Below are 72,089 nucleotides of genomic sequence, written 5' to 3' on the forward strand. Positions count from 1 at the left end.
TAGATAAGTTGAAGTACAGTAGATATTACACCAATATGAATTTAGAATGAGTTCATTACAATACCTAAGTGGTGGTTTTATTTTCTTATACTAATGGAGCTTACGAGTTTTCTGTTGAGTTTTGTGTTGTGGAGTTTTCAAGTTTTGGGTAAGGATTCGATGAACTATGGAATAAGGAGTGGCAAGAGCCTAAGCTTGGGGATGCCCAAGGCACCCCAAGGTAATATTCAAGGACAACCAAGAGCCTAAGCTTGGGGATGCCCCGGAAGGCATCCCCTCTTTCATCTTCGTACCATCGCTTTTGATAAAAAGAAGAAACCATGATATGAGAAGAATTAAGGAGACACAAAAGTTCAAGCTTGGGGATGCCCAAGGCACCCCAAGATAATATTTCAAGAAGTCTCAAACATCTAAGCTTGGGGATGCCCCGGTAGGCATCCCACCTTTCTTCTTCAACAACTATCGGTTAGTATCGGTTGAGCCTAAGTTTTTGCTTCTTCACATGAGTTGTGCTATCCTTGCATTGTCATTTTCTTTAGCTTTGCTTGCTGTTTGAATAAAGTATCAAGATCTGAAATTATTAAATAGGAGCGTCTTCACATAGTTGCATAATTATTCGACTACTCATTGATCTTCCCTTATATATTTCGGAGTAGTTTTTCATTTGCTCTAGTGCATCACTTATATCTTTTAGAGCACGATGGTGGTTTTATTTTGAAGAATTAGATGAACTCTCATGCTTCACTTAGATTATTTTGAGAGTCATTAATAGCATGGTAATTTGCTTAATACTAATATACTTGGTATTCAAGATATGTGAAACTTTCTTATGAGTGTGTTGAATACTGAGAAAAGTTTGATGCTTGATAATTGTTTTGAGATATGAAGATGGTGATATTAGAGTCATGCTAGTAGGGTGATTATGAATTTAAATAATGCTTGTGTTGAAGTTTGTGATTCCCGTAGCATGCACGTATGGTGAACCGTTATGTGATGAACTCGGAGCATGATTTATTTATTGATTGTCTTCCTTATGAGTGGCGGTCGGGCACGAGCGATGGTCTTTTCCTACCAATCTATCCCCCTAGGAGCATGCGCGTCATACTTTGCTTTGATAACTTCTAGATTTTTGCAATAAGTATATGAGTTCTTTATGACTAATGTTGAGTCCATGAATTATACGCACTTTTTCCCATCCTTCCACCATGGCTAGCCTCTCTAATACCGCGCACTTTTCGTCGGTATCATACACCCACCATACACCTTCCTCAAAACAGCCACCATACCTACCTATCATGGCATTTCCATAACCATTCCGAGATATATTGCCATGCAACTTTCCACCGTTCCATTCATTATGACACGCTCCATCATTGTCATATTGCTAGCATGATCATGTAGTTGACATCATATTTGTGGCAAAGCCACCGTTCATAATTCTTTCATACATGTCACTCATGATTCATTGCATATCCCGGTACACCGCCAGAGGCATACATATAGAGTCATACTTTGTTATAAGTATCGAGTTGTAATTGTTGAGTTGTAAGAAAATAAAAGTGTGATGATCATCATTATTAGAGCATTGTCCCAAGTGAGGAAAGGATGATGGAGACTATGATTCCCCCACAAGTCGGGATGAGACTCCGGACGTTTTTTTTTAAAAGAGGCCAAAGAAGCCCAAAAAAAGAGGCCATAAAAAAAGAGAGAAAAGGCCCAAATAAAAAAAATGAGAGAAAAAGAGAGAAGGGACAATGCTACTATCCTTTTACCACACTTGTGCTTCAAAGTAGCACCAAGATCTTCATGATAGAGAGTCTCTCGTTTTGTCACTTTCATATACTAGTGGGAATCTTTCATTATAGAACTTGGCTTGTATATTCCAATGATGGGCTTCCTCAAAATGCCCTAGGTCTTCGTGAGCAAGAAAGTTAGATGAACACCCACTTAGTTTCTTTTATAGAGCTTTCATATACTCATAGCTCTAGTGCATCCGTTGCATGGCAATCCCTACTCACTCACATTGATATCTATTAATGGGCATCTCCACAGCCCGTTGATACGCCTAGTTGATGTGAGACTATCTTCCCTCTTTTTGTCTTCTCCACAACCACCATTCTATTCCACATATAGTGCTATATCCATGGCTCACGCTCATGTATTGCATGAAGATTGAAAAAGTTTTGAAAATGTCATAAGTATGAAACAATTGCTTGGCTTGTCATCGGGGTTGTGCATGATTTAAATATTTTGTGTGGGGAAGATGGAGCATACCCAGACTATATGATTTTGTAGGGATAACTTTCTTTGGCGATGTTATTTTGAGAAGACATAATTGCTTAGTTAGTATGCTTGAAGTATTATTATTTTTATGTCAATATGAAATTTTGTCTTGAATCTTTCGGTTCTGAATATTCATACCACAAGTAAGAAGAATTACATTGAAATTATGCCAAAGTATCACTCCGCATCAAAAATTCTTTTTTATCATTTACCTACTCGAGGACGAGCAGGAATTAAGCTTGGGGATGCTTGATACGTCTCCAACGTATCTATAATTTTTGATTGCTCCATGCTACTTTATCTACTGTTTTGGGCAATATTGGGCTTTATTATCCACTTTTATATTATTTTTGGGACTAACCTATTAACCGGAGGCCCAGCCCAGATTTGCTGTTTTATGCCTATTTCAGTGTTTCGAGGAAAAGGAATATCAGACGGAGTCAAAACGGAACGAAATCAACTAGAGAAGTTATTTTTGGAAGGAAAGCAACCCAGGGAACTTGGAGTGCATGTCAGGGGAGATACGGGCTGCCCACGAGGGTGCCCCCCCCCCCCGGGCGTGCCCCCTGCCTCGTGAGCACCCCGGAGGTCCACCGACGTACCCATTGCACCCATATATACCTACGTACCCTAAAACTTCCAGAACAGAAGATAGATCAGGACTTCCGCCGCTGCAAGCCTCTGTAGCCAGCAAAAACCTCTCGGGGGCCCGTTCCGGCACCCTGCCAGAGGGGGATCCCATCACCGGTGGCCATCTTCATCATCCCGGCGCTATCCATGACGAGGAGGGAGTAGTTCATCCTCGGGGCTGAGGGTATGTACTAGTAGCTATGTGTTTGATCTCTCTCTCTCGTGTTCTCTCTCATGTTCCCTCTATGGCATGATCTTGATGTATCCCGAGCTTCGCTGTTGTAGTTGAATCTTATGATGTTTCTCCCCCTCTACTACTTGTGATGAATTGAGTTTCCCCTTTGAAGTTATCTTATCGGATTGAGTCTTTTATGAGAACACTTGATGTATGTCTTGTCGTGATTATCTGTGGTGACAATGGGATATCATGTGCCACTTGATGTATGTTTTGGTGATCAACTTGCGGGTTTCATGACATTGGGAACCTATGCATAGGGGTTGGCACACGTTCTTGACTCTCCAATAGAAACTTTGGGGCACTCTTTGAAGTACTTTTATGTAGGTTGGATGAATCTAAGATTGTGTGATGCATATCGTATAATCATGCCCACGGATACTTGAGGTGACAATGGAGTATCTAGGTGACATTAGGGTTTTGGTTGATTTGTATATTAAGGTGTTATTCTAGTACGAACTCTTTTATAGATCGATCTGAAAGAATAACTTTGAGGTGGTTTCATACCCTACCATAATCTCTACGTTTGTTCTCCGCTATTAGTGGCTTTGGAGTGACTCTTTGTTGCACGTTGAGGGCTTGTTATATTATCTATCTATGTTATTGTTGTTGAGAGAACTTGCACTAGTGAAAGTATGAACCCTAGGCCTTGGTTCCTATCATTGCAATACCATTTACGCTCACTTTTATCGCTCGCTACCTTGCTGTTTTTATTACTTCAGATTACAAAAACCTATATCTACTATCTATTTTGCACTTGTATCTCCATCTCTTCGCCGAACTAGTGCACCTATACAATTTACCATTGTATTGGGTGTGTTGGGGACACAAGAGACTCTTTGTTATTTGGTTGCAGGGTTGCTTGAGAGAGACCATCTTCATCCTACGCCTCCTACGGATTGATAAACCTTAGGTCATCCACTTGAGGGAAATTTTCTACTATCCTACAAACCTGTGCACTTGCAGGCCCAACAACGTCTACAAGAAGAAGGTTGTGTAGTAGACATCAATGGGCAAATTGAATATTTGAATTATTTAAACTAACAACTAAACACTGCTCTATGTAAGATCTAGTTTAGTCAATGCTGATTTGGAAGGTCATCTAGAACCCAAGCAGAGTAATGTGTGGTAATCAAGTGTCACTCAAACATCAACTTTCGATTTTCACGGTTCAATAAATATCTGACCAGCCATATAGAACTTTACCCCGTAGTGCCAAGATAGGATCGTGGTCCACATCTCCATGTCCATCAGAACTATCATAAGTGTCATAGTCGCTAGAGGCATCGTCATCACCGCTATAGCCGTCACTCCCATGTGAAGTGCCATCTGAAGCATCATCTGAGGTGGTCCGGTGATCACTCTCTTCACTGCTGATGAGGATGGTTTCCCTTGCCATTCAAACCTGTTGCATGCATTGCAATGAACAAATGTTAGTTATTGATATATGAAATCGGTCTTCCATTAGGACTTGTTAGCACCATATACAATGTGAATAATCTTTTCGCATACTTCTTGCTAAGTACGTAGTTCATGTATAAATATCTACACGAAAAACCTAGTCGACAACTATTCGCACGACTAGTCAAGACTAGTGGTTAGACCAATAATCATTGGGCAGACATAACCAATTATGATATTTCAAGGTTACAATTTTATTGGCATATTTTTGTGACATTGGCATAAATAGTTGGTAGCCAACCAATCAGTAGCGAACATCTGGCATTTTGCCAGATATTGGCACGCCAAATTTTGGCCTCGAACCATTCGTGCTGATAGATCATGATTGGTTTGCTAGCAATGTTGGCATTGCCAAATATTGGCAAATTTATGTGAGCTATACAAGAAAACATGGTAACCAACCAATTAGTAGCCATGTCAAAATGAACCATGATTGACTGCTCTCATCGAGCAATACGTGAAACTATAACTGATCTGCCTTTGATCACTCCAAATTTCCTGATGGGCTGTTGTGTGGTACCATCAGGTAATAAATATGAAGTCTTTAAATTGTCCCAACAAAATAAATAATGCATTTGCCGCTGTACATAACATTTTTAGAGGTAGCTGTGGAGGTTAATTTTCCAATTTCCAGTGAGAATAAGGACATGATAGAATCTCTCAAGCAAGATGACAACATAGTGAAGGCTATGAGAACAAGCAAGGTATGCTGACCAATAGTCACCCTTTTGTATACTTGCTATTTATTTACTCATTACTACCCATACCAACAAGTAAAATCATGATTATGAAGTATAATGGCAGAAAATCCAACAGTGAGGAATTTGTTGCAATGTGAACTACTAGCTCACAAAAAAATTTCATTGACCCCAACAAGCCCATACCATATCTTGTAGATAGGCTGAGATAATTTAAGTAAGCAGTAACAACAATCAGCAAAAATATGAACCAACAAAAAATATTACATGCGTGCACATATCATCAAAAACATGCACCAATCAAGAGCAGTCTATACTTGACAAATCCTTCAAAATATGCACTAATCATCATACTACCATCGAGTAATACTTGAAACTATAACCGATTCTCATTCCATCATTACAAATTTCCTCATGGACTGCTTCTGTGCTCTCCTTTTTAGTTTTCAATAACTAAGCATCAGCAAATACATATACACAGTCTTCAAACTATCCCAACAAACCAAAACATGTGTATGCTCCTGTGAATATAATTTTTCTATATCTAGAAGTGGGGGTTGTCTTTCAGGGGAAAAAGTACTTGCCAACAACTGTCAAGCAAGATGATAGCATAGTGAAGATGTCGACAAGCAAGGTATGTTGGCCAACACCCACCTTTTTCTCTTACTTCCATGAAAGTGTTTACCTATTACTACCCATACGAGCAAGTAAAACCATGATTACGCGGTACATTGTCAGATTATCTTGCTATAAAATTACTTGTTGCAATATGACCTACTAGTTGATAGTAAATTTGCGAATACCCGAAACATGCACACAAGCAAGTGTCAGATTTTAACTTGGGCGGTGTTGCTAGATCGCAAAATTAAGGTCAGATCGACATGCGAAGGGCAGGGAAGATCAATCTTACTTGCGAAGTGGTACCAGATGGGGCTGGAGTAGACTTGTTTGAAGCTGGCACCACCGGAGCTTTGGGCAGCACGGCCAGGATTGGGGAGAAGAGGTGCCGTTGTCGGACCTTGTTGTCGACGAAGAAGTGGAGAATCGTGTCGGGAGCAGGGGGAGTGGGTGGCCTCGCGGATCTGGCCGATTTGATGACGACGGGGGCGGCCAAGGTGACGGCTTGGCAAACCCTAGCCGTCGCCCTCCGCGTCGCCTCTCTGTCTCTGCAAAGAACGAAGTGTGGTGGGATTGGGAATGGGGGTGGGTTTGGGGTTGGGTCCATCGCTCGCTTTTCTCTCTGCCTCCCACTTGTACAGGCCCACAAAAGGAACAAAGTGTTGGACGGGATCAGATACAGATTTGACAGCTGTACCAATTCTGGCCAAACAGAAAAGATCAGCATGACCACAGGTGTTCTTTTCAAGAAACCCTAAAAATACACTGTTGTTCATATTGCATGTGGATGAGTCTTTCAGTACACCAATTGATCTTGAATAATTTTAAGCACTCAATAGTATATATATGAAAATAATGGTTAACAAATAAAATGGTAAACTATTAGATGCAAGGTTACAAATATTTGAAAAAATCAATAATTGAATTGTATCCTTTTTTATGATTAAATTTAATAAATGTAACATTTTTGCAAAAAGTATGATAATTAAAATATTCATTGGTATTTTCAAAAAAAAACCCCGCAAATGACTACTTATGCCAACCAGAACTTCTTTAGGGTTTCGGTTACTCATCTATTCTTTGGCATGCTGGTTCTCATAACGCCTTCTTCGGACATTCTCTTTGTCCGACAAATTCCTGAGATATTGGGCTAGCACCTTGTGTTTCGCCCTCACACCATGCTTCATTTGGTATACTTTGGCAACTCCTTCGGCGTGCTCAAGAATACTAACAAAAGTCGTGTCCAGATATTTTCCACAGATACGCCATACGCTTAAGCACGTTGCACTGTCCATTCTGCAACTCCTTTGGCAACTCCTTTGGCAACGATACGCCATATGCTTAAGCACGTTGCACTGTCCATTCTGCAATGCTTCAAGGGTTTTCTGAGTGTGTGCATCCATCTATCCTTCGGAAATGTCCGCATAATCATGAGAATAAGGCCGCAAGTTTAAATTATGTATGATATAAGCTGCACCATTGTTTACAGTACCTATATTCTCTAAGTTCCATACTGTAGTGCCTATAATTTTTCTAAAGTAAATATTTATTAACTTTGAAAATTTAAGGAGAAAAAAGCAATATCAAATCCATATGAAAGCATAAATCATATGATGTACTTTTAAAAAAATTGTCAATAAACATGCACAACCTTTATGATGTCTGACATTTAGCATAAAACCAAAACACACTAAATTTTGGAGTGGATGAACCATTAATTTCTCAAAGATTAATTGAATAAATAATTATCATTAAGTAGTAATGATCAACATTATATTTAGAGCTAGATTCCGTTATGCCAATTCAACAAGTATTGATGGTTTAATGATTAATCTCTAACCTTAAACTTGAAGACAGATCTAGGGTTAAAAAATTAAAATTACCGTAACGGAATTCCAGTCCATGCCGTGCATGTGCTGCTGCTTGTGATCGACGACGGAGTAGTGCACCTCCTCATTGACACGATGCTTCTCTGGGTCGGACACCGAGTAGTCCAAAGCTTTCTCATGGGGATCCTAATCCATGCGATGGACAACGATGTCAGTGGTTAGCCTCACAAGTCCATGATCTGTCACGACCGCGTCCATGACAGGCCCTCCACGTCCATGGACACAATCTATCACGACGACCAGTCGACCTCCACGAGTGGATTTCATATCTGGCAGCAGGGAGCCGGGCGTGTGAGCGGCGGCGATGGTTTTAGAGCGTACCCTAGGGGGCGTGGAGTAATTGGTAGTTACCTACTATACCGGAAATACTTGGTGTTGGGCACCTTCAATGCAGAGGCGCTTATTTAGGCGCTTAATTAGGATCCTAGAAAAAAATCACAAGCGTAGGCGCTTGGGGCAGGAGCTAGCAACTGGATTTTGTACATCTACGTGATGCAATCCAAAGATCATGTCCGGGGTGGATGGGTTGGTGATTGAAAATTGTGTACATAAACCCTAATGCTCAAGACTTGTGAAAACATCAGATCAAATTGTCATCAAGTGATCTAGTATTACTTGGATCGAGACTTTGTGATCATCATGTAGCCACGCCACAACCAACATGATGGTTCTAGTATTACTTGGATCAACACCTTAGGCAGCAAACTAGTGCATTTCCTTTTTGATTCACCATCTTCCTTATTGAAAACCACATGTACACACTCATCATGTATACCATAACACATCAGAATATGTTAACGAGCGCTCACAAGCTTAACTAGCTTCAAACGAACCTAGCCAATCAGGGCTTTATGCTACTTAATCTAAATGAGCCGATGATTAATGAGCATGAGTTTAACAAGAAGAGATGCCAAACCACACACTAATTAACATAGTTATACCTTAGTTCAACGCTTCCATATATAAAAAAGCAAGCAACACTTAGTATTACTGGTGCACATAGTTCGACCATAAACGTTCACCAACAAAGTATAGCATAGGGTAGTACTTAGCATAGTTACAACCAAAAGAGCATCAGTTCTAGATGCGAGGGTGCGCACTTCCCTAAATCCTCAAAAAGCCTCATCAAGTAGTCGGTGTACGCGGCGTGCTTCACCCTGAAACCGTAGCCATTCTTGATGCTGCCTTGGGATGTTCCAACTGCATGCTAAATGGTACTCGACAGGTCGCCTTTCATAACCTTGTTGCAGTAAGGGCATCCGTAGCCCCCCTTTCCGAATCTAGGCCTCACACCTTTGTCGAGATCACCACTGTCTAGCTGCCTCACCTTCTGCCCCCTGTAGATCCTCTGGGTTTCTGGGTCACTATCTACGTCGTCACTTAGGACCTACATGTAGTACAAAATATTGTGTAAGCATATTTATGTTGGGGAACGTAGCAGAAATTCAAAATTTTCCTACGTGTCACCAAGATCTATCTATGGAGAAACCAGCAACAAGGGGAAGGAGAGTGCATCTACATACCCTTGTAGATCACTAAGCGGAAGCGTTCAAAAGAACGGGGTTGAAGGAGTCATACTCGTCGTGATCCAAATCACCGGAGATCCTAGTGCCGAACGGACGGCACCTCCGCGTTCAACACACGTACAACCCGGTGACGTCTCCCATGCCTTGATCCAGCAAGGAGAGAGGGAGAGGTTGAGGAAGACTCCGTCCAGCAGCAGCACAATGGCGTGGTGGTGGTGGAGGAGCGTGGCAATCCTGTAGGGCTTCGCCAAGCACCGCGGGAGAGGAGAAGTACTTGGGAGAGGGGGAGGGCTGCGCCAGAACTTGGGGTGCGGCTTCCCTCCCACCCCCCACATATATATAGGGGCAAGGGATAGGGGGGCTGGCCCCCTTAGATCCAATCTGAGGAGGGGGCGGCGGCCAAGGGGGGGGGAGTGCCTCCCAAGTCAAGTGGAGGCCCTCCCCCTTAGGGTTTCCCCTCTCCCATGCGCATGGGCCTTGGGGGGGGGGGGCTGGTGCCCCTGGCCCATTAAGGCTAGGGCGCCCCCCTACAGCCCATGCTGCTGTATTGGACGTGGTGGAACAATTTCCGGACCTCCGAAACCTTCTGGAAGCTTCCCGGTACAATACCGAAAAAATCCGAACTTTTTCCGGAACCCGAGCAACAAGTTTCCATATATAAATCTTTACCTCCGGACCATTCCAGAACTCCTCGCGACATTCAGGATCTCATCCGGGACTCCGAACAACATTTGTAACAACATACAAACTTCCTTTATAACCCTAGCGTCATCAAACCTTAAGTGTGTAGACCCTACGGGTTCGGGAACCATGCAGACATGACCGAGACGTTCTCCGGTCAATAACCAACAGTGGGATCTGGATACCCATGTTGGCTCCCACATGTTCCACGATGATCTCATCGGATGAACCACGATGTCAAGGACTCAATCAATCCCGTATACAATTCCCTTTGTCTAACGGTATTGTACTTGCCCGAGATTCGATCTTCGGTATACCGATACCTTGTTCAATCTCGTTACCGGCAAGTCTCTTTACTCGTTCTGTAACACATCATCCTGTGATCAACCCCTTGGTCACATTGTGCACATTATGATGATGTCCTACCGAGTGGGCCCAGAGATACCTCTCCGTCACACGGATTGACAAATCCCAGTCTCGATTCGTGCCAACCCAACGCATTCCTACGGTATCCGGGAGTTGCACAATCTCATGGTCTAAGGAAATGATACTTGACATTAGAAAAGCTTTAGCATACGAACTACACGATCTTTGTGCTAGTCTTAGGATTGGGTCTTGTCCATCACATCATTCTTCTAACGATGTGATCCTGTTATCAACGACATCCAATGTCCATGGTCAGGAAACCGTAACCATCTGTTGATCAACAAGCTAGTCAACTAGAGGCTTACTAGGGACATGGTGTTGTCTATGTATCCACACATGTATCTGAGTTTCCTATCAATACAATTATAGCATGGATAATAAACGATTATCATGAACAAGGAAATATAGTAATAACTAATTTATTATTGCCTCTAGGGCATATTTCCGACAGTCTCCCAGTTGCACTAGAGTCAATAATCTAGTTCACATCGCCATGTGATTAACACTCACAGGTCACATCCCCATGTGACCAACATCCAAAGAGTTTACTAGTGTCACTAAACTAGTTCACATCATCATGTGATTAAGACTCAATGAGTTCTGGGGTTTGATCATGTTTTGCTTGTGAGAGAGGTTTTAGTCAACGGGTGTGCAACATTCAGATCTATATGTACGTCGCAATTCTCTATGTCATATTGTAAATGCTGCTTCCACGCTCCACTTGGAGCTATTCCAAATGGTTTCACCATTATACGTATCCGGTTTGCTACTCAGAGTCATTCGGATAGGTGTTAAAGCTTGCATCGACGCAACTCTTTACGTCGAACTCTTTATCACCTCCATAACCGAGAAACATATCCTTATTCCTCTAAGGATAATTTTGACCGCTATCTGGTGATCTACTCCTTGATCACCTTTGTACCCTCTTGCCAGGTATGTAGCAAGGCACGCATCTGGTGCGGTACTTAGCATAGCATACTATAGAGCCTACGTCTAAAGCATAGGGGACGACCTTCGTCCTTTCTCTCTCTTTTCTGCCGTGGCTGAGCTTTAAGTCTTAACTTCATTCCTTACAACTCAGGCAAGAACTCCTTCTTTGACTGATCCGTCTTGAACACCTTCAAGATCATGTCAAGGTATGTGCTCATTTGAAAGTACCATTAAGCGTTTTGATCTATCCTTATAGATCTTGATGCTCAATGTTCAAGCAACTTAATCCAGGTTTTCTATTGAAAAACGCTTTTCAAATAACCCTATATGCTTTCCAGAAATTCTACATCATTTCTGATCATCAATATGTCAACAACATATACTCATCAGAAATTCTATAGTGCTCCCACTCACTTCTTTGGAAATACAAGTTTCTCATAAACTTTGCATAAACCCAAAATCTTTGATCATCTTATCAAAGTGCATATTCCAACTCCGAGATGCATACTCCAGTCCATGGAAGGATCGCTGGAGCTAGCATACCTTTTAGTATCCTTAGGATCGCCAAAACCTTTCTGATTGTATCACATACAACCTTTCCTCACGAAAACTGGTAAGGAAACTAGTTTTGATCTGCCAGATTTCATAAATGCAGCCAATGCTAACATGATTCCGACGGACTTAAGCATCGCTACGGATGAGAAAATCTCATCGTAGTCAACTCCTTGAACTTGTGAAAAACTCTTTGCCACAAGTCGAGCTTCATAGACGGTGATATTACCGTCCACGTCCGTCTTCTTCTTAAAGATCCATTTATCTCAATGGCTTGCTGATCATCAGGCAAGTCCACCAAAGTCCATGCTTTGTTCTGATACATGGATCCTATCTCGGATTTCATGGCTTCTAACCATTTGTCGGAATTTGGGCCCACCATCGCTTCTCCATAGCTCGTAGGTTCATTGTTGTCTAGCAACATGACCTTCAAGACAGGATCACCATACCACTTCGAAGTAGTACGCGTCCTTGTCGTCCTACGAGGTTCGGTAGTGACTTGATCTGAAGCTTCATGATCACTATCATAAGCTTCCACTTCAATTGGTGTAGGTGGCACAGGAACAACTTCCTGTGCCCTGCTACACACTAGTTGAAGTGACGGTTCAATAACCTCATCAAGTCTCCACCATCCTCCCACTCAACTTTCCGAGACAAACTTTTCCTCGAGAAAGGACCCGATTCAAGAAACAATCCTTATTGCTTTCGGATCTCAATTAGGAGGTATACCCAACTGTTTTGGGTGTCCTATGAAGATGCATTTTAGCCGCTTTGGGTTCGAGCTTATCAACCTGAAACTTTTTCACATAAGCATCGCAGCCCCAAACTTTTAAGAAACGACAACTTAGGTTTCTCCAAACCATAGTTCAAACGGTGTCATCTCAACGGATTTACGTGGTGCCCTATTAAAGTGAGTGCGGTTGTCTCTAATGCCTAACCCATGAATGATAGTGGTAATTCGATAAGAGACACCATGGTACGCACCATATCCAATAGGGTGCAACTATGATGTTCGGACACACCATCACACTATGGTGTTCCAAGCGGTATTAATCGTGAAACAATTTCCACAATGTCTTAATTGCGTGCCAAAGCTCGTAACTCAGATACTCATCTCTATGATCATATCATAGACATTTTATCCTCTTGTCACAATGATCTTCAACTTCACTCTGAAATTACTTGAACCATTCAATAATTCAGACTTGTGTTTCATTAAGTAAATACACTCAGTATCAACTCAAATCATCCGTGAAGTAAGAACATAACGATGTTCACTGCATGCCTCAGCACTCATTGGACTACACACATCAAAATGTGTTACTTCCAATAAATTGCAATCTTGTTCCATCTTACTGAAACCGAGGCTTTTCAGTCATTTTGCCCATGTGGTATGATTTGCATATCTCAAGTGATTCAAAATCAAGTGAGTCCAAATGATCCATCTACATGGAGTTTCTTCATGCGTATACACCAATAGACATGGTTCACATGTCTCAAACTTTTCAAAAACGAGTGAGTCCAAAGATCCATCAACATGGAGCTTCTTCATGCGTTTTACCCCAATATGACTTACATGGCAGTGCCACAAGTAAGTGGTACTATCATTACTATCTTATATCTTTTGGCATGAAAATGTGTATCACTACGATTGAGATTCAATAAACCATTCCTTTTAGGTGCAATACCATTGAAGGTATTATTCAAATAAACAGAGTAACCATTATTCTCCTTAAATGAATAACCGTATTGTGATAGACATAATCCAATCATGTCTATGCTCAACGCAAACACCAAATAACAATTATTTTAACACCAATCTCGATGGTAGAGGGAGCGTGTGATGCTTGATCACATCAACCTTGGAAACACTTCCAACACATATCGTCAGCTCACCTTTAGCTAGTCTCTGTTTATTCCGTAGCTTTTATTTCGAGTTACTAACACTTAGCAACCGAACCGGTATCTAATACCCTGGTGCTACTAGGAGTACTAGTAAAGTACACATTAACATAATGTATATCCAATATACTTCTATCGACCTTGCCAACCTTCTTATCTACCAAGTATCTAGGGTAATCCTGCTCGAGTGGTTTTTCCCCTTATTACAGAAGCACTTAGTCTCAGGTTTAGGTTCAACCTTGGGTTTCTTCACTAGAGCAGCAGCTGATTTGCCGTTTCATGAAGTATCCCTTCTTGCCCTTGCCCTTCTTGAAACTAGTGGTGTCACCAACCATCAACAATTGATCCTTCTTGATTTTTACTTTCGCAGTGTCAAATATCGTGAATACCTCAAGGATCATCATATCTATCCCTGATATGTTATAGTTCATCACGAAGCTCTAGCAGCTTGGTGGCAATGACTTTGGAGAAACATCACTATCTCATCTGGAAGATCAACTCCCACTTGATTCAAGTGATTGTTGCACTCAGACAATCTGAGCACAAGCTCAACGATTGAGCTTTTCTCCCTTAGTTTGCAGGCTAAGAAAATCATCGGAGGTCTTATACCTCTTGACGTGGGCACGAGCCTGAAATCCCAATTTCAGCCCTCGAAACATCTCATATGTTCCGCGATGTTTCGAAAACGTCTTTGGTGCGTCAACTCTAAACCGTTTAACTGAACTATCACGTAGTTATCAAAACGTGTAAGTCCGATGTTCGCAACATCCACAGACGATGTTTGGGGTTCTGCACACTGAGCTGCGCATTAAGGACATAAGCTTTCTACTGATCGCATAATCGCTACTAACAACTTTCAACTATATTTTCTCTAGGAACATATCTAAAACAGTAGAACTAAAGCGCGAGCTATGACATAATTTGCAAAGGGCTTTTGACTATGTTCAGGATAATTAAGTTCATCTAATGAACTCCCACTCAGATAGACATCCCTCTAGTCATCTAAGTGATTACATGATCCGAGTCAACTAGGCCGTGTCTGATCATCACGTGAGACGGACTAGTCATCACCGGTGAACATCTTCATGTTGATCGTATCTAGTATACGGCTCATGCTCGACCTTTCGGTCTCTTGTGTTCCGAGGCCATGTCTGTACATGCTAGGCTCGTCAAGTCAACCTAAGTATTTCGCGTGTGTAAATCTGGCTTACACCCTTTGTATGTGAACATAAGAATCTATCACACCCGATCATCACGTGGTGCTTCGAATCGACAAACTTTCGCAACGGTGCACAGATAGGGGGAACACTTTATTGAAATTTTAATGAGGGATCATCTTATTTACTACCGTCGTTCTAAGCAAATAAGATGCATAAACATGATAAACATCACATGCAATCAAAAAGTGACATGATATGGCCAATATCATTTTGCTCCTTTTGATCTCCATCTTCGGGGCTCCATGATCATCATCGTCACCGGCATGACACCATGATCTCCATCATCATGATCTACATCATCGTGTCTCCATGAAGTTGTCTTGCCAACTTATTACTTCTACTACTATGGCTACCGGTTAGCAATAAAGTAAAGTAATTACATGGCGTTATTCAATGACACGCAGGTCATACAATAAATAAAGACAACTCCTATGGCTCCTGCCGGTTGTCATACTCATCGACATGCAAGTCGTGATTCCTATTACAAGAACATGATCAATCTCATACATCACATATCATTCATCACATTCTTCTTGGCCATATCACATCACATAGCATACCCTGCAAAAACAAGTTAGACGTCCTCTAGTTGTTGTTTGCATGTTTTACGTGGCTGCTATGGGTTTCTAGCAAGAACGTTTCTTACCTACGCAAAAGCCACAATGTGATATGCCAATTGCTATTTACCCTTCATAAGGACCCTTTTCATCGAATCCGATCCGACTAAAGTGGGAGAGACTGGCACCCGCTAGCCACCTTATGCAACAAGTGCATGTCAGTCGGTGGAACCTGTCTCACGTAAGTGTACGTGTAAGGTCGGTCCGGGCCGCTTCATCCCACAATGCCGCCGAATCAAGATTGGACTAGTAACAGTAAGCATATTGAACAAAATCAACGCCCACAACTACTTTGTGTTCTACTCGTGCAAAGAATCTACGCAATAGACCTAGCTCATGATGCCACTATTGGGGAACGTAGCAGAAATTCAAAATTTTCCTATGTGTCACCAAGATCTATCTATGGAGAAACTAGCAACGAGGGGAAGGAGAGTGCATCTACATACCCTTGTAGATCGCTAAGCGGAAGCGTTCAAGAGAACGGGGTTGAAGGAGTCATACTCGTCGTGATCCAAATCACCGGAGATCCTAGTGCCGAACGGACGGCACCTCTGCGTTCAACACACATACAGCCCGGTGACGTCTCCCATGCCTTGATCCAGCAAGGAGAGAGGGAGAGGTTGAGGAAGACTCCGTCCAACAGCAGCACAATGGTGTGGTGGTGGTGGAGGAGCGTGACAATCCTGCAGGGCTTCGCCAAGCACCGCGGGAGAGGAGAAGTACTTGGGAGAGGGGGAGGGCTGCGCGAGAACTTGGGTGCGGCTGCCCTCCCGCCCCCACATATATATAGGGGGAAGGGAGAGGGGGCCCGGCCCCCTCAGATCCAATCTGAGGAGGGGGCAGCGGCCAAGGGGGGGGGGAGGAGTGCCTCCCAAGTCAAGTGGAGGCCCTGCCCCTTAGGGTTTCCCCTCTCCCATGCGCATGGGCCTTGGGGGGGCTGGTGCCCCTGGCCCATTAAGGCTAGGGCGCCCCCCTACAGCCCATGCTCCTGTATTGGACGTGGTGGAACAATTTCCGGACCTCTGGACCCCACCGGAATCCTCCGGAATCTTCTGGAAGCTTCCCGGTGCAATACCGAAAAAACCCGAACTTTTTCCGGAACCCGAACAACAACTTTCCATATATAAATCTTTACCTCTGGACCATTCCGGAACTCCTCGCGATGTCCGGGATCTCATCTGGGACTCCGAACAACATTCGGTAACCACATACAAACTTCCTTTATAACCCTAGCGTCATCGAACCTTAAGTGTGTAGACCCTACGGGTTCGGGAACCATGCAGACATGACCGAGACGTTCTCCGGTCAATAACCAACAGCGGGATCTGGATACCCATGTTGGCTCCCACATGTTCCACGATGATCTCATCAGATGAACCACGATGTCAAGGACTCAATCAATCCCGTATAAAATTCCCTTTGTCTAATGGTATTGCACTTGCCCGAGATTCGATCGTCGGTATACCGATACCTTGTTCAATCTCGTTACCGGCAAGTCTCTTTACTCGTTCCGTAACACATCATCCCGTGATCAACCCCTTTGTCACATTGTACACATTATGATGATGTCCTACCGAGTGGGCCCAGAGATACCTCTCCGTCACACGGAGTGACAAATCCCAGTCTCGATTCGTGCCAACCCAACAGACACTTTTGGAGATACCTGTAGTGCACCTTTATAGCCACCCAGTTACGTTGTGCCGTTTGGTACACCCAAATAATTCCTACGGTATCCGGGAGTTGCACAATCTCATGGTCTAAGTAAATGATTCATGACATTAGAAAAGCTTTAGCATACGAACTACACGATCTTTGTGCTAGGCTTAGGATTGGGTCTTGTCCATCACATCATTCTTCTAATGATGTGATCCCGTTATCAACGACATCCAATGTCCATGGTCAGGAAACCATAACCATCTGTTGATCAACGAGCTAGTCAACTAGAGGCTTACTAGGGACATGGTGTTGTCTATGTATCCACACATGTATCTGAGTTTCCTATCAATACAATTATAGCATGGATAATAAACGATTATCATGAACAAGGAAATATAGTAATAACTAATTTATTATTGCCTCTAGGGCATATTTCCAACAATTTAATATGATAATTCAGCAGACACATAGTCTATGAAACATAATGTAATTGATGACAGCGTAAAATATCTTCAAATGATGTTGAAAAAAATAAATGCATAACTTATTAGTTGCTACATAAGAAACTAAATGGGATAGTACCATATAGTAAAAAAATGAAGGATCAACCATACATGTCGAAGACCGCACTAGCATTGCCACATTTTGCCACACATTTTTCCCAAGCTTGCCTAAGGTTAGTTCATCAAAATGAGAGCCACAAGTTGGCAAGCCTAAGGGAACCTTGCCACACTTTTTGTGTGTATGCCAGGTGGGACCCAAGTGTGGCTTGCCTAAGGTGTGGCTAGAACCAAACACTCACTTAAGTTGGTCAAACTTGCCTAACCTTAGGTATGGCAATCTTTGGCAAAGTTATTCACAAACCAAACAACCCTTTAGTTAAACAAAATTCACTTGTTACGTGAAAATGCATGAACTGATGATGTAACATGGTAGAGCAGCATACAGATGTACTAATAAAAAAAGACTTATAACTTACATGCATGACTAGATAAAATAGCTAATGAGATGTATCTATTTTGGTTTATAATTTTGTGTGCTTATGATAATGGATACTTAAATTCCCCATGTTATCACCGTGGAAGTTTCCCTGTTGATCGATACCACACCCATCAATGTTCCTGAACCATTCAACGTTCTAGGTAAAGTGGTTATTATGAATTCTAACAATAAGTGATCCCAAATGTTGTACTTACAAAAAAGGGTTTTTATCATTTATCCCACTAGTTGTGTCCCACAACCAAGTATCGCCACTAGGAATTTCTACTGCTAAAAAAGCCATCGCTTCGTTAGACACATGCTCAAAAATGCCACTTCACATCATTATTGTGATCTCAAATCTATTTTGACATGTTATAATGGCATCAATACCTATGGACCAACACGCCAGCTCTCCCTCTATCTCACTACAATAAAGTGTGGGACCACTTGATCCCAACATCGTTCTTATTTTCCTGTAAGCTTATCCTCTTACTTACTCCTCACAAGTGGGGCCACACTTATCATTGTGAGATAGAGAGAACTAAAATGTGGGCCAGGGCTTTTTTTGTCATGTTGGATGGTCAACAAGTTTTACATGAAAATAACAATGTCTAATGGCATTATTGAGCAAACGTCTAATGGAACGATGGCATTTTTGATACATCTAATGGCATTTTTGAGTAAGCATCTCATGAATCGATGGCATTTTTGAGCGGCTGTAACTTCTAAGGGAAAAACTGAGTAGTGGGATACAACTGGTGGCATAAATGATAAAAACCCTACAAAAGAACTAATTAAAACAACTCAAGTAAAACATTGAGGATATCCAATTTCTTTCTAAAATAGCCATTACTTAGAGGTAATCAATGTTTAAAATCATTGCAACAACCAATTATGGAACATTTAAACAAAAGATTGATCAAGTGCAACCAAACATGTACTCAACATTTTAATACCTTATTTGCCTTGTACTGACCAGAGAAAACCTAGGATATTACAAAATAAATAAATAAATAAAGGGGATAGATTACTAACCTCTTCTTCGTTCTCGTCGGCGACTGACCACGGGTGGGGGCAGGGGAGGCAACAACCACGGTAGACGAACACCCGGCTGAGGCTGAGGAGCCACCACCTGCTCCGGCAGAGAAGCCAGAGGAGCTACGTGTTATGAATTATTAGGAGAATAATTTATATAGCTCAAAAACTGACATATACATGCCTCAATAAATGTAATCTAGCTACATAGCTGCGGATCCAGGATTTCATACTTGGGTGTTCAAAAATTTATATTGCAAACTAAAACCACAACAATATTTTTCAAATGGAGGGAGTAATATCTAAATTTTTCATGTGAAAAGATTCATTGTCCATCGTAATGATAGTACTGGCATGAATGACAGAAAATGAAGATTATTTACTTCATGGCCATACAATATGACATTTTCATAAACGAGGCATGGGGTTGTTATCCTTAAGTTGAAGAAAATATTTTCACAATCACCTATGTAGGCAATTCAATTCCAAGGTCAAGCTACGTATTTGTAATAGCACAGTCACCAAACATAGGTGGATTTATTAGCAGAATAATTTATCTAGATCAAAATATTGCTTATACATGGCTCAACACATGTAACCTAGCTAGTTACCTAACACATCTACAGAATATTGATATGGAGTCCATCGATCAAAGATAAAAAGAAACCCTGGCCTTCCCCAAAAATAGATAAAAGGACTGACCAGAGAACACTAAGGATTTTACAAAAAATTAAAGGAGATAGATGACTAACGTCTTCTTTGTTGACATTGCCGACGACCACCGACTCGGGCACAGGAAGCGTCACCCGCGGTAGAGGAGACACCTGCTCCATATGAGGAGCCAGAGCAGCTACCTCGTCCCACATAAATAGCAGAATATTTTATATAGATCACAAAATGTCATATACATGCCTAAACTAATGCATCCTAGCAACACAACTTCAGATCCAGGATTTCAAAGTTGGGTGTTCAAAAATTTATATTGCAAACCAAAACCACAACAATATTTTTCAAACAGCTGAGATCAAGGTCGATTTTGACTCCAGAAGGAGTTCGTCTGCCTCTGCTTTTGTTACTCAAGAAATTAAAGAGTTAGGAGTAATATCTAAAATGTTCATGTGAAAATATTATTTTTCCATCATCCTCACAGTACAGACATGAATGACAGAAAATGAAGATTATTTAGTATGACATTTTCGTAAACAAGGCATGGTGTTGTTATCCTTTACTTGCAGAAAATATTATGCTAAAAATAAGCAACCAAATAATATATTTCAAGTAGTGATGATAACAAGTCTAAAATATTATAGCCTATGGTAATTGGACTCCAGGAATCAAGCAATTGGTGTTGAGCAAATTGAACAACAAAAAATGTGTCTGCTGGATTAAGAGTGAGAGGCCAGTTTTATACAAATTGACATGAAGTTTAGTGCACAAACTACACCACTTTTAGTCCATTTAGCAATAAAAGAACCATATATAAGAAATTTCGGGCAAAAAATTTCGGGTGGTTGGTAGATCTATCTTAAAATTTGGCATCAACACATTTTGGATGCACGAGAGCCATGGATCGAAGTGGTTGGTAGATCTTAAAAACAAGATAACCTATACACTGAGGAGATGACCCCCACACTCATGCACCCATGTGAATCCACCCTTGAAACCTAATGGATCTAAAGAATCTGGATAAAGGACCGAACAAGGAAACCCAGGATATTTCCAAAAATAGGACTGACCTCTTATTTGTCATCATCGCCATCGATGTTGACCACAGGCTATGGCAGAGGAGGCAGATGGCATGGCAGAGGAGGAAGATGGCATGGCAGAGGAGTCACCTGCTCCGGCGGAGGAGCCACCTACTCCGGCATAGGTGTCACCTGCATCGGAGCCTGGATGTGGTCGATGACGTCAAGGCCGCCCTGCTGCTGGCTGGACCCTCGCCGTCGGGGAGGGGTTTCTCCATGTGCAGCTTTGCATGGGGCTTGGATGCTTCATGCGCCATGGCGTCGGCCCTAGCGTCGGCCCTCCCTCCCATGGTGCGCTTGGGCATCTCGACGGCAGAGGTGCAGCGACAGGAAGGGAGCAGCGGCGGGAAGGGAGCAGCGATGGGAAGGGAAGGTGAGTCGTGAGGCGTGGGAGGAGAAAACCCCCTATTTGCGGATGGAGAAGAGGATGGGAAGAGGGGGGTGGCGATGAGATAAATGCTATGGAGAAGCGGAGCATGCTATGGGGAAGCGGAGCCACTGATTTAGTCCTGGGCAGTCAAAAGCATTTGTTGCCACATTCACACCTCCCCGTGCGTTGTTCACACCACCATGTCTGCCACGTCAAAACTTAACTTCTCACTTCTCACTAAAATGAATAGCCCGATCGTGCACAACCATGATTTAGGAGTAATGCAACTTCCCTTAAAAAATTTGTGTAATGCAACTACTCCCTCATTACATAGAACAAAGTCATACAATGGGACAACTGCATTTGTAGGCTTGTTTCATCTGCACGTGTCATGTTTTATATTTGTCCTAAAATATGTTGTAAAACTTTACAAACAATGGAATGGCAAATGGATGTGACAAAACTTCGTCAGCAACCGCGTGGATTCGTCTGCCATATATCCGATGTCCGGTACCGAGGAGGGGAATGTTGATCCACGCGATGCCATGTGTTTCGTCTGGACCCATATCATGCACCCCTAGCCAACCGGGCCAAAACATGCGCCGCTAGCCTTCTCGATCCAAACAATGAACTAGTGTCCACCATGTGCAGAGATGCTCATGTGGACAGGTTTGCTAGCACTAGTGAATGACATCGTACCTCGGTGTGCAATATGTGTAGTCGTGTGTCTCTTTGGCATGCCTGGCATACCGACGGGAGGGACTCGTCGAAGGTACAACAAACCGCGGTGGGGTTAATGCTGGATGTATGGTGTGGGTCAACCTAGCTAACGGTGCATGGTTTGAGTTTAGGTGGCTAGGTGTGCATGGCTGGGGGGCTAGATGGCTAATGAGTGCGCTTGCGTCATCTGTACATTGTCAAGGTTGAACGGTGGTGGTCTACGTGGCCATGTGTGCATGCATGGTGGGGGTCCAGTTTGCGTGCGGCGCACGGGATGTGCCTTGGTGGGTAGGGCCCACAACTTGCAGCACAGAGTTCTGAAGCAGATGAAGGGGCGGGCCCCGATCTTCATCCACAAGAAGGATTTGTTCCCTCTCGATGGCTAGCTCGGGGAAGCGTTTTGGTCCCGTTTAGACACAACCTATGTGAAGGCTTATGCGTGCCGCTCTCGATGTTCAACCACACCCACACCACGAAAGGTCCCAAGAAATTTGGATCCCTCATGAATTTGCACGGATTATAGCGGCGGTAGACGACACCCGACATTTTTTGCCCATAATAACGGCTCTGAGGTGGCCCTTCCCATTGGTCGCACATGGCACATATATGGACCAGAGCTTAGCATGAAACTGTCACACCCAATCCCTGTTGTGATTTCATGTGGCCGCGATATAGATCCTGAATTTTTGAGGATACTACCCTAGAAATGCGGCGAATGTCCCGAATATGGCACGCACAGGCTCCGAGAAAGGCCGGAACCTTGCATGCACTTTTGGCTTGTTCTCCATTGACCCGAGAGAAAGTATCGATGAAAATGGAGGAACGGGCCTGCATTCATTGCGCAAACCGGACGCATTACCTCAAGGTAGCTAGATCCAAACCATGCACCCCCGCCGTCTAGACCCACGTGGTGCACCATGATGTCTACTACACAACCTTCTTCTCGTAGACGTTGTTGGGCCTGCAAGTGCACATGTTTGTAGGACAGTAGCAAATTTCCCTCAAGTGGATGACCTAAGGTTTATCAATCCATGGGAGGCGTAGGATGAAGATGGTCTCTCTCAAACAACCCTGTGACCAAATAACAAAGAGTCTCTTGTGTACCCAACACACCCAATACAATGGCAAATTGTATAGGTGCACTAGTTCGGCGAGGAGATGGTGATACAAGTGCAATGTGGATAGTAGATAAAGGTATTTGTAATCTGAAAATATAAAAACAGCAAGGGAACTAATGATAAAAGTGAGCGTAAACTGTATTGCAATGATAGGAAACAAGGCCTAGGGTTCATACTTTCACTAGTGCAAGTTCTCTCAACAATAATAACATACATAGATCATATAACAATCCCTCAACATGCAACAAAGAGTCACTCCAAAGCCACTAATGGCGGAGAACAAACGTAGAGATTATGGTAGGGTACGAAACCACCTCAAAGCTATTCTTTCGGATCAATCTATTCAAGAGTTCGTACTAGAATAACACCTGAAGACACAAATCAACGAAAACCCTAATGTCACCTCGATACTCCATTGTCACCTCAAGTATCCGTGGGCATGATTATACGATATGCATCACACAATCTCAGATTCATCCAACCAACACATAGTACTTCAAAGAGTGCCCCAAAGTTTATACCAGAGAGTAAAGAAAACGTGTGCCAACCCCTATGCATAGGTTCATTGGCGGAACCCGCAAGTTGGTCACCAAAACATACATCAAGTGGCAGGTGATATCCCATTGTCACCACAGATAAACACGGCAAGACATACATCAAGTGTTCTCAAATAAAGACTCAATCCGATAAGATAACTTCAAGAGGGAAACTCAATTCATCACAAGAGAGTAGAGGTGGGAGTAACATCATAAGATCCAACTATAATAGAAAATCTCGCGATACATCAAGATCGTGCCATAGAGAGAACACGAGAGAGAGAGAGAGAGAGAGAGAGAGAGAGAGAGATCAAACACATAGCTACTGGTACATACCCACAGCCCCGAGGGTGAACTACTCCCTCCTCGTCATGGATAGCACCGGGATGATGAAGATGGCCACCGATGATGGGTTCCCCCTCTGGCAGGGTGCCAGAACGGACACCCGAGAGGTTTTTGGTGGCTACAGAGGCTTGCGGCTCCGGAACTCCCGATCTATCTTCTCCGTGGATGTTTTTAGGGTACGAGGGACTATATAGGCGAAAGAAGTCGGTCGGGAGGTGCTCGAGGGGCCCACGAGATAGGCGGGTGCGCCCAGTAGGGGGGGCGCCCCTATTTCCTGGCCTCCTCAAGGATCTTCTGAGGTGAACTCCAAGTCTCTAGGATCATATTCTTCCAAAAAATCACGCTGCCGAAGGTTTCATTCAGTTTGGACTCCGTTTGATATTCCTTTTCCTCGAAATACTGAAACAGGCAATAAAACAACAATATGGGCTGGGCCTCCGGTTAATAGGTTAGTCCCAAAAATGATATAAATGTGTAAAATAAAGACCATAAACATCCAAAAGGGGTAATATAATATCATGGAACAATAAAAAATTATAGATACGTTGGAGACGTATCAAGCATCCGCAAGCTTAATTCCTGCTCGTCCTCGAGTAGGTAAATGATAAAAACAGAATTTTTGATGTGGAATGCTACCTAGCATAATTCTCAATGTAATTTTCTTTATTGTAGCATGAATGTTCAGATCCAAAAGATACAAAATAAAAGTTCATATTAACTTGAAAATGGTGATTCTTCAAGCATACTAATCAAAGTAATCATGTCTTCTCAAAATAACATGGCCAAAGAAAGTTATCCTTACAAAATCATATAGTCTGGCTGTTGCTCTATCTTCATCACACAAAGTATTTAATCATGCACAACCCCGATGACAAGCCAAGCAATTGTTTCACACTTTAGTAATCTCAAACTTTTTCAACTTTCACGCAATACATGAGCGTGAGCCATGGACATAGCACTATAGGTGGTGTAGAATGGTGGTTGTGGAGAAGACAACAAGGAGAAGATAGTCTCACATCAACTAGGCGTATCAACGGGCTATGGAGATGCCCATTAATAGATATCAATGTGAGTTAGTAGGGATTCCCATGCAACGGATGCACTAGAGCTATAAATATATGAAAGCTCAACAAAAGAAACTAAGTGGGTGTGCATCCAACTCGCTTGCTCATGAAGACCTAGGGCACATTTGAGGAAGCCCATCATTGGAATATAAATGCCAAGTTCTATAATGAAAAATTCCCACTAGTATATGAATGTGACAACATATGAGACTCTCTATCATGAAGGTCATGGTGCTACTTTGAACCACAAGTTTGGAAAAAAGATAGTAGCATTGTCCCTTCTCTCTTTTTCTCTCATTTATTTTTTTATTTTTTTTCTTTTACTTTTTCTCTTTTTTTCTTTTTTTTCTTTGGCTTTTCTCTTTTTTTTCTTTTTGGCCTTTTTCTTTCTTTCTTTCTTCCCTTTCTTTTCTTTTTTTTCTTTTTTAAAGTCCGAAGTCTCATCCCAACTTGTGGGGGAATCATAGTCTTCATCATCCTTTCCTCACTAGGACAATGCTCTAATAATGAAGATCATCACACTTTTATGGATTTACAACTCAAGGATTACAACTCAAGGCTAGAACAAGATATGACTCTATGTGAATGCCTCCGGCGGTGTACCGGGATATGCAATGAATCAAGAGCGACATGTATGAAAATTATGAAGGTGGCCTTGCCACAAATACGATGTCAACTACATGATCATGCAAAAAGCAATATGACAAAAGTAATGCGTGTCATATGAACGGAACGGTGGAAAGTTGCATGGCAATATATCTCGGAATGGCTATGGAAATGCCATAATAGGTATGTATGGTGGCTGTTTGGTGCCGGCGAAAGTTGCGCGGCACAAGAGAGGCTAGGAATGGTGGAAGGGTGAAGTGCGTATAGTCCATGGACTCAACATTAGTCAAAAGAACTCATGTACTTGTTGCAAAAATCTAGAAGTCATCAAAAATAAAAGCACTACGCACATGCTCCTAGGGGGATAGACTAGTAGTAAAAGACCATCGCTTGTCCCCGACCGCCACTCATAAGGAAGACAATCAATAAATAAAATTGTGCTCCAACTTCATCACAAAGCGGTTCACCATACGTGCATGCTACGGGAATCACAAACCTCAACACAAGCATTTTTCATAATCACCTCAACTAGCATGACTTTAATTTCACTACCTCCATATCTCAAAACAATTATCAAGCATCAAAATGATCATAGCATCCAATTCACTTTTTATGATACTTTTTATTATACCCAACTTGGATGCTCATTATTCTAGGACCAACTTTGTAACCATAGCAAATACCATGCTGTTCTAAAAGACTCTCAAAATAATATAAGTGAAGCATGAGAGACTAGCAATTTCTACAAAATTTAACCACCACCGTTCTCTAAAAGATATAACTGATGCACTAGAGCAAAGGACAAAGTACTCTGAAAGATATAAGTGAAGATCAATGAGTAGTCGAATAATTGTGCAACTATGTGAAGACTCTCTAACATTAAGGAATTTCAGATCTTGGTATTGTATTCAAACTACATGCAAAACAAAATAAAATGACATTGCAAGGATAGCACAACTCATGTGAAGAAGCAAAAACTTAGGATCAACCGATACTAACCGATAATTGTTGAAGAAGAAAGGTGGGATGCCTACCGGGGCATCCCCAAGCTTAGATGCTTGAGACTTCTTGAAATATTATCTTGAGGTGCCTTGGGCATCCCCAAGCTTGAACTTTTGTGTCTCCTTAATTCATCTCATATCATGGTTTCTCTTTTTATCAAAAGCTTCCTCCACACCAAACTCAACAAGAACTCGTGAGATAGGTTAGTATAAACCAATGCAAAACCTTATCATTTTATACTGCAAAAAATCACTAAAATTATTATTCCACATTGCATACTCAATGCCTCTGCATATTTAACAATCCTATCCTGAAATAGAATCATTAAACAAGCAAACATACGCAAACATAACAGCAATCTACCAAAACAGTGTAGTCTGTAAAGAATGCAAGATTCATCATACTTACCTATCTCCAAAAATTATGAAAGAAAATTTCCACTGTAATAAATTTATCATAGCTCAATATGCAAAACGTTTCACCATTATACCATTCTCTGACTTTTCTAGGGAATTTTTGCAACAGCGCTAAACTTTCTTTTTTCAAACAGCAACATGTATACTAGCAAAATAAGCATGGTAAAGGCTATCCTTGACATTTTTATTGAAACTAAAGATGAAAAACATTATTCTAAATAACAGCAAGAAAATACTAACAAAATAAAATGACGCTCCAAGCTAAACACATATCATGTGGTGAATAAAAATATAGCTCTAAGTAAAGTTACCGATGAACAAAGACGAAAGAGGGGATGCCTTCCGGGGGCATCCCCAAGCTTAGGATTTTGGCTATTATTGAATATCTTGGGGTGCCTTGGGCATCCCCAAGCTTATGCTCTTGCCACTCCTTATTCCATAGTCCATCGAATCTTTACCCAAAACTTGAAAAGTTCACAACACAAAACTCAACAGAAAACTCGTAAGCTCCGTTAGTATAAGAAAATAAAAACACGACTTAGGTACTGTAATGAACTCATTCGAAATTCATATTGGTGTAATATCTACTATATTCCAGCTTCTCTATGGTTCATACCACTTAATACTAGCCATAGATGCATCAAAATAAGCAAACAACACACGAAAAACATAATCTGTCAAAAACAGAACAGTCTGTAGTAATCTGTATCAAACGTATAGTTCTGGAACTCCAACAATCCTACCAAATTAGGAATTCCTAAGAAATTTGTGTACCAATCCAGAGAAAAACGAATCATATCATAAGCAAGTTTCTCTGAATTAACAAAACTAATTTACTGGGTGCAAAAGTTTCTGATTCTCAGCAGGATCAACACAACTATCACCGTAAGCTATCCTAAAGGTCTTACTTGGCACTTTATTGAAACAAAAGATATAAAACATGATTACTGCAGTAGAATAATCATGTGGACACACAAAAACAGTAGGGGTAAATATTGGGTTGTCTCCCAACAAGCGCTTTTCTTTAATGCCTTTCTAGCTAGGCATGATGGTGACAATGATGCTCACATAAAAAATAAGAATTGAAACATAACGGGAGCATCATGAAGCATATGACTAACACATTTAAGTATAACCCACTTCCTATGCATAGGGATTTCGTGATCAAACAACTTATGGGAACAATAATCAACTAGCATAGAAAGGTAAAACAAGCACAACTTCAAGATTTTAAGCACATAGAGAGGAAACTTGACGTTATTGCAATTCCTACAAGCATATGTTCCTCTCTCATAATAATTTTCAGTAGCATCATGAATGAATTCAACAATATAACCAGCACCTAAAGCATTCATTTCATGATCTACAAGCATAGAAAATTTACTACTCTCCACATAAGCAAATTTGTTCTCATGAATAGTAGTGGGAGCAAACTCGACAAAATAATTATCATGTGAGGCATAATCCAATTGAAAACTAAAATCATGATGACAAGTTTCATGGTCATCATTATTCTTAATATCATACAAGTCATCACAATAATCATCATAGATAGAAACTTTGTTCTCATAATCAATTGGAACCTGTTCCGAAATAGTGGATTCATCACTAAATAAAGTTGACACTCTTCCAAATCCACTTTCATGTTCATCACAATAAGATTCAACATCCTCCAAAATAGTGGGATCACTACTTCCTAAAGTTGACACTCTTCCAAACCCTCTTTCATCAATATATTCATCATAAATAGGAGGCATGCTTTCATCATAATAAATTTTCTCATCAAAACTTGGGGGACAAAACATATCATCTTCATCAAACATAGCCTGCCCAAGCTTGTGGGTTCGCATATCATTAGCATCATGGATATTCAAGGAATTCATACTAACAACATTGTAATCATGCTCATCAGTCAAAGATCTAGTACCAAACATTCTAATGCATTCTTCATCTAGCACTTGAGCACAATTTTCCTTTTCATCATTCTCACGAAAGATATTAAAAAGATGAAGCGTATGAGACAAACTTAACTCCATTTTTTGTAGTTTTCTTTTATAAACTAAACTAGTGATAAAACGAGAAACAAAAATATTTGATTGCAAGATCTAAAGATATACCTTCAAGAACTCACCTCCCCGGCAACGGTGCCAGAAAAGAGCTTGGTTGACGGCGTGTGAGTGTCGTTTACCTAGCCTCCCCAGCAACGGCGCCAGAAAAGAGCTTGATGTCTACTACACAACCTTATTCTTGTGGACGTTGTTGGGCCAGCAAGTGCAGAGGTTTGTACGACAGTAGCAAATTTCCCTCAAGTGGATGACCTAAGGTTTATTAATCCGTGGGAGGCATAGGATGAAGATGGTCTCTCTCAAACAACCCTGCAACCAAATAACAAAGAGTCTCTTGTGTCCCCAACACACCCAATACAATGGCAAATTGTATAGGTGCACTAGTTCTGCGAAGAGATGGTGATACAAGTGCAATATGGATAGTAGATAAAGGTATTTGTAATCTGAAAATATAAAAACAGCAAGGTAACTAATGATAAAAGTGAGCGCAAATTCTATTGCAATGATAGGAAACAAGGCCTAGGGTTCATACTTTCACTAGTGCAAGTTCTCTCAACAATAATAACATAGATAGATCATATAACAATCCCTCAATATGAAAAAAAGAGTCCTCCAAAGCCACTAATAGTGGAGAACAAACGTAGAGATTATGGTAGGGTACGAAACCACCTCAAAGCTATTTTTTGGATCAATCTATTCAAGAGTTCGTACTAGAGTAACACCTTAAGACACAAATCAACCAAAACCCTAATGTCACCTAGATACTCCAATGTCACCTCAAGTATCCGTGGGCATGATCATACGATATGCATCACACAATCTCAGATTCATCCAACCAACACATAGTACTTCAAAGAGTGCCCCAAAGTTTCTACCGGAGAGTCAAGAAAACGTGTGCCAACCCCTATGCATATGTTCATGGGCGGAACCCGCAAGTTGGTCACCAAAACATATATCAAGTGGCACGTGATATCCCATTGTCACCATAGATAAACACGGCAAGACAGACATCAAGCGTTCTCAAATAAAGACTCCATCCGATAAGATAACTTCAAGAGGGAAACTCAATTCATCACAAGAGAGTAGAGGGGGGAGAAACATCATAAGATCCAACTATAATAGTAAAGCTCGCGATACATCAAGATCGTGCCATAGAGAGAACACGAGAGAGAGAGAGATCAAACACATAGCTACTGGTACATACCCTCAGCCCCGAGGGTGAACTACTCCCTCCTCGTCATGGATAGCGCCGGGATGATGAAGATGGCCACCGTTGATAGGTTCCCCCTCCAGCAGGGTGCCGGAATGGACTCCCGAGAGGTTTTTGGTGGCTACAGAGGCTTGCGGCGGCGGAACTCCTGATCTATCTTCTCCGTGGATGTTTATAGGGTTCGTGGGACTATATAGGCAAAAGAAGTCAGTCGGGAGGTGCTCGAGGGGCCCACGAGACAGGGGGCGCGCCCAGTAGGGGGGCCTATCTCCTAGCCTCCTCGCAGATCTTATGACGTGAACTCCAAGCCTCCAGGATCATATTCTTCGAAAAAATCACGCTGCCGAAGGTTTCATTCCGTTTGGACTCCGTTTGATATTCCTTTTCCTCGAAATACCGAAACAGGCAATAAAACAGCAATATGGGCTGGGCCTCCGGTTAATAGGTTAGTCCCAAAAATGATATAAATGTGGAAAATAAAGCCCAGAAACATCCAAAAGGGGTAAGTCAATTCTTTCGAAGGGATCCTTTTCCTCGTTTGAGAGTCTCCGCCCTTCTTCCACTCCGTCCCGAAGACTAACTAAGACCAATTGAGTCACGTTTTCATGTTCTAATTGAACACTTTCCATTTATGATATGATTAAAGGAGAAGATTGTTCTTTTACCAAACATATGCAGATCAAATCATGTCTTATAATAAGAAGAAATCTTTCTCGGTATCAATCCCCTTGCCCCTCATTCTTTGAGAATCAGAAGGATCCTTTTCGAGTTTCCATTTCTTCATTTGGAATCTGGGCTCTTCTATCTTCGACTTATTTTTTTGGCTTTATTCTTTATTTATTTCATTTCGATTTTTCCCTCTTCCTCTATCCCTATCCTCTAGGTACAGCGTTTGCATCAATAGAGAACCTTTTCCTCTGTATGAATCTATATTATTCCATTCCAATTTCTTCCCGAAACTTCCCAAGAAAAATCCCGAATTGGATCCAAAATTGACGGGTTAATGTGAGCTTATCCATGCGGTTAGGCACTCTTCAAATAGGAATCCATTTTCTAACTGGCTTTTGTGCTTTGGTGAGTCATCCGAGATCTTTTCGATGACCTATGTTGTGTTGAAGGGATATTATATGATCCGATCGATTGCATAAGACCCGCAGTAGCAATAGAACGGGGAAAGTATACAGAAAAGGCAGTTCTTTTCAATTTCGAATATCTATATATTAGTTCATTTCTATTTCTAGATATCTATTTCTATATATAAGTATTAGTTAGTAGTACTATTAGTTACCGATCCCGGCTCTGTGAGTTCTTTCTTCCGTGATGAACTGTCGGCACCAGTCCTACATTTTTTTCTCTGTGGACCGAGGAGAAAGGGGGCTCAGCAGGAAGAGGATTGTACCATGAGAGAAGCACAGAGGTCAACCCGCTTCAAATATGGAACATGGATTCTGGCAATGCAACGGAGTTGGGTCCTCATATTGATCCGAATGAATCAGTCTTTCTACAGAGGTCAATCTTTGCCTATTAGGCAAGAGGATAGCAAGTCCTAAATTCTGTCTCGGTAGGACATGGATTTCTATTACTATGAAATTCATAAATGAAAATGAAGTAGTTAATGGGAGGGCTACCGTTATCCTTTTTCTTGTATGTGTTCCTAAGAGAAGTAATTTTTCCTCATGTTTCGAGGTCTCAAGAAAAGGGCGTGGAATAATAGCGTGGAACAATCAAAAATTATAGATACGTTGGAGACGTATCACACGACTTAGACACTAGACCCACACCACTTATGCCGGCCCCCAAGCCAACCATTCCTCGTGTAGACTCATATGCCGCACCCCGCAAAATAGCTTAGGACAAGACTTCCACCCCGATTTCCACAACATGCACCACTACACGTAAGTGTCCAAAAATGGACTATCGCATTATCTACATTTTTTTGCCAAAACAAGTAAGTTGTTTTAAAATTGCTTGACAATAGCAAGGTTTCTATTAAATTATAATTTCATTAATTACACATTATAATGTGCATTTTTTGTCCCTCAAAAAGGGGTGCATTCCTTTTTGTAAACCCACAAAATTACTTCCTTTCCCTCGAAAAAACGAATCCTTCTTCACCCTCTCACGATCACGTTCATGGTGGCCTCACCCTATAATCTAGGAGTGGTCAATCCAATCTCCCCACGGGGGACAACTTCCATGCACTATCTATCTTGGTTGGTTGCAACCATCTCGCCATCACGGTTTATTATGGGAAAATCACATTCTTTTGTTTTTTCCTTGCAAAGATATGTGGCGAAAAACCATGGAACCAAAATTGTACAAGGCATGGTGGGATACGTGCACATGTTGTGTTTTTATACTACAAGTGCACTTGTTGGAAAATTGCATGTGCACGTGTCATGTTTCATTTTTTATTGAAAATTATGTTGTACACCTATACATAGACGCTTGAGTTATTGTTTCGTATGTTAATAATTCCTAAATATTGAAATTCAGCATGCACATAACACATGGCTTCCAAGCTTTGTTAGCGACCGCTTAGATTCGTCTGGTATATGCCCGCTGTCTGCTTTTGGGCAGGGGAATGTGGATCCATGCAATGGCATGCGTTTCATCTGGACCCATCTCATGCACCCCCAGCCAATCGGGCCGACATCATGTGCCGCTAGGCTTCTCGATCCTAACCATGCGCTAGTGTCCACCATGGGTAGAGATGCTCAGGTGCACAGGTTTGCTGGCACTAGTGAATGACGTCGTATCTCGGTGTGCAATATGTGTAGTCGCGTGTTGGTTTGACATACCTGGCATGCCGAGCGAAGGGACTCGTGTCGGAGGTCCAACGAACCGAGGGTGGGTCAATAATGGATGGATGGTGTGGGTGAACCTAGAAAACGGTGAACGGTTTGAGTGAAGCCGGCTAGGTGTGCATGGCTGGGGGCTAGATGGCTAATGATTGCGCATGCATCTTGTGTACATTGTCAAGGTTGACCGGTGAGTGTCTACTTGGCCCACTACAAAAAAAGACACTTCCGTGATGATACGTGTTTGTCACAGTAGGTTGCGTTTTTTGTCATGCATGTACATCGATGACATTTTATGACAGAATCAAGATAGTCATACCTGTGCTATCATAGAAGTGTTCCATGACATTACCAAAATTATCATCACGGAAGTGTCCACTTCCATGACGATAAATCGCGCATCACAGAAGTGCTTTCGTCAAGGGTGACCGACACGTGGCATCCACCGTAACGGAACGCCGTTAAGCTATCGGGTCGGGTTTTGGATTCGATAACCCGTTAACAGCCCCGACCAATGGGGATTTTCCACGTGTAAAATCATCATTGGCTGGAGGAAACACATGTCAGCTCATCGTTGGGACAAATGTCATCCACTCATTGGACAGAAGGCACCTATGATACGTCGACACGTGGCACGACCCAACAGAGGCCCATTCCTGTGAAAAGGCCGACCCGTTTAACTTGGTCAAAAGTTGGCGGGCTGGCCCATGGAAAGCATGTTAACAGCCTGTTCGCATATAGCCCATTTACAGCCCGCTAACCGAAGGCCCGTTACGCCCTATACGAATTAGCCCCGGTAGCGTCATCTGGGCCATCCAATATGATTCCAGCCCGTTTTCACTTATGGCCCATGTATGGCCCATGACGTCTTTCGGCCCATACGAGGCCCTTTGTAACTCTTGGCCCATTAATGGCCCGTGGTGAAACTGGCCCGTAATGAATAGTGTATCACTTTACACCCATTAATGGCCCATGGTGAAATTGGCCCGTAATGAACAGTGTATCACTTTATACCCATTAAAGGCTCGTTATTCCGTTGGGACGTTTCCAGCCCATGTTATCTTTCGACCTTCTCAGAGCCCATTTATTCTTGGGCTCATCTCCAGCATTCGTTTACTTACGGCCCATTACTGTCATTTTCTGCTTGTGGGCCAAATTCAGCCCGTGGTTACAGTTGGCCCATTTGTGGTCCGTTAATACATTGGGCTGTTTTCATAGCGTCATCAAATACGGCCTATTAACAATGGCCCGTTATGGTCGGCCCACGAACGGACGATTCCAACTCTAGCCCGTTTACGACCATAATGCGATCTGTTTGGCCCATGTTTGGCCAATCGATCATACATCCCGTATAAGGCCCATTGATGATACAGCCCGTAGAAGGCCCATTGTTTCTACGGCCCATAGAAGGCCCATTGTTTCTATGGCCCGTAGAAGGCCCACTATTTCTACGGCCCGTAGGAGGCCCAGTGTCACTATAGTAAATATTAGCCCATGGTTATTGTGGCCTAGTTTTAAAAAATAGGTTATTGCAGCCACTAGCAAACAGCGGAAAAAGAACTGCAATGACTACAAGCAAACAAATAAACAAGACAACAAGGAAATAAATAAGCAAGCAACTAACGCTAGGCTATCACGGCTATTACACATATTACATCTACTGGGCATCAAAGTTCGCCACCAGTGCAAATATAGGGAACAAAGCAGCATATCATATACACTGGTTGTCAAAGTTGGCGACCAACGCAAATAAACACCGCAGTAAAACAAATATAGAACTTAAACTACTTCAGAAGATCTCAAGAAACAATATCCTGGGTACCCATAATGATGGCGAGATGCTTAACAAGCTTATTAACTTTCTCTTGTTTGGCGCTTAAATCCTCTAGCGCTTGCTGTTGCACCAGGAAATATGCATCTAAATTCTGCAGGGACTTCCTTAGTCCTTCAGCTTCCTGTCGCAGCACATCTGATCGATGTCTTTCAACTTGAAGTTGAGACTCAAGAAGACGAACTGATTCAGGCAGCGAGTTCAAAGAGCTTGTGCCAGCAGTAGTGGCCAGTAAATCGAACACTACATCAAGACAGGACTTTTGGGTTCTCTCACTGTCGTCAAGATAGTTTTTATCAGCTTTCTGGGAGACCAACAGGGATGTCTCACTATCTTGAACCTTATCTCCATTACTTCCTTTACCATTGCATAACGCGGTACTGTTCTCCAATATTTTGTCCGCATTCTAAAAGAGAAACAAACAGACACATCACAGGTTTACCATGTTGTATATGAAACTCATTTGGGTAAATGAGTTCAGTAGTAAAGTGGACAGGATAACAACATGAAACAAACATATATCTATGTACCATGGTCACTTTATGGTCTATATCATTCTAGTTTTTGTTGCCAAATCAAGATAGAGACACAGTTCAAAATAATATTTGTTCAAGACAAAGCAGAATAGACAGAATATTAGTGTGGGAAACTATAGAGCAATAACAACACTTTTAATGTGCATGACATGAGAACATAATTGTTTATTCAATTGAAATTGAAATCAACATAGAGCAGGTTACAACAACAAACCAGTTAAAGAAACAGGTTTAAAACATACCTGTTGTGCCATTGGAGTTTCAATTCCATCCTTCAAATTTGAAATAGTTGGTATGAGTAAATGCAGTAATGCAAGAGCAAAGGAGTATGAACCATAGCTACAGAACCTGACCTGAGAACAAATCTTCTTCTCCTTTAAGCGTTGAGTTGGGATTCAGAGTGGTGGTCCTCGTGCTTTGGGCACTGCAGTTCCCTTACTAACTGCTCATGTTTGGGTGCTCTGTGGTGGAGATGGTGTTGTGCCAACTGGAACTGGGTTACTATCTGGCGGGGTTGGGGTTAGAAGGGGTGTAAGCTAGTTCTCTATCCAACTGGGTAGGGGTACAATCTGCGAGAGTCTAGGTTATGTGTGGCGGATCTGGTCCTTGGGCAAGTACAGCCGTGGTTCTATCTGCATCAACTGGTAGCACTATCTTTTCTGAAGACCGTTTTGTTACTCCCTTAGATACTGCCATGACCCTCTCCAATTCAAATGGATGATAAACAAGAAAAGTAATTGAAAGTCTAGAGCATGATAGACAGGTGCAATGGGCAGTGGGGAATAAAAGAGGGCATGAAACAATTCATATTTATGTTGTCTAACCAAACAGGATAGCATGACACAATTTCACATATATGATGGCTAACTAAACAAGATAGCATGACAATTTCACATTATGATGGCTAACTAAAAAAGATGGAAAGACAGTTCAAAATATGATGACTATGTAAACAGCATGACATGATATAACTATATAATGTGTTTATTAAATAGGTTGGCATGCTATAATTCACATACATTCACGGATAGAATGCCATAATTCAAAATATGATGACTGTAAACACTAAACAGGATGAGATGATATAACTATATGATGTCTTTATTAAATGGGTTGCCATGCCATAATTCAGATAGATGATGTGTATGTACTATGTAAACATGATGGCATGATATAATTCAAATATATGATTTATATAGTAAGCAAGTAAGCAGATGGCAATCCATATATGATGTAAAAACTAAGCAATGCAAGACAATATGCATGACATGGCTAATATAACCCAGCCAAGTTTGAGCATAGACCTCAGGGGGGAAATAGGACTGGTCATCAGTCTCTGAATCCTCCTCTGAGGAGCTCTCTGTAACCAGCAAGATGTCTGCTTCAGCAGGTAGCATTGTCTGCTCTGAATACCTTGTTTTCACTCCAGATACTTCCATCACCGCTTCAAATGGCTGATGCACAGGAAGAGTAGTTGAATATACAAACATTGTCGACAAATGGAACACGTAATACAAAAAAATGATAGCATGATATAATTGACATACATGATGATCGGCTAAACAGCATGGCATTGCATAATTCACATATATAATGCCTTTGCAACAAGATAGCATTGTATAATTCACTTATATAATGTCTTGCAACAAGATGGCAATGCATAATTCACATATATGGTAATTAGACACTAAACAGGTGGCATTCACACAAAAATGTCTAAACTAATCAAATGACATAGCAATGCGAGACACCATACGCACGATATGAGCAACATAACCCTGCCAAGTTAGAGCATACACCTCGGGGGGGGGGGGGATAGGACTAGTCATCTGTCTCTGAATCCTCCTCTGAGGAGCTATCCATAACCAGCGAGATATGCGCTTCGTCAGATAGCATAGTCTTCTCTAAAGACCTTGTTTTCACTCCAGAATTTGCCATCACCGTGGCAAATGGCTGATGCACACCAAGAGCACTTGAATGTACTAATATTGTTGAAAAATGTAATATGTAACGAGAAAAAAGGATGGCATGATATAATTTACATATAAGATGACTGGCTAAGCAGGATGGCATTGCAAAATTCACATATATGATGCCTGGCTAAACAAGATGGTGTTGCATAATTCACATAAACAATGAATAAACTAAACAGATGGCATTCGCACAAACGATGTCTAAACTAAGCAGATGACATATTTGATGTATACAGTAAGCAAAGCAAGGCACCATATGCATGATATATCCAACATCAGCATGCCAAGTTAGAGTGAAGACCTCAGGGGGTAAATAGGAGTTGCCTTCTCCTTCTGAATCCCCCTCAGAACAGATATCTTCCTCTCGATTACAATCCGAAATGCGTGGAGGGGGGGATGCCTTTGCGCCTACCATGGAGCAACGTCTGCATGAAATTTTATTGCCACACAAGGCTCGTCTCTTTTGCTCTACATGTTCAGTTCCATTGTTTACAATAACTGTCATGCATAGGAATAAAACATAGCAAGATTATGTAAGGAGTGCATGCAGAAATCCAGAGTGATGGTAGCAACCTATGGATAGACCCAAAACCAATAATAGCAGGCAGATAATGGCTTCAGTTAAAAAATATAGATAATGGCTTCTTTACTGTTTGTTTCCCAACCAACATGAAACTCGTAGTAGACACCGGAGATTAACCAGATAGTAGATAGATACTATTGATTGCGGCCTCGATATGTACCCCACAACCATTTAAAAACTCAAGTTTGACCATTAGTTTGGAGCTGACTCGGAGTCTAATCAGTGAACATGACGATAAAGTAGCATGTAATATTAAGTGATGCATAACGTAAGTAGACACGAAAGAGTGCGACCTCTCTTGCGGACTCGTGTAGTCGTCGAGGTCATCTGCTCGGTTGATGATGGTAATACAATTTTCATGGCTCCCGGCGGCGGGGAAGAAGATCTGAGGTGGCGAAAGACAGTCTGGAGGCCGGATCCCTGCTGTGCTAGACCCTTCTGTTGTAAGAGCAGCTGAGCTAGGGTGGACGACGGCGCAGTAGGAGCCGGACAAACCACGCAAGGTTTTCTTTGACAACTATGTGTAAGAGAAGTAATTCTGTAAGGGCTCGTTTGAATTAGAGGATTCCAACAATGTAGGGATAGGAAATAGACAGGAATAGGATAGGAATGCACGTGCAAAACAGAGAATTTAAAACATAGGATTTCTGCCAATCTGGGTGTTTGATTCACAACAATTGGAAGATCACATGATGCAAAGAAGCATGGTGAGATTAAGTCAAACCACAAGAAAATGTACAGTTATAATGCTATTATGCTACTATCTCTTAGTCTTGTGCTTCATGAATAGGAATTTAAAAAGGATGATAAATGAAAATTAAAATTCCTACGTTTTTTATTTCAAGGAGACACTAAAGGAACAAATCCTATAGTTTTCCTTTGCTCCATTCCTTCGAACCAAATTCATGAATAGTAGTAACATAGGAAACTTCCCAATTCCTATGTTTTTCATCCACTTTTCCTTTCAAGCATTGGTTATTCTAGTAGGCAGGCTTGAGCAAGGAAAAGCCTACACTAAAAAAATGTTTTTGTGCTAGTTCTATTACTTTGGACCCAGGCCACTGCACTACTAGCTCAACCCCCAGGGCCATCGACAAATGCACATCTCAAACACGTAGAGATAAATAATGATGGCGTTCAAGAGATTCCATCACGGAAAGCTAAGTTGCCTGGTACCTCACTGCTTGTCATATAGTAGGATAAAATAATCATATTTCCCGTTACTATGTGTGCTCAGTGGACAATATATATAACATGTAGAGTAAAAAGGGATGCAACAAGTGTACAACCTCTTTGGCGAAGCCATGTCGATCTCAGCGTGATTGGTTGGCCGGTGAGGATGCTTAGAGGTACAACTCCGCTATGATGGAGGGTTTTGTCGTTGGAGCAGCTCCGGTGAGTTGTACAACACCGAGGCTGAAGCAGGACAAGAGAGACAACATTAACCTGAGTGGAGTTCTAATAGCATCTCCAATACATGACGTAAAATACATAACCACAAAGTGCTAGATGTAAAACACATCAGCCGCTCATCTCTGAACTTAACTGTCGAAACTCAATTTAACTGTCGAAACTGAACTTAACTGTCGAAATTGAACTTAACTTTCGGAACTGAATTTTGCTGTCGAAACTGAATTTTACTGTCGAAACTAACCGCACTAGCTAGGTGAGGCTACACGTCGTTCGATTGACTTTTTCATCTGTGGTCAGTCGATTTTGCAGCCGTTGTATACGAAATCAAGGGCATGCAGTTCATCTTAAACCTCCAGCCCCCCGAGCCGCCAGCCACCACCGGCCAAACAGCAGTCCCCCGCCGCCAGCCCCAAAAACACTCCCCACCGCTGGTCCGCTTCCGCCCCAGCCATCCCTCTAGCCCCCCCCCCCCCCCCCGGGGCCGAGCTTTTTCTCCGATGATCCCCACGCCACCGCTCCGCCACCGCCGGCGACCACCGCCCCACCCTGAACCCTAAGATAGATAGTGGGGTACCTCTCTGGCGAGCCTGTCTCCCCGCTGCAGCTGGTTCTTCCTTCACCCCGGCGAGCCCCCCCACCCCCTGAAAATCGACTGACCCAAATGTCGATTCTGTTGACTGAAGTGTAGCAAAATCAGAGGAGCATCACAAGCAAGAGCAAGAGCACTAGAAAGAGCAAACCAGCCAGGGGACCGAGAGCAAGAGCAGAGCAGCAGCGCGAGCAAGAGCTAAAGCAGCAGCGGCTCCTACTAATGTGGACGTCGCCACCGAGGGAGTGACACCGTGGAGGAATTGGCCGGCGATGCCGCCGTGGATGGAGCCATGCCGTGACGGCTCAGGACTGAACGCCGCCAGCATCGTGATATCGAATCAAGACGAAAATGCGGCGATTAGTGTACAATCTCTTTGGTGGCGCCGATTAGGCCATAGCTTCATCCGAGGAAACGATGATGATGATGCTCTTCTGGTGGTGCAGGTGAACACGGCGGTGTGGGAATGGAGGTGCCGCGAAAGACGAGGGGAACGTCGGGGCAGCTCCTTGGAGGTGGAGGACGGGGTGGCTGAACCGGCAAGGCGACGAGATTGATGACGGATCCTCATCGGAACGGCGGATGAGGGACGTCAAGGTTTTGCTATGGACGATGTCGTCGGGGAAGAGGCTCCGGCTGGCTGGCAGATGGAGCAGGGTGTGGGGCTTCGTTGCGGGTTTTCGCGGCCTTGGTGTATGAATGGGTGGGAGGATGGGATGGCAGTGGGAACCATGGCTTAGGGACGCGCTTGTCCGAAATGTGGGGTAAGTTATGAAAGTACCCCCACCGATTTGAGGCGGTTCTTTCGGTTCAGGGCTAGCACGGGCATTTCGCGTGTCGGGATTTCACAGGAGGTGGGAGTTTTCGCGCATGTTGTAATTTCGGAATAGCAAGGCGCGGGTTGAGATGGAGGGAGTTGTCGGAGCACGACGAGACAAAGATATATCTTAAATATTTCGGGCTAACAAGGCGCGGGTTGAAATTTCCGGACAAGCCTAACATGTACTGTACCAAATCAATCCCCACTACAAATGTCATTCAAAACTTTGAATTCATGTTATGTTCAAATTAAATATTTCGCTACATGTATAATGCATGCAACCTACTACTCAAATGAATGTTTTAGTGCATTCCAAACGTATATACTACCGCTTCAATATGAACTAAATTTGAATTTGTTTCTCTATTTGAATAAGATCTACAGTAATGATTGTTGTGAAGTCAAAGCATTTGAATTCGTTTCTCCGTTTTAATAAGATCTACAATCATCATTATTGTCAAGTTAAACCATCGTTTGCGTATTATCTTCACAGCACACCACATGATTAGTCTCGAGTTACATATGAACTGTGTGTACTATATGAACTCGAACTCGATTTTTTGAATCACACTTTATGTTGATTTCAAATCACATTACATTTCTAGCTCTAGCTAGATCTTCATAATCTAAACCATGTCTCATATGTATAATGTGTTTATCACATTATATATGGTGCCCCGCCCCCTACGCCCACAAGTATTTAGATGTGAGTTGCAAACAGCACACATTACCACAAATTCAAATAAAATGTGAGAATGTTCGATATATAGTATTGTTTAGATTGTTTGATATTTAGTTGTAAGCTGCAAACGCCACACATTATCACAAATTCAAATAAAATGTGAGATTGTTTGATGTATAGTATGGTTTAGATTGTTTGACATTTAGCTGTGAGTTGCAAACACCATGGATTATTACATTATGGTATAACTTGTGCATAGCATGGTTATCACTGCTATATTCATGCATGCAGACGTCTAAAACACTATGATCTCCTATTCGAATATATGAATCCGCTTTCATATCAAATTATGATTTTTGTTAGTCTCTTACACCCACACAGTCCTCTAACCTTTGTAGCTACCACTAACTTTCACTCGTGCATGCACACGCCCTCCTCGACCTCCCAGTCCCTCGGCATCCTATCCATCGGGCACATTCATTTTTTTCTTTAGGTTGTTCTCCCAGAGTCTCCACAACTCCTTTGCGACACACACCGATCAATAAACCTCTCCAACGATGCCTGCCTACAACATACACACGCACCTTCAATCTCCTCCTTTATGTGTCCTTGCCTCGTGTCTGTCATACGGTCACACACATGTGTAAACTCTCGCCCCTCTTTTCATCGATCTCACAACTGCACACTCCTCCCCCTATCTAGCTAGTAGCTGGGCCTCTCGCACCACCTCCTCCCTCCATTCTCTCTGTCTATCCGTCTCGCTGGGCCTTATTTGCCTCTAATAAATGGACGTTCACCGACCGATCTCTCGCTATACATATAGCTAGCTAGGTCCTTATAACTCGTTTTTACCCACGCATCGATCGATCTACCTCATTAGTTATGTCTCTCCCTTCCTCACAAGAATTGATCTACCGATCTAGTTAGGTTTGCTTACCAAACACATGGTTCCCCTTCATCATCCATGGATGCATCCCGACAGATCTATCATGCACAGGCACACATAGAAACACATCCCCACTCTTATTGATAACATTGCAGTTCCACCCTCAGTTTGTCTAGTAGGCCTCTCCCGCCATCTTCGAGAAGCAACTCCACCACCCATCCAGCACTCTACCCCTCTCACTCCCTCCCTCTCTCTCTCTCCTCTCTCTCTCTCTCTCTGTGTGTCCCATCATATTTCCCGTCCTTCAGTTATGTACGGATGTCGACCGATCTCCCTCAAGACATAGCTGGGTCTCTCCTTCTCAACACATATACAAGTCGTTCTACCTATATAGTTAGGCCTCTACCTACCCCTCCCCCCACCCCCTCCCCCACCCCCACACACCGATACATCGGGCGCTCTAGTCATGTCTCCCTGCCACACACAAACTTGACATGTGCCCTCTGACGTTCCAGTAGGTCAGTCCCCCTATATCTTTGACTTGCACACACACAATTTCAATGGCTCTCTTCATCGATCTTGCACCCACCCACTTGATCCTCTCTTTGACTCTATCGATATCTATGACCCCTCCCTCTCTTCTCGTGGATTTCCCGACCCTCTATATATGATATGGATAGGCCTCCATTTCACACACATTGCATGCAAAATTTTGTTTGAGATGTCATCGACACACATTCCCACAAATACATTCATGAAATCAACCCCCCACCCTCACGCCAAAACAAAAAACACTCACAAATGCGGTTTGTATCTCTCACACACACCCACGTAGGTGGTGGACATGCACGAAGAGAAGAGGTGCATGCACGGCGCACGTACTCCCGTCTCTTTCCCAACAACACCCGCGCGGGTACACGGTGGAGCTCATTTCTGTACGAAAAAGGCAGCCCACGTGGTAATTTGGCACGTGTACTGGTTGTCCACATGGTGGAGGGAGGATCATCTACCACGGGTGAACAAATAAATTGCGACTTGACGCGTTATGTTAAAAAAAGAGGCAAACCATGTGGGGCCTACCTTAGAGGCAAGGCTCTATGCACTGGAGTACTTTTGATGTGTCCCGTCAACTCACAGAACGAGGAGAAGCTTGCTTAGTATGCCGCCTCCCCCGCCCACCGGCGCGGTGGCTCGCAGGATGAGGTGAAGCTTGCTTAGTACTGTTCGCCTTACACCCACTCCCTCGCCCATGCACGCGGTGGCTCGCAGGTCAAGGAGAAAAATTTACTACTCCCTCTGTTTACTCCTCGTCCCTACTACCTTTGGTATAGAGATTATATCATATTGTTTGGAATATATATGTCCTTTAGTAGATTTCAATATTTACTACTAGTACATACTCCAAACACTGATGTATACAGACGTATTTTAGAGTGTAGATTCACTCATTTTGCTCCGTATGTAGCACTCTACCTCGCCCCTCGACCCTCTCCCATGTGGTGGACGTGCATCAATTCATTCGGTCTCATATAGCCAGAACGATATACACTACACTACCATTATTGCTCAACTTCCCGAAGAGGCGAAGAGCCAATCTCAAGGTTAATATTTTAGAGATGCCAAGCGCAAGGTTATAGGAGAACGAGTAGTAGGTGCCGCGTCATTTATGAATAAAGTTTTTTTCTTCAGTGGCACATACACAATATGTTAGGTTCATATGGAGAGAAAAGGAAACTGCTCCACTATATAAATAGTCAGGACGGGCCAGCCTACACGGTTGCTTGCTAGGGTTGCTCTCTTCACACTCTCTCACACAAAACGACTGTGGCCACATCTCTAACATCCATGCGGATGTGAAGGGGTGGATGCTTAGTGTAGATGCGGTCGCCGTCGACGACGGTGAAAACCCACTGTCGACACGTCCCGATCAGGGGTCCCCGCCGTTCTCTCTCACAAAGCTGATGAGGTTGCCTTCATCCCTTGCTCAATGCCGCGACGTGGGCAGTTGCCGCCTCCCGCTGCCCTCCTCAAGGTTGAGCTACGTCCCTCAGGTACAAATCCCTTTACAGCTGTCACACCCAAGATGCGACCCTATCCTAAAGGAACTCAAAGGTCCCACCAAGATAGAAACACATCTTGAAGACGCTTTTGCAAGGTGGATATCATTACATCAACATTAGACAAAAGATGGGAATACATACAAAAGGCATACGATGCCACACGAATACAACATTAACTTACATAGGAGCACCATCCGACTACGGATGAAACACAAACATAAACTCACACGACATCCACCCTGCTAGCCCAGGCTGCCGACCTCGAACCTATCCCCTGATCAAAGAAGAAGCAGAAGAAGAACTCCAAAACAAGCAAACATCGCTCTCTTGTCATGTTCATCGCATAACCTGCACCTGCAACTGTTGTTGTAGTAATCTGTGAGCCACAAGGACTCAGCAATCCCATTACCATTGGTATCAAGACTAGCAAAGCTTAATGGGAAAGGAAGGGGTAAAGTGGTGAGGTTGCAGCAGCGACTAAGCATATATGGTGGCTACCATACGCAAACAAGAGCGATAAGAGAAGCAACGGAACGGTCGTCAACTAGCAAATATCAAGAGGTGATCCTGAACTCCTACTTACGTCAAACATAACCCAAAACCGTATTCACTTCCCGGACTCCGCCGAAAAGATACCATCACGGCTACACACGCGGTTGATGCGTTTTAATTTGAATCCGGTGTCAAGTTATCTACAACCGAACATTAACAAATTCCCATTTGCCACATAACCGCGGGCACGACTTTCAAAAGTTTATACCCTACAGGGGTGTCCCAACTTAGCCCATCACAAGCTCTCACGATCAATGAAGGATATTCCTTCTCCCAGGAAAACCTGATTAGTCTCGGAATGCCGGTTTACTAGACTTTTCGACAACGGTAAAACATGACCAGCAAAGCCGCCCGATGTGCCGACAAATCCCGATAGGAGCTGCACATATCTTGTTCTCAGGGCACACCGGATGAGCCAGACGCCGGGTTGGCATAGACCCTGGTTGCCCAGGGGGCGCCGGACATCACTCGGTTTGGACCAACACTCGGAGGAGAACTGGCCCTGGGGGGGGGGGCGGTAAATAAAGATGACCCTTGGGCTCCGGAAACCCAAGGGAAAAAGGGCTAGGTGAGGCAAATGGTAAAACCAAGGTTGGGCCTTGCTGGAGGAGTTTTATTCAAAGCGAACTGTCAAGGGGGTCCCATAAATCACCCAACCGCGTAAGGAATGCAAAATCAAGGAACATAACACCGGTATGACGGAAACTAGGGTGGCAACAGTGGAACAAAACACCAGGCATAAGGCCAAGTCTTCCACCCTTTACCAAGTATATAGATGCATTAATTAAATAAGAGATATTGTGATATCCCAACATAATCCTATCCACCATGGAGCAATCTTCAACTTCACCTACAACTAACAACGCTATAAGAGGGGCTGAGCAAAGCGGTAACATAGCCAAGCAACAGTTTGCTAGGAAGGGTGAAAAGGTTAGAGGCTGACATGGCAATTTGGGAGGCTTGAAGAACAAATGATAGGTACCGCATCATAGCGATAGAACGAAGCAACTAGCGTAGCAATGATAGTAGTGAGATCCAAGGTGATGGTCATCTTGCCAGAAATCCCGCAAGGAAGAAGAACGAGTCCACGAAGAAGATGAATCCACGAAGACGAACCAAGCGTAGACGAACGAATCCTCACGATCGCAACGAAACGGGAACTATCGAGAAGAAGCACACAACATGGTAAACACACCACACATATACATGACATGATGCACAACCCAGCATGATGCATGACAAGGTTACATAAAGCTTCTCATGGCAAGAGATGATGCATACAAGAGCAACACATCAAAGCAAGTTTAAATGAGGCCGGAAACAACATATAACAAATCCGGTAAGTCCTCATATGCAAATTTCGAAATTGGTCCAGAACTGAATAAATCTTATGTTCAAGTTGTTAAACAGCAAGTTAAGATGCACCAAAATGATCTAAACAAAATTCTAGTCCAGTTACATATAAAGTTCAATTAGTTCGGAGCCATGGCCTAAAAGATATGAGCAAAACAAGTTAAACATGGCATTGATGCAAAATGCATACAAACATCAAGCAAACACTCTCAAAACATGGATGCAACATGATAATATGAATTTTCATGCAAAATCAAGCAAGTTTCATATAGAGCACACTCAAAACAGAGCAACGGTTCAACACATACATTATACAAGTTTAAAGGACAAGCTGTCTAAAACAGCAAATAGGCATCTAGCAAGCACCAAAACAATATGCTACATCACCTCAACATAATAACAAAAGGCATGGGCACAAATTACATGTAAAGCATGACAAAACATGTACACTGAGCTAACTCCAGAAAACAATATAACATGCTGAAAATGACATGGAAAGATTGCAAATAATAACAGTTTCAGGCTTAGCAGAAATAACATCAGTTTGCAATGTTTAGAGCTATCAAACAACATGCTACAGGAACTTATCATGGCAAACAAAGGCACACCATGCTATCACTAAAGACAAATAACAAAACTCCCTTAATTAACTAATTCCAAAGATCAACATAAAACAGGGTAGCATCCATGCAAACATGGCAAGTGATATGATAGATTCAGACATGGCAGGAACAACAATAAGTAGGCAAATTGGTGTGCTTGTACAGCTCAACAAAGAGAAACACATGGCATGTACAGTAAGAATACATGTTTATAAGGCTAAGCATGGCAAGATCAAGTTCATAGGGTGCATGGATCACTAGCAAAGATCATGGAAAAACTGAACTTAATGTTAACAGGCTGACAGCAACATTATTTAGCAAATTGCGGGCAATATTACAACAAGGTACAGCAGGCTATAAATGCAACCAGGGGCATGGATGGATAGAGCATGACATGCATAACAAAACATAATTAGTGAACATATCTATATTATGCATAGAATGACTTGTAGCAGCAGGTTAACATAGCATCATGATGTAACTGAATCAGCCTAGCAAAACAGTAACAACAAGTACCCTACTTCACGAGCTCGATGCACTCACTACAAGACTAACAAAAATACATGGATTTCACCAATGTAAATATGGCATGATTTGTTGGGGAACATTGCAGAAAATTAAAAAATTTCCTACGGTTTCACCAAGATCCATCTATGAGTTCATCTAGCAACGAGTCATGGGAGAGTGATTGCATCTACATACCACTTGTAGATCGCGTGTGGAAGCGTTCAAGGGGATGGTGATGAAGGAGTCGTACTCGCCGTGATTCAGATCACCGATGACCAAGTGCTGAACGGACAACACCTCCGCGTTCAACACACGTACGGGACGGACGACGTCTCCTTCGTCTTGATCCAGCAAGGAGGAAGGAGAGGTTGAGGAAGATAGCTCCAACGGCAGCACGACGGCGTGGTGGTGTTGGTGCAGCAGTACTCCGACAGGGCTTCGCCAAGCACGTAACGGAGAAGGAGAGGTGTTGGGGAGAGGAGGGGTTGCGCCTTGGGTTGTGTGCAGCAGCCCTCCCCTCACCCCTCTATTTATAGGGGAAGGGGCAAGGGGGGCTGGCCCCTCTAGATGAAATCTAGAGGGGGGCCGACGGCCAGGGAGGGGGACTTGCCCCCCAAGCAAGGGGGGGCGCCCCCTCTAGGGTTTCCCCCCAACCCTAGGCGCATGGGCCCAAGGTGGGGGCGCGCCCAGCCCTCCAGGGGCTGGGTCCCTGCCCCTTGCGGCCCATGTGGCCCTCCGAGAGGGGTGGCCCCTCCCGGTGGATCCCCGGAACCCCTCCGGTGGCCCCGGTACAATACCGATATGCCCTCGAAACTTTCCGGTGTCCGCATGACAACTTCCCGTATATAAAACTTCACCTCCGGACCATTCCGGAACTCCTCGTGACGTCCGGTATCTCATCCGGGACTCCGAACAACTTTCAGTAATCACATACAAGTCTTCCTAATAACCCTAGCGTCACCGAACCTTAAGTGTGTAGACCCTACGGGTTCGGGAGACATGTAGACATGATCGAGACGACTCTCCGGTCAATAACCAACAGTGGGATCTGGATACCCATGTTGGCTCCCACATGCTCCTCGATGATGTCATCGGATGAACCACGATGTCGAGGATTCGATCAAACCCCGTATACAATTCCCTTTGTCAATCGGTACGTTACTTGCCCGAGACTCGATCGTCGGTATCCCAATACCTTGTTCAGTCTCGTTACTGGCAAGTCACTTTACTCGTACAATATTGCATGATCCCGTCACCAACCACTTGGAAAAGCTCTAGCAAAACGAACTATACGATCTTGTGCTATGCTTAGGATTGGGTCTTGTCCATCACATCATTCTCCTAATGATGTGATCCCATTGTCAATGACATCTGATGTCCATAGTCAGGATACCATGACTATCTGTTGACCAACGAGCTATTCAACTAGAGGCTCACTAGGGACATGTTATGGTCTATGTATTCACACGTGTATTACAATTGCCGGATAATACAGTTATAGCATGAATAAAAGACAATTATCATGAACAAAGAAATATAATAATAACACTTTTATTATTGCCTCTAGGGCATATTTCCAACATGATTTACCTCAAAACTCATGTAGACATCGAGCTCATAGGATGCACACATAAAATGCAATGAAAAAGACAAATCATCAAGTTATGATAGCAGACAGCAGTTAACATCATATAGACTCTTGGAACGATGATAAGGGCATCAAGATGATCTCAAACAAGCATGGAACAATGGAATGAAATTAATAGCATCTCATGATGAACATTTCGATATATTACACGCACAAAACGGAGTAGTACACATGGAGATATGATGCAATGAACAGGGCAATAGAATGCTGAAATATAATGACAGAAAAATCCGGGGTCAACCTCGTTTTGGATCTAGGGTTTGCGCACGGTTTTCAAGGCGGAGCTGGGCTCGCCGGAGACGAGCGGCGGCGCGGCGGCCGGAGTCGGCCGGGGAAAGGGCGCCGGCGGGATGGAGGTGCCGGATCTGGGCGGCACCGGCCCGGATCGGGCCGGAGGAGGCTGGGGCACGCGGGGCCGGGCGGCGACCGGGAGCCGGAGGCGAGGTTGGGTGGGCGGCGGCCGGGGGCGGCGACCGGCATGGCGGTGCGGTGGAGGCGGACGGAAGCGGTGGCCGGTGGCGAGGCTTTGTCCGGCGCGGACGGACACGTCCGGCGCGGAGAGGGGAATTTTTAAGGTTTGGTCTGCGGGATTCCGGGGGGGAGGCACCTATTTATAGGTAGAGGGAGCTAGGAGAGTCCAAATGAGGTGCTGTTTTCGCCCACACGATCGTGATCGAATGACCAAGAGCATGGAGGGGGTTTGGATGGGCTCATTGGCTGTTATGAAGGGGTGTTGGGCTGCACAAAGAAGGGGGTTTCGGGCTACGCGGTTAACCGATGAAGTATCAAACGGACTCCAAATGGCACGAAACTTGACAGGCGGTCTACCGATGGTGTAGCAAGGCCGCTTGACAAACCTCGGTCCATTCTGAGAATGTTTAACACCCGCTCATGAAAAAAGACAAGAAGGGGACGCCGGATGACATAGGAGTGCCGGATTGCAAAACGAACAACGGGGAAAAATGCTCGGATGCATGAGACGAACACGTATGCAAAATGAGATGCACATGATGACATGGCAAAATGCAACACGCAAGCAAATGACATGGCAACAACGGAAAATAACTAGCGGACACCTGGCGCAACAAATCTGGGGCATTACAACTCTCCTCTACTAATAAGAGATCTCGTCCCGAGATCTTAGGACCGAGACGGAAGGGGAAAGAGGATGAGGTGAAACAAGAATGCAAGAGGGCAAATGAACAAAGTCGAGAGCACTGTGTAGAAGAGAGGAACAATGAATATGACAAGACCCAAAAGCTCAAGAGAGAAAAATAGATTCTGAAACCACTTCGCTTAGAACAAGATATACAAGGAATAAGAACAAAAGAATTGTGGCAGAACTCTGGCTGAACAAGGAAAGAATAGAATATAAACTTCAGAAGACGGAACGATACTTGACGAGAGGAACAACACAATGCCTCCGGAAGAATTGAAATAGTGGAATGAATAGAACACAGAAGAAAAAATGACAACTTCTTCAATGAATGAATTGAAAAGCAACCTTGCGAAGAAAAGATTAAACGAAGTTGTTGAGAAAATCAACAACAAAGAATTTTCTTGTTGTGGACTTATGGATAACATCTCCAAATTATGAGGTGATAAACGACCACGAGCGGAAAATATTAAATAACTAGGAAGAAGGAAGAAATGCAAAACTCCATTTCAAAAGAATACGAAGAATTAATTGCACTTTGATATGCAAGAAGAAAGATACTTGAGCTCCTCCAAAAGAATCTTGATGAACACTTGAAAGAATGAATTAAATCATGAAGAACCACCATGAAGAACTCCGGTGACAAATGGATGATGAGATAGAATGAAGGAAGAAAGAATAAGATGAGCCTTGCGGTGATTTAGATGGGGGTTCCTACGAGATAAGCGAGAATAGCATGGAGCTCCAGAAAAGAAAAGATGAAACAACTTGAAACTAGAATTTATCCATCAGGAACAAACTCCGACGGAAGGGATTACTCACTTGGATGAAATAAGAATAAGATTTATTGTATGCTTATCCTTCATCAAATTAAATTGATGACAAGCAATGGATTTTCCATACTACTTATTCTTCTTGAAAAGGATTAAGGGGGGGGGGGTATAGCACAAAACTTGAGAAAGTCTTCATGAACCACCGGTAGGATTTGGAAAGAACGAATGAATTGATATGATAACAATGGAAAAGGAATCCAAAGGAACCACCTAAAAATTCGAAAATTGAATGACGAAAGAGAATGAATCACCGGGAAGATTAGAAGAACCAATATGCTAGAGGGGATTTAGATGCAAACGAATAAAGAGATCATGAGCTGATTAAAGAACACTTGAACGAAGCACCGGGATAAAAGGATAACGTTAGCAGAAATGTGAGGACAAAGAATTCCTCTGGAATGATGGCCTCCGGTGAAAAGAAATGGAAAAACAACTCCTAACATCTTCCGGATGGTTAAGAAAAGAATATCTGACAAATGAAATAATTCGAGAGGATAGCATAAAGCTAGAACCACAAATCTTCGAGAGAACGGACAAGATTTAGAGGAAAAACTCTTCTTCGATCTTCAAATGACAACGAGTAACACCACCTAAATTACTGAGATACTCCGGTAGAATGGGAAGCGGGAAGCGAAGAGGTTGAACCCAAGATGAAAAGAATTTGAAAGCGATCTTGGAGAAGGCATGTGACTGATGGAATCCATTTTTACGTCACACTTGAAAAGAATTTGGAATAGCTCTGGAATACTTAGAAGAGTCAGGTAAGATCCTGGGAAAATACCTGTGGGTTAGGGCCCACTGAAGAGATAACACCATTGGGAAGGATTATTGAAGAGATAGATGATGCACCGGAACAATTGAAATATTTGAATGAGGTGACAACCTCGAATTAATTGGAACACAGACGAATCTCCTGAGATGTCTTGAGCACTCCGGAAGGATAAACTAGCGAGAGGCGAACAAGCAGGGAAAACACTTGATCCAAGGGAAAGAATATGATCAACCCGAAAACAAACTTGAACTGAGTCCACCGGGAAAGAGATGAAGAATGTCAAACGAGACGAGAATTCACCGTTTGAAACAATTGAGGGAAGACTGAAGAGGCTCCGCACGAATGAAATTGCTGCTCGAAAGAGACTCAGGCTCCGGGAAGAAAAAGGGTGGGAGGGCGGGAAAAAAGACACCTGGAAGGGAGAACCAACGAATATCTTAAAGAGAAAACACCGGTTGAAAGAAAGCAAAGGCTTCACACGAGTAGGATGGATACTCGATTACGGACTCCGGCTCCGAGGAAAAAAAGGGGTGGGCGGGTGGGAAAAAGAAAACCACTGAGGATTGAACTTGGCAAAGATGAAGAGGCTCGAGTCAAGCTGACGAGAAATGCACCGAATGAAAAGAGCTGAGAACCCACGATCGAAAAACCAACTGCGTGATCCTAAGAAAAATTTAAGGGGAAGAGAAGTAGCTCAAAACACCTACGTCAAGATTCCTCACCAGAGCAACGAATGGGTTGAGGAGTAAAAAGAATTCCTACTCTTCGATATAACTAGACTTCGAAAATAGTTTTCTTCTAGACTCGACAACGGCCAAGGTACACGATCAAACAAGGGGGCTCCTATGGTCGGTCGAGGCTCTGATACCAACTTGTCACGCCCAAGATGCGACCCTATCCTAAAGGAACTCGAAGGTCCCACCAAGGATAGAAACGCATCTTGAAGACGCTTTTGCAAGGTACATATCATTACATCAACATTACACAAAAGATGGGGATACATACAAAAGGCATACAATGCCACACGAATATAACATTAACTTACATAGGAGCACCATCCAACTACGGATGAAACACAAATAGAAACTCACACGACATCCACCTTGCTAGCCCAGGATGCCGACCTGGAACCTATCCCCTGATCGAAGAAGAAGAAGAAGAACTCCAAAACAAGCAAACATCGCTCTCGCGTCATGTTCATCGCATAACCTGCACCTGCAACTGTTGTTGTAGTAATCTGCGAGCCACGAGGACTCAACAATCCCATTACCATGGGTATCAAGACTAGCAAAGCTTAATGGGAAAGGAAGGGGTAAAGTGGTGAGGTTGCAGCAGCGACTAAGCATATATGGTGGCTACCATTCGCAAACAAGAGCGAGAAGAGAAGCAACAAAACGGTCATCAACTAGCAATTATCAAGAGGTGATCCTGAACTCCTACTTACGTCAAACATAACCCAAAACCGTGTTCACTTCCCGGACTACGCCGAAAAGAGACCATCACGGCTACACACGCGGTTGATGCATTTTAATTCGAATCTGGTGTCAAGTTATCTACAACCGGACATTAACAAATTCACATCTCCCACATAACCGCGAGCACGGCTTTCGAAAGTTTATACCCTGCAGGAGTGTCCCAACTTAGCCCATCACAAGCGCTCACGGTCAACGAAGGATATTCCTTCTCCCAGGAAGACCCGACCAGTCTCGGAATCCCGGCTTACAAGACTTTTCGACAATGGTAAAACAAGACCATCAAAGTCGCCCGATGTGCCGACAAATCCTGATAGGAGCTGCACATATCTCATTCTCAGGGCACATCGGATGAGCCATAGTCGGGTTGGCATAGACCCTGCTTGCCCAGGGGGCGCCGGACATTGCTCGGTTTGGACCAGCACTCGGAGGAGAACTGGCCCGTGGGGGGGGTACATAAATATGACCCTCGGGCTCCGAAAACCCAAGGGAAAAAGGGCTAGGTGAGGCAAATTTTAAAACCAAGGTTGGGCCTTGCTGGAGGAGTTTTATTCAAAGCGAATTGTCAAGGGGGTCCCATAAATCACACAACCGCGTAAGGAACACAAAATCAAGGAACATAACACCGGTATGATGGAAACTAGGGCGGCAAGAGTGGAACAAAACACCAGGCATAAGGTCGAGTCTTCCACCCTTTACCATGTATATAGATGCATTAATTAAATAAGAGATATTGTGATATCCCAACGTAATCCTGTCCACCATGGAGCAATCTTCAACTTCACCTGCAAGTAACAACGCTATAAGAGGGGCTCAGCAAAGCGGTAACATAGCCATGCAACGGTTTGCTAGGAAGGGTGAAAAGGTTAGAGGCTGACATGGCAATTTGGGAGGCTTGAAGAACAAATGATAGGTAGCACATCATAGCGATAGAACGAAGCAACTAGTGTGGCAATGATAGTAGTGAGATCCAAGGAGATGGTCATCTTGCCTGAAATACCGCAAGGAAGAAGAACGTGTCCATGAAGAAGATGAAGCCACGAAGACGAACCAAGCATAGACGAACGAATCCTCACGATCGCAACGAAACGGGAACTATCGAGAACAAGCACACAACATGGTAAACACACCACAAATATACATGACATGATGCACAACCAAGCATGATGCATGACAAGGCTACATGAAGCTACTCATGGCAAGAGATGATGCATACAAGGGCAACACATCAAAGCAAGTTTAAATGAGGCCGGAAACAACATATAACAAATCCGATAAGTCCTCATATGCAAATTTCGAAATTAGTACAGAACTGAATAAACCTTATGTTCAAGTTGTTAAACAGCAAGTTAAGATGCACCAAAATGATCTTCACGAAATTCTAGTTAAGTTACATATAAATTTCAATTAGTTCGGAGCCACGGCCTAAAAGATATGAGCAAAACAAGTTAAACATGGCATTGATGCAAAATGCATACAAACATCAAGGAAACACTCTCAAAAAATGGATGCAACATGATAATATGAATCTTCATGCAAAATCAAGCAAGTTTCATATAGAGCACACTCAAAACGGAGCAACGGTTCAACACACAAACTATACAAGTTTAAAGGACAAGCTGTCCAAAACAGCAACTAGGCATCTATCAAGCATCAAAACAATATGCTACAACACCTCAACATAAGAACAAAAGGCATGGGAATGAAGTACATGTAAAGCATGACAAAACATGTACACTGAGCTAACTCCAAAAAACATTATAACATGCTCAAAAGGACATGGCAAGATTGCAAATAATAACAGTTTCAGGCTTAGCAGAAATAACATCAGTTTGCAATGTTTAGAGCTATCAAACAACATGCTACAGGAACTTATCATGGCAAAAAAGGGACAAAATGCTAGTACTAAGGATAAAGAACAAAACTCCCTTACTAAACTTATTCCAAAGATCAACAGAAAACATGGTAGCATCCATGCAAACATGGCAAGTGATATGACAGATTCAGACATGGCAGGAACAACAATAAGTAGGCATGTTGGTGAGCTTGTACACCTCACAACAGAGCAATACATGGCATGAAAAGGCAACCAACAGTATTAATACATGTTTATGAAGATAATAATGACAATATCAAGTTCATAGGGTGCATGGATTACTAGCAAAGCTCATGGAAAAACTGAACTTAATGTTAACAGGCTGACAGAAACATTATTTAGCAATTTGAGAGCAAGATTACAACAAGATACAGCAGGCTATAATGCAACCAAGGGCATGGGTGGATATATAATGACATGTATAACAAAACATCTTTAGTGAACATCTCCATATTATCCATAGAATGACTTGTAGCAGCAGGTTAACATAGCATCATGATGTAACAGAATCAGCCTAGCAAAACAGTAACAACAAGTACCCTACTTCAGGAGCTCAATGCACTCACTACAAGACTAACAAAAATACATTGATTGCACCACTGTAAATATGGAATGATGTGGCTCAAAACTCGTGTAGACATCAAGCTCATAGAATGCACACTCAAAATGCAATGAAAAAGACAAATCATCAAGTTCTAATAGCAGACAGCAGTTAACATCATATAGCACTCTTGCAATGATGATTAGGGCATCAAGATGATCTCAAACAAGCATGGCACAATGGAATGAAATTAATAGCATCTCATGACGAACGGTTTGTTATATTACACGGACAAAACACAGTAGTACACATGGAGATATGATGCGGTGAACAGGGCAACCGGAATGCTGAAATATAATGACTTAGAGAAAAATCCAGGGTCAACCTCGTTTTAGATCTAGGGTTTGCGCACGGTCTTCGAGGCAGAGCTGGCCTCGCCGAAGAAGAGTGGCGGCGCAGCGGCCGGAGTCGGCCGGGGAAAGGGCGGCGACGGGATGGAGGTGCCGGATCCGGGCGGCACGGGCCCAGATCTGGCCGGAGGAGGCCGGGGCGCGCGGGGCCGGGCGGCGACCGGGGACGCAGAGGCGAGGTCGGTCGAGAGGCGGCCGGGGGCGGCGACCGGCGTGGCGGCGTGGTGGAGGCGTACGGAGGCAGCGGCCGATGGCGAGGCAGAGGCCGGCGGCGAGGGAGGCGCACGAGGGCGAGGGCTCCCGCGGGGAGCAGCGGCGGCGTCCCAGGCCCGGGAGGGCCGGCCACGGGCCAGGCGGGCCGACGGCGTGGGCGACAGAGGCACTCCACGTTGCGGACGCCGGTTGGTGCGGGCTTTGTCCGGCGCGGACGGACACGTCCGGCGCGGAGAGCGGAATTTTTAGGGTTTGGACTACGGGATTCCGGGGGGAGGCACCTATTTATAGGTAGAGGGAACTAGGACATTCCAAATGAGGTGCGGTTTTCGCCAACATGATCGTGATCGGTTGACCAAGAGAATGGAGGCGGTTTGGATGGGCTCATGGGCTGTTATGAAGGGGTGTTGGGGTGCACAAAGAAGGGGGTTTCGGGCTACGCGGTTAACCGATGAAGTATCAAACGAACTCCAAATGGCACGAAACTTGACAGGCGGTCTACCGGTGGTGTACCAAGGCCGCTTGACAAACCTCGGTCCATTCTGAGAATGTTTAACACCCGCTCATGAAAAAAGACAAGAAGGGGACGTCGGATGACATAGGAGTGCCGGATTGCAAAACGGACAACGGGGAAATGCTCGGATGCATGAGACGAACACGTATGCAAAATGAGATGCACATGATGACATGGAAAAATGCAACATGCAAGCAAACGACATGGCAACAACGGCGAATAACTGGCGGACACCTGGCGCAACGAATTCGGGGGCGTTACAACAGCCGACTTGCACCCTTGCTCCAGCTGCCCACATCACTCCACGTGGATATTTCTCTACTTCTTTGCCCCGCACATACCTCTACTTGCTTCTACGTACTGTATTTTTGAGGAGTTTATGTCTCATCAACTAGTCCCAGTAATCTTATTCTAATCATGCTTCTTCAATTTCTTTGCCACAGGGATGCTCATCTCGATTTTGGTGAAACTGCACAAAATGGTCCGATGGTCAAAAGGTTGCAAACTTCATTTCTTAGGAAGCTCGAACGTTGCCAGCAAATTGAAGCCTAGTTAGGGTTCACGGTTCAGGGGCTAGGGACTGCATGGATCATTTTTTTCTTTAGCTGCCTCTCTTCCAAAATAAGTGTCAACTTTAGTGGTAGTACAACTTTGTACTAAATTTGCATAAAGTTGAGACACTTATTTTGGAACGGAGGGACTACATATTTGCTATGATCTGTCAATCATTAAGATGCAATAGCATGCATGTTAGTCTCCTTTGTATTTGATGAAATGTTGCAACGGGTAACCTTGGACGCAAGATACATGTAACAGAAGCTGGAAGCTTCATAGCATTGTACAAATTTATCTCGCTGATATATTACAGTACGTACTATACTAGTACTTCCTCCGTTCCTAAATATAAGTCTTTGTAGAGATTTTACCATGAACCACATGCAGATGTATATAGATGCATTTTAAGTGTAGATTTATTCATTTTGTTCCGTATGTAGTTCACCTAGTGGAATCTCTACAAAGACTTATCTACTAGTAATAGCTAGCCCCCACCACTAGGATTCTCTATCCTCTCCTTGAGCCACATCATCAAAATTAATGTAGCCGTTAGCTGAACTAAATCGGTCCATAATAGCCGTCTGATCTAGACGTTGAGAGGCTCCGCACTAAGCCACATGCAAGAATGCAGAAATACCGTGGCATGCATGTGAGTGTGTTTTAAATCACATCAACATGTCTGCACGCAAGCATGCATGTAAGTGAGCTTTTAAGTCCCATTAACATGTCAAAAAGAAAAATATAATCCCATTATGCAGTAGGAGTTGGCTGATCTTTTTTCCTTACGTGGGATAATCTAAATGATGATGGGAGTGTTTTTAGTTTGGCTACCACATTTGTCATGCGGTTATAGAGATTTTTTTAGTTCTATGAAATCGATAATTTTATGCAGAGAGATATATAGCTATTCCGCAGCAACACGCGGGGACTCATCAAGTGTTTAGGAATGGAGGGAGTACTATGAAAGAGTTAGGTGTCACACGGTGTCCAGACCAAATGGTGATAGTGTGAGGTGGGCCATGTAATCACTGAGCCTGCATGTTTTCACTGTTGTTGCACTCCTCCACTGTAAGAATGGAGAAAATTGTAATCTAGTAGTACCTCCTTTCGCCGAAAGCGTGGGACATCCAGCAGTCCTACCACCTCAGTAATAAAGACCAATGAGCCGTCAAATCACATAGACCTAGCAGTAAGTTGGACGGACGAAGCAACCATCACTCTTGCGCCAGTGAGAGGTCGCATCCGCTCTGCCCGGGCATGAGTGCAGCACCGATTGTTTGGAGCGGTGCTGACCGTTTCAGGCGGGAAGCACGCACGGGCGATGGAGGGGCTTCGGGTGGGCCAGGCTAATCAGGAGCGGGCGTGGCAGTTGTCCGCTTGTCCCTACCGGACACGCCCGTAAACGAGAGGATGCACCGACTCTCGCGGCTAAAATCATACACTACACACCATCTCTCTATAGGAGTATGTCGATCTGTCGCTCTCTCTAACACACACATGTTGTTAAGCACACACACGCACACGCACGCACCTTGGTCCTGCTGCACCTTCTAACGTGACATATTACACCTAGACGGAGGGATTAGTAAGTACCAGATACAGTGGCACACTAACTTAGGTCGAATACAAGTGCCCCAAAATTTGTGCATGTTATAATAAGGATTCACTTAAAATAGTACGTGAGCGAACAGAGGGATTAATTGGACAGTGTTCCCGAGCAGTAGCAAGATGTGTGAGGTAAGATACACCACTGGTGCTTTTAATTTTTCTTATTAATTTGTTTGTTTCACCCTCTGACTGGTGGCACCCAACGTACTACGTGGATAGAGGTAAGGTTACTAAGGCTGCATTATTTCTGCACCACTGTGGATAGTCTTTCCACCAAAGCCACACACAAAAAAAACATGACATGCTTGTCACACGAATGCAGGAATGTATAAAAGGTTATTTTCCTCTCGTTGAACATAACAAGAGGGTTGTGTAGCTGGTTAGCCTGTTCGCTCATCAAACTTGAGGTCTCGGGTTCCACTCAAAAAAAAACTTGAGGTCTCGGGTTCGATCACTACACTTGAGCATAATTTGTGCCAGGAGGATTCTTTGACTGGTCAAAATGGATGGATACGGAGCTATATGATCTTGTAGTGACCGTATAATCACCTCATCACGTATAAGATGCAGCCTTGGTGCTTGTTTTCTAGGGTTTGCACGCTTCACACTCTCTCTCCAGTATATATATATACATGCTGGAGCCTCAGCGCTTGTAGTTGCTCTCTTCACACTCTCCCACCCTCTAAAGATCAAAACAAGACTTCGTTGGCCCCTCTCTCCCCTCACTGCTGCTCAAAGAGCCGGTAGGATCCGTCCGCCGGGAAGGGAAGGAGTCTTAACTCTGTCGCCGTCGGTGAGGGAGGGAATCCACTACCGGCGTAGCTGTTCACTTTCACCCAGCGGCAGCGCGGGAGGTCCTCTGACCCCTTCTTATTTGCCGCCGTCTCGTCGCCCATCGAACCACGCCCCAAGAACCTTAAGGTATAATTTACTTATTCCACATGCATTGCTCTGCATGTATACCATGAGTCTAGGACGTGGTTCAAAGAGGAAAGGAGTGGGGGAAAGTAGTGGGAAAAGTGGTTCAAAGAGGAAAGGAAGGGGAAAGTTGTCTAGCATGAATCTAGGACGTGGTTCCAAGAGGAAAGGAATGGGGGAAAGTAGTGGGGAAAGTTGTATCGCATAAATCTAGGACGTGGTTCAAAGAGGAAACGAAGGGGCGAAAGTACTAGTACAGACTAGCTATCCAGCACCTACATTGGTCGAAAAGGGAAAACAATGACAAACGCAGTACACACATCTGTAACGCACTGATCTTTTGTTTTCGGGGAAAAGGCTATAGACTTTGAGCATGAGTAGATTTGTTGCGCTCACATAGGGAAAGGTGTCTAAAGATAACAAAACTGGGACCAACACAAATATGCTCCTTGGTTGTTTGTTCTTTGTTGCAACAGACTGTGCATGACCATAGTACATCGGTAGATGCACATGGTGCTGTTGCATCCACTGTCCCATGCAACTCTTTAGCGGTTGTTAATCTAAGGCCATGTTTGGTTAAAAACTCCCTAGTCCCTACCTGCTTGGTTCGAGGGACTAAACATGGACTAGAGGTTATTAAATGACATGCTAAAAGACCATGTTACCCCTAGTAATGAACTAATAGAGACAAGGTGCGATGCGTGGCAGGGGCAACTGTTGGAAAAAGTCCCAAAAAGACTCCCTCGGGGTCTTCTTTCTTTAGTCCCAAAAATGCCCACTTTTAGTCTGTAAAAGTCCCTACACCAAAATGTCCCTGTAAACAAACACCCTCAAATAATGCCGCTAGAAAATTGATGCAATGCCACAATTAAAAGCAAATTACATGTTTAACGAATTTTATTGTTAATATAATCTCTATGTTAATATTAATCAATGCCACCGTTTGAGAAATGCTACTGTCTTGCTTTCTTTCCCATTTGGACAAGGTAGATGCTTCTTTTTGTTGGCTTCTGTGTCATCCACCGTTATTGACCACTAGTTGTTTCCTCTGCACCTCTGTGTAAACAGGGTTATCTACTTCACCTTGTTGCCATTGTGACCTTTTGTTGCACTGCACAAAACACTTTTGTTTTAGGAGTGTTTTTTGCAGTTCAACCAAAATTTCACACCGACAACGTTGCTTGATTGCTTGATCTTAGTGGAACTACACAAGAGGAGATCTTACTTCCTATCTGTGTTGGCAAATTTGGTTCAGATCTTCTTCTTGTGAGTTGTTTGAATTCCGCATCATGAGAGGTTAGTACTAGCCTTCTTTCACATGATTCTATAGTGTGCTTTCATATGTTGTGCTACTTGTATGGTAATGTTGCTTGATTTTAGTGAACTGCACAAATGGAGACAAGACTTCCAATCTATATGTGCACCATAATATCCCATTGAGTTAAGATAAGGATATTTCACAACTGTTGGCCTGTATTTTGCCACTTTCATCAGAACATTAATGTCATTGTTTAGTGCTACGCTTGTGCTCCCTAATTGACATGCCAAATCTTACATTGAAGGCGAAGCTTGTCTGCTATTGAACCAAGTGATGAAGGGGAAGAACAAGTGGAAGAAAAGCAAAAATCAACTCCCGGTGCTGTAATGAAGCACTGCAACTGTGATGACACAAGTAATGATATAGTTGTGCATCTTAATTTATTGCTATGGTTGGAACGAGCAATTGTTTTGCCACTAATTTGATGACACTCTTAATGTAATACGTAATTATCTCTACTTGTGCAAACAGGGATCTTCTTTGAACATACCATATATTTTAGTGGAACTGCACAAGAAGATGTTGGAAACATTAAACTAATGGAGGAGTATATAGTAAGCATGGCCACCACAGTAGATAGCAACAGATGGTTCCAGAGAAGTGCTTCATCTGTATGCTCTACACAATAAGCCTCCTAACAAAGGATGGTACTCGCCCACTGATTTCATCCATATGATTGAGCTTTGTCATCTCTATTGGTGTTGTGCTACTGTTTAGATACTATCCTGAAAAAGTGGTATTGTCCTTGAGAGGTGCTTCATCTGTGATGTTTTATTTGATTTCCTTTTTTTTCAGCAAAAACAGGGATGCTAGCATTTAGTTGTCCTCTTGTCTTTGCACACCAGGATCATCTTCCTCTGAAGAAGAATATGCAGTACGTGAAGTGACTAGTTCTGATTATGCCAAGATGAAGAAGCCTTGTCTATCTTCTCATCAGAAGGAGCAATTGAAGGATGGTTACATTACTCCCCACAAGACCAAATTAACTTCAGCTCAGAAGGACTGACAAATCTCCATTTTTTTGCTGTGATGTCCGAGTATAATGTTGTTCTAGGATTCTATCTGGTGAGTTCCATTTTTCTAAAAGTGTGCTCTACATGGACCATGTAGGTGCCTATTTAAACTGTAAATTCATAATACAGTTTGCTTTATCTATTCACTTTTTTTGTATTTGTGAAACAGGGGTGCTCAGCTTGATTTCAATGGGAACTGCACAAAATGTTCATGAATACATCGAATCATTCATTTCCACTACAAGAAAGGAGGTGCCAATAAGTTCAAGGCGTTGCAACATATAAAGGCGAAATCATAGAATCTACGAGCGAATTTGGTTGATTTTGGTGGAACTGCACAAAAAGAACAGCTGGTTTATTTAGCACGAGGTGCCATGTCAATGTCCGAACTGATGGCAAACCCTGCCCATTCCACAATTGTAGGCATTTGATATTCTGGAATGGGACAACCTTGTCAAATTTTGCTCATTGATTTTAGCAAGACATGCGTTTGATATTTTTGACTGGGACGCCCTTTGTTGTCAGCAGCGTCGATCAATTTTTTTCTTTATTCTTTAGTTGTGAAGTAAATATTGCCTCTGACATGTGAGTCACTGAGATGCATAATCATCGATTGTTTTGAATGTTCTCTATGAATTGCCAGCCCTGTGTGTTTGATTGCAATGTACAGAAACGCTAAAAAGCTGCTCAAACTCTTTGTACTCCTTCTGTTCCTTTTTACTTCGCACATTGTGAAAGTGCATACTTTTTTCTATAAGATTGGTCAAAGTAGAGATACTTTGACTGCAGACAAAACTTGTATGCAGACTAAAAAGAACCGGAGGGAGTACATGTGAAACTGCTGCAAACAAGGTGATCACCCTGGGAATAATGCTAGTACGTATTGTTTTTCATGTTCATCCAATGCCAGTGATACATGAATTCAAACTAATCGAAATAAATTCTTTCATACACGGTCGGATTTCATTACATTTCATATATTCTTCAACTAAAAAGGGGTGCGCTGGAGGTATAATTAATTAACCGAAGCTACCCACATGTGTCCCACTGAGCCTCACTGAAGCTTCAGTGACTTAACTGCAGGTGCAGTTGCGTAACTGACATGTGGCCTGTTGGGCCCATGTGTCAGTCAGCCAACTGCACCAGCAGTTAAGTAGAACTAACGTTCTTCTCCAACACAACTCTCTGACTCCACGTCGCCGCCAAGAAGCTAACCGGCCGTCAATGGTCAATCTGCCTAGCTTGGCTTCAACCGGAGGGTAGTAGCGGTGACCTTACTTGGACCTGAGCGGCGGCGACCTACCGTGTTATACTCTTCCTCGTTATCTATGCGGCGCGGCCTCGTTGGCAGCGGGGCGGGGCCTAGGTGGAGCCGGCGATGTCCTCTGTCTCCTTGGCGACGGGCGGTGCCTCGGCGGAGCAATGGAAATCCTCCCCCTCGTTGCCGGCAGGGTGGGGCCTCAGCTGAGCCGGCGACGTCCTCTGCCTCGTTTTTGGTGGGGCGAGGCCTCGGCGGAGCCGGCGGTGTCCTCTGCCTCGTTGTTGGCGCCGCGGGGCATCGGCGGAGCAGGGCCTCGTCGACGCCAACGGAGTGGGCACTCGTCGGAGTTGGCATTGTCCTCTGCCTCATCCTTGATATCGCCAAACAGCGCCTCGCCCGCTTCATCACCCTCTTTGTAGGCGGCCACAACCTCCGCCACCCTCGAGGCGGCCCTCGCGGGCGGAGAGGTACGAGTCGAGCAGCGGCGATCTGCTCCTCCGCCTGCAGGTGCTCCTGGAGGAGATGGTGGTTGTAGGCAGCGTCGGCTTGCGCCTCCCGGAACTGCTCCTCACGCATCTGCCTCACCGTGTCCATATATTGGGCATGGGCCTTGCCGATGGTCATGGTGCAATGCACCAGCGAGGATGGCACGGAGGAGGGGGTTGGCGCCGGATCGTCGACTACGATGTTCTCCATTGGGACGTCGTCGTCCTCCGGCTGCCTGCCAGCCAGCTGGTCAGCAGCAATGGCTGCCATCTCCTTGTGGTCCGTCGTCCATCCATCTCGAAGAGTGCTGGAGCGCGAGGAAGCCATGGTGGGTAGTAGTGGTCTTGACAGGAGAAAGGGAACGGATGCGGATGACTACGGCTATGGTCGGCGCATCAGTTTATATAGCAATGGTGGGCGGCAGAGGGATGGACGTGTGGCGCTAGAGTAGCCGTCTCGGCAACCGCGTATCATTAATGTGGGCGGCAGATGGACGGACAAACGACACTTGTGTCGTTTGAAGGCGGAAAGCGCGCGCGGGCGAGGAGATGACATTACTTGGAGAGGATGACAATGGGGACCCTCCAGGGCCATAGCCTCACGTACGCAAGTGCCTCCTTATTATATATATAACTATAATTTTTTTGCTTCCTCCTGGTTTCCTGACATCACGGTCCCACACCATTGTCAACCTATGTAGTCAATAAACGAGAGAATTGCACAAGAAGCGGCCGACAGCTGGGACCAAGCAGCTCGAGCCGTATTTGTGTTTTTGATGTGTGAGCACTATAGAGTTTTTCAATGTTTAGCCCAGATATTAATTTTCCTCCTCTGAACAACAAAGAAAACATCGCTGTAGGTATTAACTGGGCGGGCTGTAGCCCGTCTAGCCCAGACCAGATATGCAGCCCAGATATTATTTTTTTTCAAGCTGAAAATGGCTAACCCAGCTATACTTTTTTTAGGAATACCCAGGCAACGTCAAGTTGTTATTCTCCGCCCCGCTGGGCTGCAAATCTTTCCTAGGAGGGATGCATTAGGCTTAACAAGAAAATGGGCTTTAACAAATAATAAATGGGATGTAATTATAAAAACTGGGCAGTAACTATAAAAAATGCACCAAACACATAATTACTTTATAAAATATTATTTTTGGATATTGAAAATTTTAATTTCATTAATTGTTGCGAGCACAATGTTTCGTTGGATTTTTACGTAATATAAATTTATATTGAAATTGTATTTAATCTGACTAGAAATTTCGGGATAAAAATATTTCGGATCCCATCAAAATGTGGGAATTTTATTGAATTCTGTTTTGAACGGTTGATTGAAATGGGCTGTACTTTTAACAACCTGTAAATGGGCTGTAGTAAATTCTATCAGAATTCAAAAATGGGCTGCACATTCTTACAAATCTCAAATTGGCTATAAGTTCTTTGCCACACACTTGTGGCCTTACTAAGTTGACACGTCCCCTAAAAACAAGAGAGTTGACGCGTATGCAAGGCTTTGTCAACTTATAGTCAACACACGGTTCCAGCAGCAGTGGCCGTTGGATGTCCATCCAACGGATGCCGTGCTTTTTCTTCAATCTCGGATATTCGAGCTTCACCCAGCCGAAAAAATGATTCCTCCCCCTGACATCTGGGGCGCACTGTTTCGGAAGCTGACCTGTGGGCCTACTAAGTTGACATACCAAGGGCTTTGTCAACTTAGTCAATATAAACAATTCTAGGTGGAGCGACCGTACGATGTCCATCCAATGGCCGTCGTGCTTCTTCAACCTCTGGTCTTCTTGCTCTAGCCGCCCAAAGCAGCGCCAGTCGTGCCGCCTGCTCCTGCCTCTCGTGGCCGGTTGTGCTGCCACGGAGGCCTCACTGCCCCCTACTACTCCCACCGCTGGCCAGGCCATCCCTCCACTCACCCACACCCCCTGTTATTCTGCGGCGACGGCAGTCTCACACCGCAGCCGAACCAGTGAACCCTCGTACTCCTCTCCGCATGGACATCCACTGTCGCGTCTTCCCCGGTATCACGCCCAATATGCGACCCTATCCAAAAGGAACTCGAAGGTCCCACCAAGGATAGACCCGCATATTGAGATGCTTTTGCAAGGTGGATATCATTACATCAACATTACATAATAGATGGGGATACATACAAAAGGCATACAATGCCACATGAATACAACATCATCATACATAAGATCATCATCCGACTACGGATGAAACACAAACAGAAACTCGAACGACATCCACCCTACTAGCCCAGGCTGCCGACCTGGAACCTATCCATTAATCGAAGAAACAGAAGAAGAACTCAATGCAAGCAAGCATCGCTCTCGCGTCCTGATCATCGGATAAACCTGTACCTGCAACTGTTGTTGTAGTAATCTGTGAGCCACGAGGACTCAGCAATCCCATTACCATGGGTATCAAGACTAGCAAAGCTTAAAAGGAAAGGAAGGGGTAAGGTGGTGAGGTTGCAGCAGCGACTAGGCATATATGGTGGCTAACGTACGCAAATAAGAGCGAGAAGAGAGCAAACGGAACGGTCGTCAACTAGCAATGGTCAAGAGGTGACCCTGAACACCTACTTACGTCAAGCATAACCCAGAAACTGTGTTCACTTCCTGGACTCCGCCAAAAAGAGACCATCACGGCTACACACGCGGTTGATGCGTTTTAATTCGGATCTGGTGTCAAGTTATCTACAACCGGACATTAACAAATTCCCATCTACCTATAACCGCAGGCATGGCTTTCGAAAGATTATACCCTGCAGGGGTGTCCCAACTTAGCCCATGATAATCTCTCGCGATCAACGAAGGAATAAACCTTCTCCCAGGAAGACCCGATCAGACTCGGAATCCCGGTTTACAAGACATTTCGTCAATGGTAAAACAAGACCAGCAAAGTCGCCCAATGTGCCGACAAATCCCGATAGGAGCTGCACATATCTCGTTCTCAGGGCACACCAGATGAGCTAGACGTCGGGTTGGCATAGACCCTGGTTGCCTAGGGGGCGCTGGACATCCCTCAGGTTGGACCAACACTCGAAGGAGCTTTGGCCCGGGGGGGGGGGGTAAAATAAAGATGACCCTCGGGCTCTGGAAACCTAAGGGAAAAAGGTCTGGGTAAGGCAAATGGTAAAACCAAGGTTGGGCCTTGCTGGAGGAGTTTTATTCAAAGCGAACTGTCAAGGGGGTCCAATAAATCACCCAACCGCGTAAGGAACGCAAAATCCGGGAACATAACACCGGTATGACGGAAACTAGGGCGGCAAGAGTGGAAAAAAACACCAGGCATAAGGCCGAGTCTTCCACCCTTTACCAAGTATATAGATGCATTAATTAAATAAGAGATATTGTGATATCCCAACATAATCCTGTCCACCATGGAGCAATCTTCAACTTCACCTGCAACTAACAACGCTATAAGAGGGGCTGAGCAAAGCGGTAACATAGCCAATCAATGGTTTTCTAGGAGGTGTGTCAAAGGTTAGAGGTTCATGGCAATTTGGGAGGCTTGATGAGCAAAAGATAGGTAACGCAGCATAGCAATAGAACGACGCAACTAGCATAGCAATGATAGTAGTGAGATCCAGGGTAGAGGTCATCTTGCCTGAAATCCCGCTAGGAAGAAGAACGAGTCCATGAAGAAGACGAACGGGAGTAGTCGAACGAATCCTCACAACTCCGGAACAAAACAGAAGGCAACCCGGAAAGAAGCAAACAACATGGTAAACACACAAGCATAATCATGGCATGATGCACAAACAAATATGATGCATGACCGGTTTAATGAGGCATGGCATGGCAAAGTGCAACAAACAATACTACAAGTTAAGTGGAGCTCAATATGCAACGAGCTGCATATTGACGAAACACCACATGCAAGTATTTAGTTCGCTCTCATTTAGGTACACAACAATATTAAATGTTGTTAAACATGTCAAGAGGTGAAGCATATGGAAACTAACTATTTAGGCAAATTTAAATGAGGCCGGAACAACATATAACAATTCCGGTAAGTCCTCATATGCAAATTTCAAAATTGGTCCAGATCTGAATAAACCTCATGTTCAAGTTGTTAAACGTCAAGTTAAGATACTCCAAGATGATCTACACGAGATTCTAGTCAAGTTACATATGAAGTTCATTTAATTCGGAGCTACGGCCTAGAAGATATGAGCAAAACAAGTTAACCATGGCATTGATGCAAAATGCACCCAAACATCAAGCAAACACCTCAAAACAAGGATGCAATATGATAATATGAAGCTACATGCAGAATCAAGCAAGTTTCATATTGAGCACACTCAAAACGGAGCATCGGTGTAACACACACACACACACTATACAAGTCATAGCAACAATATGTCCAAAACAGTGACTAGGCATATTGCAAGGATCAAAACAATAAGCTACAGGACCTCAACATGATAACAAAAGGCATGGGCATGATGTACAGGTAAAGCAAAACAAAACATGAACACTGAGCTACCTCCAGAAATCACTAGAACGTGCTCAAACACACATGGAAAGATTGCAAATAATGACAGTTCAGACTTATCAGGAAATAACATCAGGTTGCAATGTTTAGAGCTATCAAACAACAAGCTACAGGAACTTATCATGGCAAACAAGGGCATGGAATGAATCTACTAGTTGCATAGAACAAAAGTCCCTTACTGACCATAAGAAAAAAAGGATCAGAAAATATGATGGCACCCATGTAAACATGGCAAGTTATATGACAGATTCATAGATGGCAGGAACAACAATAAGTAGGCATGTAGATGAGCTTGTGCAACTCACTACAGAGCAATACATAGCATGGCAAGGCAACCAACAGTAATAAGATATGTTTAAGAAGTTATACATGGCAAGAGCAAGTTCATAGGGTGCATGGATAACTTGCAAACACATGGGAACAAGTGAACTTAATGATAACAGGCTGACAGCAACATTATTTAGCAACTTTGGAGCAATATATGAACAACCTACAGCCAGCTATAAATGTTACCAGGGGCATGGATGGATAGAGCATGACATGTAGATCAAAACACATTTAGTGAACATCTCCAGATTATGCATAGAATGATTAGTAGCAACATGTTTACATAGCATCACGAAATAACAGATTCAGCCTAGCAAAACAGCAACAGCAAGTACATTGCATGACAAGATAAGCATAGCATCATCAAGAAGACATGTTTGTGAAACAAACCAAGGCAAGAACAAGTCCATAGCATGCAAGGATCAACTACAACAACCTTGGCTAAATTGAATAACAAGTAAACAATCTGCCAGGAAACATTTTGAAGCAAAAGTAGAGCACTCAAATGACATGCTAGACTACTCCATAATTGCAACCAAGGGAAGGGATGGATAGAGCATAACCATATGTTCAAAACACCCTTACTGAAGTATCTCCAAATAAGCATGGATCTCTCTGTAGCATCAAGTTTACAAGGCATAAAAATAACAACAGAACAGGGACTGAAATCAGCAACAGCAAGTACTCTTCTTAGGAAGCTCGATGCACTCAGCACACAAATAAAAAAATTACATGGATAGCACCTCTCGAAAGATGGCATGGCATAGATCAAAACACATGTAGACATCAACCTCATAGGATGCACACATCAAACATGGCAAAAATGACAAATGAGCAAATTATAACAGTTTCAGCAGATGAACATCACATAGCACTTTTCCAACAGCATTTCAGGCATCAAGATGAGCTCAAATGAATATGATGCAATGGAATGAAATGAAGAACTCGTCGAGGCGAACAATTTGACATATTACACGCACGAAACGGAGCTACGGATGCAGAGATACAGCAGGTCAAACATGGCATGAAAATGCAAAATATATGGGACTTGGTCAAATTCGGGGAAGGGGAAAAAGTCAACCTCGTTCTAGATCGGGGCACCGACTGCGAGGTTCGCCGGAGAATGCTCGCCGGAGCTGCGGGAGGAGGAGGAGGAGGCCGGAGGAGGCCGGAGAGGCCCGGGACGGCGGCGCGGGGCCGGGGCGGCGCCGGTACGAGGGAGCCGGCGGGGCGCGGGGCGACGATGCGGTGGCCGGCGATGAGGAGGCCGGCATGGAGCAGCAAGGCGGCGCCGGCGACGAGCACGCGAGGCGGCGGCGGTGGCGCTCCGCGGCGGCCGGGGGAACCGGGAGGCGGATCCCGGGCGCGACGGGGCGCGGCCGAGGCTGGAGGCTACCGGCGGCGGGCGGCGGAGCACGCGAGCTCCGACGGGAGGCGGACGGCGGCGGCGGGCGAGTGCCGGCCGGGGCGGCGACCGGTCGGCGGCGAACGGGCGCTGGCGCTCGGGCGGCGGCGCAGGATCCGGGCCCGCGCGGCCTCGCGATGGGCCTGGCGGGCCGCGGTGGCCGGTGGCGGCGAAGTTCCACGTGGCGGGAGCTGGTTGGGCGCGGGGCGGCGGCTGGACGTGTCCGGTCCGGTCCGGACACGTCCGGCGCGGCGCGGAGGGGAAATTACGGTTTCGTTTGTGAATTTCGGGGGGGGGGGGAGGGTGTGTTTATATAGGTATTGGGAGCTAGGAGAGTCCAAATGAGGTGTGGTTTTCGTCCACACGATCGTGATCGAACGACTGAGAGCATGGAGAGGAGTTTGCTGGGTTTTGGGTCACTTTGGAAGGGGTGTTTAGCTGCAACAAAAGAGGGCTTTGCGGTTACCCTGTTAACCGTTGGAGTATCAAACGACCTCCAAATGGCACGAAACTTGACAAGCGGTCTACCGGCGGTATACCAAGGCCACTTGGCAAGCCTCGGTCCATTCCGAGAAAGTTTAACACCCGCACACAATGAGAGACAAAAAGGGGACGCCGGATGACATAGGAGTGCCGGATTGCAAAACGGACAACGGGGAAAAGGCTCGGATGCATGAGACGAACACGTATGCAAAATGAAATGCACATGATGACATGATAAAATGCATATAATGCCATGGCAAAGTGCAACATGCAAGTAAATGACATGGAAACAACGACGAATAACTGGCAGACACCTGGCGCTTCGGAACCGGGGCGTTACACCTGGCTCCGCGTTGTCCCCTTCCTAGGCCTCGCCGTCGTCCACCGCCATGGTGCTCTTGGTGCAGCGTGGTCAACATGGTCAAGGAACGACTTCCATCGGACATGGACTGTACGTGGAGAGGTTAACGGCTGGGTCCACGGCCGCAGCAAGGAAGTGCCTCCTTATTACGAGGAAAATAATGATTCCTCCACCTGACAGTAGGGACCCACCGGACGGGCCACTATATTTCATGAAAAAAATGTTTCCCCTTGACTGCTGAGACCCACCAGCTACATCTTTGCACGCAAGGAAGTGCGTCCAAAAAAATGATTCACCCCCTGACTGCTGGGACCCACCAGCTACATCTTCGCAGGCAAGGAAGTGCCTGACAGCCGGGACCCACCTAGTCGAAGCGTACGTAGCATTGTTATTCTGGTAGCGAACGTGTACGTACATACTGGTCGATGTAGAGGCATGCACGTGTCGTAGCAGAGGCACGCACGTAGCATGTACACGTACGTACAGCGGCTAGTGTGCAAGAAAGAAAATACGGCCATGTATGTGTACATACGAGCAGGATCTCGAACGCCTACTCGCACATACGTACGGCCAGGGCTCGTGTACATGGCTGGGTCGGAACGGAGAAACAACATAGTCGTCGTGTTCATGGGGAGCCAACCGGCTGGGTCGAAATGGTATGCCTCGTCGTGTTCAT

This window comes from Triticum aestivum, chromosome 6B (genome assembly GCF_018294505.1).
Source record: "Triticum aestivum cultivar Chinese Spring chromosome 6B, IWGSC CS RefSeq v2.1, whole genome shotgun sequence".
Lineage (NCBI taxonomy): Eukaryota > Viridiplantae > Streptophyta > Magnoliopsida > Poales > Poaceae > Triticum > Triticum aestivum.